General features: G+C 31.7%; 1 protein-coding gene across 1 annotated transcript; it reads right to left on the bottom strand.

Annotated features, from left to right (window-relative positions):
- Positions 1 to 6,831: 6,831 nt before the first annotated feature.
- On the bottom strand, positions 6,832 to 24,413 carry LOC124357712 (parapinopsin-like). The gene is made up of 6 exons (XM_046809720.1): positions 24,261 to 24,413; positions 19,550 to 19,709; positions 18,737 to 18,932; positions 12,262 to 12,394; positions 10,933 to 11,160; positions 6,832 to 9,315 (listed from the first exon to the last, which is right to left on the bottom strand). The coding sequence occupies exons 1-6, from the start codon at positions 24,411 to 24,413 to the stop codon at positions 8,881 to 8,883; spliced, it is 1,305 nt and encodes a 434-aa protein (XP_046665676.1). The 3' UTR covers positions 6,832 to 8,880.
- Positions 24,414 to 72,089: the final 47,676 nt, after the last annotated feature.

The raw sequence follows: 72,089 nt of genomic DNA on the forward strand, positions 1-72,089 counted from the left end.
TATTTAATGATATGTTGCTTTATAAAGTACATACTAAGTTTTATTCAGCTATTTTTACTAGTAGTTAACAATAGTAAAATATTGAAATTGTACAGTTGAGTATAAATACAGTAAAAGTAATTAAAACAGTTTTACTTATGATAAGATAAATGATAAGTATAAACAATATCGTCTATTGTGCATGACCTAAATTGTCCATGTCCATCAGTACGATTAAATAATAAAAAACACGTTTTTTGTGAAATAACATTTAATAACTTCCAACACTTCGTTAGTAAAAAGAAACAGTAAAAACCTTCCTAATACAGGGCTCATAACATAAAGTACAACACGGACTAAGATACAGAAAATAATAGACATCAGTTCTTATTTCAGTTCTTATTAGACACCTGAAAAGAAATTTTTTTTGTATTCTCTACATATAGATAAAGAGTTCAAGGCTGGTAATCCGGAGCATGGGTTAGGTATGAATAGAAACCTAATCAGAGAGTTGTGATTGGAATTGTTTCCATCTAGGTATTTACTGGCCGATAATCAAGAGCTAGGGTTAGGTAAGTGTAGAAGATTGACCAGAGAGTTAAGGTTTTCTCCATCTATGTAAAGAGTTCTAGGCCAGTAATTATGAGTAAGGCTAGGTAAGAGTAGAAAAATAACATGAGAGTTGTAATGTGATTTTTACAACCAATCACCTAAGTAATGAGTTTTAGGCCATTAATAGGGAGCTAAATCTAGGTAAGAGTAGTAACCTGACCGGAGTGTTATGATGGAGTTGTCTCCATCTAGGTAAAGCTTCTAGGCTGGTAATCATGTAAAAGGGCTTGGTACAAGTAGAGACCTGACTAGAGATTTGTAATGCAATTTTCACCTCCTAGGTCAAGAGTTCTAAGCTGATAATTAAGAGGATGGCTTAGATACGAGTAGAAAATTTACCAGAGAGTTGTGATGGTCTCCATGTAGGTAAAGAGTTCTAAGCTGATAATTAAGAGGATGGCTTAGATACGAGTAGAAAATTTACCAGAGAGTTGTGATGGTCTCCATGTAGGTAAAGAGTTCTAAGCTGATAATTAAGAGGATGGCTTAGATACGAGTAGAAAATTTACCAGAAAGTTGTGATGGTCTCCATCTAGGTAAAGAGTTCTAAGCTGATAATTAGGTTCTATGGATACATACGAGTAGAGAAGTTTTAGGAGAATATTCTTGTCATTAACTGATTTGATGAGTATTACAATAAATTCGCTGTACAGTTTACAGTGCCTGTTATTGCCGAATTTGTAGATCATTGGATCTAGGCTTTTACGAGATTGAAAGTGGTGAAGGATAGGTATGACTGTACGGCTATTACGTAGGGGTACTGATAATTATCCTGTTAAAAGTAAAAACGTCTCTTTTCGAAAGTATCCATATGATTAAGGCCATCCAGTGTCTGAATTAAAACAAACTTGGATTCCAACAGAAAAATAGAAATTAAACTAGAGAAATTCAAATTAACAGTAGTATATAATGCGATACAACGGAGTATTGAAGAAATCGGATACATAACGAAATAATTATATCACAGACAATAATACAGACAGATGGACTGTCTTTAACATTTTTCATATTACAATAATCCAAAGTTTTAAATGTTTGTATATATTCTTAGTTTATTTTAAAATTTGTTTGTTTATAATGTATTTTCTAATTAAATGTAAAACTAATGAGCAGTCAGACAATGCCTTTTAGAACTATACATCCTTGAGAGATTGTTAGTTCCCACGTTATTACGACATTATTACAAAATGTTCGTCTGAGAGCCACTAAAACTAAATCAAGGTAATATTGGGTTTTTGTTTATTCTAACTAGACTATAAATCCTTCGTAATGCATAGCTACATTTGTATTAAATTCGTGTATTGAAGGACAGTCATGAAGGAAATTATATATTTATAATTTCGTATTTTATCCACTTACAATACATATATATATACTTTTTGAGATTCAATATTTATAGAAAAGATTTGTATATATATATACTATTATCTATGAGCTTGCCATATTAGTAGGTTGCAGCCAAGTCTAAGGGTGTCAGAAATATATACGTGCAAGGAAATGTCATAACATATCTCTGCACTTAATATTATTTTATTTATTTCACACTTGGCATGAGTCTTTCTCTTTTTGAGCTTTCACAGGGTGATTTGTACTTTCTGTACAAGCAACTAATGTATCACGTTTCTGTATTAATTTGAAGGCCTTTAAGAGCCATGTACACTTCTTAAATCATTGCATTGATCTGTACGTTTGTAGTTATACCTCTAGAAGAAGATGGTTACTCACTTGTAAGTGTTTCATTTTCATCTTTTGTTACGTTATGGGGAGAAAAGTACCTCAATATCTCGTAACTAATGTGACTTTAAAATATATCTTCTCGTTAAGCAAAAACTAAATATAATAAATAAAGTGTTTTTAATACAAGTATTAACAATATTGACATATCAAAAAATAGTTATTTTACAGATACTGTTTTCTTAACTAACACAGTAAAAAAGTATTAAAAAAGTTTGAAAAGTATGTCGTTTCCCACATTTTTTGGCATCTACTGATAAAAGAAGTCTAGTGATAACTACAAGGTAAAACCTGTCGAAGTAACTATTTTAACTGTAGGGGGTTCCATAGCATTGTGCTGCTTGTATTTTTTGGTAGTCGAGGTCGAGTGCCTGATGAAGATTCTTTTTATAATTATGTGCTTTTAAAAATGGAGTAAAGGCAATTCTAAAGACTCAAAGCACAATTTATAAGGAATTTTTTGTCATAAACCAATTTTTAAACTGTTGAATGTACAGTAAAATTTCACAAAATTTCAATTATTGTTTATAACTTTTTGAAAGAACATAGATATATCAAATATTAGTATTTTAATGGTTGCTGAACAATATTTTGAGAGTTCTAACACTAAGTTTTTAAACGTGTAGTGTTATAAACACAAGTTTATTAAACATCTTGCCTATTTTAAATGCGGAACAAAGGTCAGATCATCAGTATACATGTATGTCCGTATGCCCGTTTGTGTGACATTCTGTATAGAAAAAGTTCCAGATACTAAAACTATAGATATACGTTTAAACTATAGATACAAAGCTTTATTGATATTATAGTATTAAAGTAACAAAAACAATATTTAATTTTTCTGTCCATCCATCCCCGAGCTAACGGTTTCGTTACTTCTTGTTGGGTATTTCGATACTTTGCTGTTTTGGTTTGTTTTAATATAAAAATATTTCATATTGAAACAAAAAATTCTCTATTTAGTTTTTCGGTGGTATGCTAATATTTTTTTCTGCATGATCATCTACCTATTTGTCCGCAGGACATCTCGAGAATGAAATGAGATATTAGACTTGAAATGTTGAGATAAGTCTCAGCGAAACTGTTTTACGCATAACTTGATGTGGATTACTACTAACTTTAATATTACACACATAAAGCCAAAAATTCCATTGTATTTGTATCTAAATTATTTTATTATATTTCTATCTGTTTGATAGCTCTGAAATGGTTTAAGTGATAATAGTGTCGCAGTTTTGTATCAATATAAATTTTACTATTAGTTTATGAGTTTTTCATGTGTGTATATCGTCATGATGAAAGAATTACACTATTAAAATTTAACCTCTTTTATTATTCGATGGAGTTAATATTTTGCATTTAAACTGAAGTCATGTACAAATATATATATATATATATATATATATATATATATATATATATATTTATAAATTTAAAATAAACAATGAATCGCAAAAAGTACTTGCTCCGCCGGGAGTAGAACCCGGATCTCACTTGCCGGGTGAATGTGCTACCATTACACCACAGAGCGCTTACTTTTCCGATTCGATTATTTTGTATTTGACCGTATCTGTCACATATGCGTTTAAATAAGCTAAACTAACGCATATATATATATATATATATATATATATATATATATATAAATGAATGTTTGTGTGTTTGTCCTATATGGGAATCGTGAACTATTTGACCGATCATTATGAAAATTTGTATGTACATGTATTTTTCCATGGAGAAGGTTTATATTGTATGCCCATTGATTTAAACTTGCCACCAGGCAGTGCTGCGAACATAAAAGTTTGAAAGCGCCTGCAAGTTATAAACTGCAATCCACGACACAATTACGTATATTAAGTAGCCAAAAACTTTTTGAAGGCGCTAAGATAGTGTACATTTGTCTTTAAAAATAAAATTATTTATTGAACTTAAAACTTGAATAGAAGACCACTTTATAATAAAGTACGTGTATGGATACAAATATAAAAACATACACTTTTCAGATCGACAGATTTTCCTGATCGTGGCAACAAGGCAAAACTCTACATCGGCGTTGTAAATATAATTCAATTAAACCAGAAGTTCACATACACGGGCAAAGCTTACGAAAGAGAGCGTGCGAAGCCGCGGGAAACAGCTAGTTATTAAAAAAATAGAACGGTTATGGAATTATTTACAACACCTGTTTACTGTTATCTGTTATTAACTAGTAACTGTGTTTTTTATAATTATTAACATTTGTTTGATTCTATTACTTGATAAAATATCTAAACATTAACTTTAATAATGTCTAAATATCTAAACATTAACTTAACAATTATAGTACACAAACATAAAAAACTACATTAACACAAAGTTTAATATTCCTGATATCAAACGCTTTTCATTTGCTTGGATATACATATGCGTTAAGACAACGACGGGAATTTAAGTAGTCTTTTTTATCAAACAATCAATGTCTCTATACTTATTTAAGGACATAAAATGGGAACAAATAAGCAACTCATACAATGTATATAATTTATTTAAATATTACAATAATGTACAACAAGGTCGTAATTGAAAAACACAATTTATTTTTTCAAAAATACAGCTAGCTCGATTATATGTACATAAACTATAATCTATAGTTGGCATGCTCAAATACGTAGGTAAACAAAGTTTCAAGCTGGATAATATGAATCATAAATATGCATTCCATCGATTCTAATTCAATTTAGTAGTGCATATTTGTCATGACGGCTTATTTAATAGCCTAATGGAAAAACGTTTGGAAATAACAATGAGCCGGAAAAAATGAGTGAAATTTAAAACAATATGTTTTATGAAAAAAAATTAATTAATATAGTTAATGTAGATTTTTATTAAACAACGCTTTAAACAAGTAAACAGTTAGACAAGAATTACATTTGAGTTCAAATATTACTGTATGTATCTTTTTATTAAAAATAAAATTTTTGATTCTATTATGGACTTCCTATCCAATTACAGTTTAATAATTAAAGCTTATAAACATTTAGAAATTTTAAAAATACATGTAAAAGTAGAAGAGATGACTAAATGGTGAGAGTGAACAAATTATACACATTCTGGAAGATCTGAAATTGACATATTCGTAAAGTAGATTAATTTAAAATTAAAAACTACTTAAATTTAACATTTTCATTTTAAGGTTAATTTTATTTCTAGGTAAATTTTCAATTATAATTTTGTTATTGTTATTGATTGTTATATTACTAAATAACCAACATTGCTCCCACTACATATTTGAGCTAATCTTGCCAGACCAGCATATACTAGTGTGTATTTACTAGTAATTATTAGTAAATCTCTATTTGTGTTGCGTGACAGGGGCCATCCTAGAGATGAGCATCTCTGTTATAAGTCGCTCCTTACAATACAACTAAAATAAAAATATCTTTGGGGCCAACTGATAATATAACTATAAACAGACTGATTTACCAAAAATTAGTATCGAACTCAAAATATCATGAAAGTTACAAAATTATCTTTATTAATGTTCCAATAGTAAAAATATTTGACCATTTTCGAATCAAAATATTTTTATTTATTCCTGAAACTAAACCCTATCAGTAACAAAATGGAAAGGAAACATGTGATCAATAAAATTACTATACAATTTTCAGAAATTGTATCGTTTAGCAGTTATAATTTCGAAAAATAAACAATAAATTAACAAGTACTAATTACATGTATTGTTTTTATTCAATCGTAACGAAATAATACTTGATTTTATTGTTTATTACCTAATTTGCTTAAGAATAAAAAGGTTTTATTTCATAAAATTCTTTATAAATGTAATTTTTACATTACAAATAGATGAATCTTCATCTTTAAAATGTAATCAATGAAGGCACAATTTACAAAATTTGTTTTCATAAACTCAAAGCAAAATTTATTTACGTAAATCGCCTATTTCTGCCGATACTGTATAATACCTTTGTATTAATAAACTATAAAACTAAATTAAATGTTTTTACATTTTGGTATTGATAATTGGCAAATAATAAAGTATAATGTGTGTATATTTAACGATATTACTCTATTATGTTCACTTAACACTCAAACTAAAACCCATTAAGGGTTATTCTCAGACCGAAAAGCCGATTGTACACTTTACGGATTTAAAGCCCACACGTCCCCTACAGTAAACTGTTTGCTGTGACTACAAATTGCAACCCCTGTATGTTCAACATTTCATCACTTGATTAATGAAATCGTAACCTCAGTTTAAAGCTATACAGGAGATAAGTAGCAAACATATATTAGCACAATGGCAATTGAAAAGTAATGTAACAGTCTGTAAACATTAAAAAATCAAAGTAATATTTATTTAAATCATATTATATTTGAAAACCTTACTTTATTGAATAATGAAAGATACAAATTTTCTTCATTATCCTTATTTAAATTCTGGCATGAAAATAAACTATATAATCTTAAAATTTACTTACTCTAACATTAAATAATTTCAGTTTTTAATAATAATAAGTATAATAATATGAAATTTTTTGGTATAAAACGAAACAGAATGCAATACCTGTAAAAACTGGGGTTATAGAACTAGCTAAATAAAAATATGCCCTTTTTGGGAAGGAGTTTAAAAATCACTTTTATATTATGATAGAATAATTAGGTTATGCATTTTTCCTACATCTTTGTAGAAATTTGATCACTTGTAACTAATTTTGTAGAATGCAAGGGAATATGATAATATATTGTTTCCCTATGTAACAAAAAGGAACATTGATACTATATAAATGAATAAGTGTTCCTGTACATGTTCGTTAAACCGTTATTAACTTTTTATTTACAGTTCATGATTGACAATCGTTTATTTTAAATCATGATTGCGTTTTATTATTATTAATTAATATGTTTTCAAAAAGAATCTGAAAAGATGTTTTAAGAAGTGAAGATTGGTGTTTTCTTTACACATGTTTTAAACATCGCATAGTGTTTTATATAAAGTGTTTGTAAAAAATGTTTCGTTGTTATTTATTATTAATATTCATCGAAACTGTTTCTTTTTTATACATCATACATCTATAGATTTACAAAGCAAACCCTATAATCTGAAATTCTATGAGTGAAAATTTAGAAAACCAGCAACATTAAGAAGTAGAGATGATACATAGAGAAGTAACTGGTAGATACTAATTACATATTCCAACCAGGAGCAATCGTAAATGAATTTTCCAAAGTGAATAAGGGATATCTTGAAACTCAAAATGTGTTAATACTTGTGTTCTGAGTACATAAAAATGTTTTCTGGAAAACTCTGCTATCATAGAAAACATTAATATCGTTTGTAATGGCTTAAAACTTTATTTTTTTTTCATAGCGAAACTTAGTGACATATAGGTGCCCTTACAAATGTAATAATTTATTTAAAACAAAATTTTGAAAAATTAGAATTACGCATGGGCTGCAAAACTTTATCTACGAAATTGGATATTATATTTCAATTAAATTCTACTGAAGTGCGTTAAATGTGTGAAACTAGTTGTGGAGCAACACAATAAATAGATCAACATAAAAGTTTTGAAATAATTTAAAATCGTTTTCCATACCATCACAGATTCCTATGTTAATATCACATGTTGTAATAGTAATAATACTATAAACGTAGTAAATTCGTTATATTTACCTTTAACACTAACCTACATCAATGCACAGTCTTGTAAAAAATATATTTAAATTGACTACGCGAAAAACGGCCGAATTTTCAGCGGGATCATTCCTTAAATCTTGGCGCACTATAATATACTATAGAACTACATAATTTGCTAGTGAGGTTGAATATGTGGTGGAACATGATATTGACTTTAACAAACCTCTAAACATTTATACATTTATCTCAAAATTCATGCTGCCCTTCTTAGTTTATAAACATTTTAAAACACCGAAAAAGACAACAAATCTCATGTAAAAATCAGGAAAGCAGCTTTTTTAACACCTCCAAAATTATTATTCTTTTTAAAGAAAAAACAGCCGAGCACAGTAAACACTCATGTTATGAATATATAACAGGTTTTCACCCACCTTCGAAAGCCTGGAAATTATACTGAACATATTTTTTCATCGATACCGCGTGGCACTAGTCTTTTTTCGTTCTAACTACACTTCTTTATTGTACCCCTATATTGTAAACAGGGCAAGATCTAATACATAGGACCATACGAAACGCAAATATATTGCAAGGGTATTTCCGAAAATTAATTGACGTTAAAATACAGTGCCAGTATTACGTCAGGACTAACATTGGAGACTGCTTCTTATTTTCTTTATTATATACCAAAATTAATAGCTAATTTTTTTATTTACTATTTGTTATATCTTTACAAAATATTTAATTTTTCTCTATCAATAATTTTTTATTACCTCTTATTTTGGGTGATCTGATACACAAAGGAATGATCCGCTATGACATGCCTTAAGTATAAATATTTGAAGCTTCAGCGCGAGCAAATACAATACCTTGCGATATTGACAACAACTTTAAAAATCTAAGTTCAAAAAAATTGTCTCCATTTATAGTACATGCTCGGCAGGCGATGAAGGTTCACTTTTCACTCCCTTTCGGTCAGGTAGCTGCTGGATCTCTATCTTGCAGCAGTCCGCACTCAACTCCTTCCTCATATCACGTTTTGGTCTTTTCTTCTTCCTCTCCGACGGAATCCTCTGGGAAAACATCTTCTTTTTGGGTCCTTGCTCGGCCTCGCTCACTATCCTAGTGGTCGTCGTTTGGTCTCTCCCCTTGATCATGACGAAGAGGTTCTTGGGAATCTTACTCCTGGAGTTGGACGAGAAGAAGTTCGAGAGCCGCGAGTTGGACTTGCTTTTGTTGTCCGAATCATCAAGCTGCACAAGACTCTGATTGGCGGGACTCGCCACTGTGGCTCCCACCTCGCCCGACGTCTCCTGGGAGATGTGCACTCCCAGCAGTCGCTGCCATGCGGACCGGAACTGTCGACAGAGTGACGTCAGATAGCTAAGACTATGTTAATTGGTTAAACTGTGTGTGTGTAACAAAACAGTAAGTTTACTGTAACATTAAATCAAACGATCAACACCATTACCACTTCAGAGCAAGCTATAAATAAACATTGAATCGTTCTCCCTTCACTTGATCTCGTGTTTCATCCAACTATGATGTATAACCCTTCACATAATCGGTGAAAACCCACATGTCTGTCATTCAGCCTTTCTGTACCTAGTACAGAATCAGTGTTTACTATGCGACATTCGCCAAAGTTTACTCTATAGTTTAAGTTAAAAACGCTTTGGTTCATTATTGAAATCAATATGAAATGAAATCTTTTATATTTTATGTATAGATTGATCCCAAACTGAATGGATCATTATTACACAAAAGAGAGCAAAACCAATAATAAATCAGTAAATACATAAACTGGTCTAGGAAATTGTTTTCTGCTATTTGAATATACTATATATATATATATATATATATATATATATATATATATATATATGTTTTCCTCAGAATTAGCAGCAACTTTGTTAGTTAAGGAACGTTTACAAAGTCTGACTCAATCAATGACTGTATCAGAGTTGACGCTAAATATTACACATATGCCTGTCTAACATATGTATTGGTGAACGGATCGTTACATGATGATATTAAAGGTATTGTGTTATAATGATTTTATTTTTTAACATTGTACTTCATTCAACCTTATGTGATTCACACAGTGCATCCCTCAAAAGTAATTTTTAATTGTATTATTTTTTAGCATTAAAATTACCCTAAATTATTTTTAATAATTAATCGATCGTTTTGTAACAAACGTTTCGTTCATGAATGAAATGCATTGAAATTAATATAACAGTGCTGTAAATTTATTTCCCAATGTTAAATTTTCTAGAGTACGAAATCTTATGCATCATCAATATAAAAAACAAACCAGTTATTTTGAATTTTATTTTTCTAGAATGAACCATTTTGTTGAGTCCGCGAAACTTTTGAATTGTATTATTCATTTATATTGTACACTTATAATCGAAATAATCTTACCATTTAGCTAAATATATTCAATCTTCTCTGTAACGAACACACACACACACACATACACACACAAATATTACATATAAAAATATGACCGCGTAATGTCATGTATAAAGCCAGAAAAGTTAAATGTATTTTTTTAATTCTGACTATTTCCATTGAACCGGTAAGGTTTTGAGTCACAACATTTGGTTTCCGGAAAATACTGGAGAATATTCTTATTCAAACTAGAAATAGGTAGCTTACTGAGTATTCATTATTACTAAATAGTTTATTTTGCTTTTCCATTTTTTAATGAAAATACTGCACTTTATTAATTGAACACACTATAATACAAATTTAGATCATACATAACTTGTACTAAGTATATAAATTAAAACGTCGCCATCGCTGGATTACAGGCATTTATGTAGTTTCTTATACGATACCTCGTACCGAAGCGAGTTTTAAGCGTAATTTAGCGCCATTCTAATTATACGAGTATATAAAAGATGCTGATATCCAAAAAATAGCTTCCTCCATACACACACTTGTCAACAATAAACTAAAGGGCTAACCTGAGTGTTAAGGCCGACGTATATAATGGGGTTGTAGCAGATACTACTCTTGGCTACAAGGGCGGGTACGACTGCTACGGCCGGGTGGATGGAAGCGTTGCCGAACTGTATAACGAGGGCTAGGACGGCGTAGGGAGTCCAGGCTATGAAGAAGGCGACAATCATGACAAACACCATGATAGCCACCCGGGACTCTGCCTTGGTCACTCGCCCCATGGCCAGCATGTTCTGCAACATTTTATATGAAACATTTGAGGAGTTTTATAACTATTTTATTAAGATATTAAGTTAAATAAAATTTTAATTTTCACAATAACATTATACTGTAAAAATATGTAATCCATATACGGCGAAGATGTATACCACATCTTGTGTCCTGTAACAGGCCTCGCTGTTATTGCACAACAATTTCAAACCTATAGGTCATTATATTAGGCTAAATGTGTAGACTACATTTTAGTATGTGGCATATTTAACTGTCATATAGTTCATTGACACAATATCGATGTACTTAATAAATTATAACAATTATAATTAAAATAAAGTTAACTATGATAGTTACATACTTATTATTACTTATTTTTGTATCGTTTGAGGCAATATTTTTGGTGAATAATACCACATTCTAATAATGATATGTACTACCTCAGTAATTACCAACACACAAAATGTAATGTAAGTTGTACATTATAAACTTCTGAACAATTTTTCCCCTGTCTTTATTCAACAGTACCAATCAGATTCAGGGCATAGTCTAAAAATAATAGTAATAATTAGGGGACAGTCTTGTCATAAACATATTACGACTATTACGTAGAGCAATGGTGGGAAGGGTTGATGTAATAAAAATTTTAAGTTCAGCTCTATTTCATATTCCACTTAGTGCAGCGTCTGAAGTCTAACGCTGTGACAAATTTGACTCCTGGCATCTGGAATCAACATCCATCTGAAGAGATCCAAAACAGTCGGTGACGAAGAAGCTCAAGACCAACTCTCTACATCTTTTCGACATCAGAGACACCTGGTCTACAAACAAAATGTAATCAAGATGAAGTGGATTTCTCATTGTCTCATCAAGTACATAATTGTTTGAATCGATGACAAATAATTATCGTGTTTAACACCAAAACAATTTGTTTCTACGTTGATACCTTCATTCAATGCAATACCTAAAACATAAAGTATCAGACTAGAACGAAAAATCAATATGCTCTAGTCAATACCATTATGCAATAGATAGTATTTTATGAAACCATCATTATTATGTCTGATGCCCATAAATTATGTGTTATAACCATTCTAACACTACGTCACATTCAGTGCACTCACTTTCTTCATGGTGCGGATAATGTTAATGTAGGAGAAGCAGATGACGACGACTGGCACCACAAGACCCATGGCGAACAGGAACAGGATATAAGTAGTAGCATTGTACGACCGTGTCTCCCAGTTTACTGAGCAACTGTGAACACAAATGTGAATATTGTTAGGAAGAGTTTATAAATAATGCATTACCACTCAACATCAATATAACACACTAATATTAATATAAAATAACTCGAGTACATAAAATTTGAACAATTTGATAAATCAACCAAGTTGTCAATCTGGCTTCTGTTTTAAAGTTGAAACATTAATCGCAAGTTGCCCGGTAAAAACAGACAAAAGTTAAGTAGCCGTGATTTTTGCCTGAAAACCGAATTAATAATAAAATATCTTTGTATTCCTTTCGAAGAAGATGACTGCACGATTATAATTTAATACCCCAATAATCTATTGTTTGCTCACTTTAATTTTACTCAGTTTTTGCAAGAGGTATTTGCTTTTTTCGAACGGGAATTGGGACGAAACCAAAAGGTGTTTAAACACTAGGATAAACTATAATGAACAAAGTAATGATAAATGCCATTTACAATTTATATTTTATTATGATATAATGTGAGATAATCAAGAGTATACACAGGGTATTTCGCGAGAGGTTGGCACCACTGCAGAACATAAAAAACCAGCAAAAACTTTCATATACACACTATGTCTTATCTCGGATCGTTTAATATATGTTTGTCCATGTGGGTTTTTTTTATTTTTTAAATCATATAACTCGTTGGAGCAATTACGTGAAACTAGATTCATGTTAAGCTAATTAAAAGGACAATAACCAAAATCTAATTATCACTTTTCATTTCTAAATGACGGCATTTAAAAGTTTTAAAATTAATATTTCAAAATCTGGAAATTAATGCGTAAAAATGTAAATGAATAATTATTTATTACTATACGATACCAAATTAGTTTTAATATAAATGCCAAGTTTCATGCTATTTGATCTAACGGGTTCTGAGATATGACTCTTAAAATAAAAAAACACATATGGACAGAGAGAAACTAAACAAAGCGAGATAGGCCATACTCGTTTGCTGAATTTTTTGTTTTTGTGTCTGCAATCATATCGTAAAGTTGAGCCAATCTTTCCCGACATATTCTGTATATACAGGATGTCCAGAGGAAGATTGTCATAAACTACTGTGACTAATAGTACTCAAGATTTCAAATAAAATATTTCGTATGAACATAGGTCGAAAAATGTGTCATTTAGCCCCTAGATCCCATTTTGTCTTTTGCATAAAATAACTATAATATCTGGAACTAGGGACAGATAGAGACACGAATTTTCAAAAAGGTTATGCAAAATAACACGAAAACTAAACAAAATGTTTGATTTGGTTTAGTATTATAACAAAATGGCGCGTGTTGAAAAATTTTAAAGTCAAATCACAAAAAACTACCAGTCTAGTATTAAAACATTTAGAAGGCGACAAATATTTTAAAATTTGTATTAAAATTCCAATGGTACTTTTTTCAACGGAATCAGTCAATCCTTAAATGAGCAGTGGCCATATTAAAGGTATATTGACGTTATTTGTCAGTTGAGAGGCTTCAGCTGTTTTAAAAACATGTTTTGTTGTTTAGGATGGCAAATAAAATCTTACAGAGTTTTAAAATACTAAACATTAATTTATAAATATATTTTTAAAGCGACTCCCTTTAAAAAACTTATATAGCAATCTGTAATATGATGAATTACCCTTACAAATTTAATAATATAGAAAGAAAGTTCGCCTGAAGCGCATGGTAGTTGATCTATAAATAAGGCTAAAAGTCTGCTATCAAACAAAAAAAAGCCCACATGCCCGGTTCGTTCAGCTGAGTAAGTAGCTACGTTCCTCTCAGTAATTTTAACGTGTGCAGAGTACGCGATAAGCTAGCTGATCATCCAGAGCAAAGTCAATGCCCTTTAATGGCCGTACTCGTTTTTATTATAGCCTGGCTTTGCGTGGTTTCGATCAAGATTGGCTGGTTTTAAATAAAAAACGCTGAATCCAGTATTGTGCTTTTTTATGTAATGTGTATAATGTAAATCATAATGACATCAATTCTTAACCAAATCTTTCTCTTACCGTCATCATCAAAAATGCTCACCATAAAGCTTGTGACTGCAGTATTGTTTTACTATATTTTAGTACAAACTATATTTTTTGTGAAATTATTTAGCTGTAACATTGTTTATAGGGCAAACAATATTTTACTGTGTTGAGATATCAACACTTCTAACTTAAAACCAACTCAAGGGAACAAGTTGTCTAAAACTGAAATTTTTGACCGAAAATGTTTTTTTTTTTACTTATTTGAATTTGCTGCTTTAAAATATCACTAACCAATCTGGGAGCAGTAAGGTTTTTGAGACAAATTTCAGTACAAAATATACCTGACTCGAAAGATATTTGACGCGTTCACTGTAATTTAAATTTGAAGTTAAGTTTCATATATTAATAATCTTGAATGGTAACAAATTCATTCATTCATTCGTGTCCTTATTTTATCTTCGTATTGCTCAGGATTTAAAATAGTGAATGTTGTGTTTTTGACAGTTTCAATATGTGATTAATACACTGACTATATCAATATTTAGCGATGGACAAGGAATCATTGCAACCCTCTCGGTTAGGTGGCGAAGCCATATAAGGCAAATCTAATAAGCGATAATAATTTCTAGCCTCGGGTAGTAGGTTAATTTAAGACTTATGTGTTTAATTCGACTTATGTTTCTTGTTAATGAAGTTTAGTAGTGCATCAGTTACTGTTGTTAGCTCAGCAGGTTGTTTGACTATCCTCTTGTTTGTTATCATTTATTTTTAGATATTATTTTGGTAATAAGCTTAATCATATCTCTCTCTGGACAAGCCCTGTTCTCTGTGTATGTTTACATGTTTTTGTATTATTACTTACTATTTAATAAGAGGATATTGATAGGATTGTTATAACAAAATATAACATAGGAGTATTTGTATTTGCTGTATTATTATAGATGTCGAACTTCATAGTGAAACCCAAGTCTAAATATTTTGTTTGTGTTTTGAAGAGGAAAATAAAAAACCAAAATGGCAATTGGAAGACAATCTGCATACCTTATTTGAAACCGAGTGTCTACAAACTTTGAGTAACTTCGTACTAGTGTGTTGGATAAATTCGTTGACTGGAGAGATTGAATAACCTAGATCTATATTATTTAGGTAGATTGTAGATAATATGCATTTGGTAGTACAGTTGGCCAACACGTAGAACCTTAGATCTGAGCTAGAGATAAGACAGGTTTAAATCCTGTCTGTGACTGCGGCACTTTTTATCAGTACAATGGACCTTAAGATAAGAATGTGTCGACTCTCTTATTCTGTCGACCCTGGAACAGGCTAGGACGTACAAAATAGGGCTTAAAAGGAGGACTGACCAAACTCTTAAAAAAACGCTTTTGCCAATGTATTTTATTCGATCAAATATCCTATACTTGCCGGTCGTTACAGCTGACTTTTTAAACAAATTACGTTTACTTTTAAATTGGTACAACTAACGTGGACAACGTTACGAATTGTTGTGCTTAAGATATTTCTTTCATCTATTAAGAAAAAGTTATTATAAGAACTAAAGAATTGCATTACCTAATTTGGAAAACTAGCTTTCAATCCCCAATTCATTAAATGTGGAAGTGCAATAATAGTCAGTCTATAATTAAGAAAACATATATTTCAAAATCAATTTTTCGATCACGCAAATGCTTTTGAACTAGGATACGTTAGTTTTTCACAGTAATATGGTTTTATATCTTTGTGTTGATAGTTTCAAAAATAACAACTATTGTGCAACATTGTATATAAATATCATAACACCTCACTCCGATGGGACAATGACAAAGTTAAACTGGGATTCTCCATTGTTCTGTTCTGAGAACTGCTCATTATCTTTTATACAGCCACAACGTGAAAATAAACACCATTTCTTTTTTCTTGTAGTTAGTATATTGTGCTCAAACAAAAGCTTTAGTTTAAAAACAGTTTGATACAATCTGTAAATATTACCATTGACTGCATCAGTTACACAAGAGATAACTCACCCAATAGTATAAATTTAGGCACGGAATAAGTGATAAGAGTGTTGAGACTGCTCTATTTAAATGAGAAGCTCAGGTAGTAGATATTTTAACGGTAATAATTCGCTGTGTGGACACAATTAACACATTCACTGCTGACGACGCCTTTAGGCGTCACGCCGGTCTTTTGGTGTATGCGGCTGACGCCTTTGGGCGTCAAAGACAGGTTATGGCGCGCGCTTATTCCCGCCATATTCTGGTGCTGCCTGTCAGTCAGTGGTTACCAGTGATACTGTAAAATTGCATTTTGAGCTTATATTACATGGTGTTGTCGATAGTTTTTTTTATTACATGTTATACATCGTATAAATGCAATCAAAACACACCACATGCAATAATATCAAATGTAAATATGACAAATGAGGTATAAAAGACTATTATTTGTGAATTTTAATATTGGAAGAGATTATACAGGTGTGTATTTTATTATAATAAACATTTGTACAACATAAAATTGTTATATTATGTCCTGTATCAAAAATGCATCAAACGCCCATAGGCGTCATCGGCACACATTACAAGAATGTTGTGTTATGAACTGACGACGCCCATGGGCGTAATTATTTTTTTTTCAATTTTGACTAAAAATTATTATCAATATGAATTTTTAATACTAATAAACAATTAAAAGTACTATATTTAATTTATGTATACATATATATTTTTCAGCACACGGTGTAGGTGTAGGTGATATGGTCAGCAGTGAATGTGTTTTAACACAGCCCCAGCGTTAGACCTTAGAACTAATAGAAATAATCACGCGGATCTCGGTACACCTCGTCTGTATGAATGATTTATCTCCGGTGTAACGAATACAACAGTTAATACTAATAATACAGTAGGCAATAATATTATTACAATTATTAAGAACCTTTGTTGCATAATTAAATATAATAATATACCTTTTTATTAGTAGTGGCACTTTCCTAATTTTTCAAGTAAGTATTTGTTCTCAATTTAAAATATACTAAATTTAAAGCGTCAAGCTATATTCATTTAGATCAATCTAAATAGAGGGAATTACTATTTAGTTTCCACTTAGTATATACCCTCCATTTCAGATGACTTAACAGGATAAAAGACTGGAAATTGGTGGATGTGCAGCAACAACGAGCTCGACCTTTGACGTGATCTGCTTCACAGCCCGCTTGTGATAATTACTTTGTTCTATATGTGTAATTGGGGGAATTAAACGGGTCCATTACTTAATCATTTAACTGCATTTCGCGTACTTTGTTATTAACTTCATCAGTAAATCTTGAGCGGAGTATAATAATACAATTATTTATATGAAAATAAATCCATAGCACTAATAAAATAATGTTTAATTTAGAAAGACAGTTAATTAAAATATAGATTTTAAATATTACATTATTTAGTTGACCACCACGAGCTAGCTATAATGATGAAATACTAGGTAAATCACTCTTTTAAACTACTTGAACTCGGATAAAGAATTTTGGTACTTTGGGATTATACCGACCACACCCAGACATGAATCATTTGACATTTTGCTTCTACTGATTACGAGATTAGCGTAGAACAATATTTCGTCAATATAAAACAGGAATTGTCTTATCGCAAACCCCTCCCCACCCTCAGACAGAGGTCAAAGTCGAGCGGTCTAGTAGATAACGTGATTGCGGAGTCTCGCCGCCCTTTCAGCTGGTGCGTCGCTTTGTTGTACTTCCGTGTTTTACCTCTAAATTTCTCCAAACACAAAAATTCAACAAAAACAAACATTACCAAACTAAAACTAAACTCTTTATTGAAAAAACACTCGAAACTTGTTTTTATTCTTGATCACACTCCGCCACCCAAAATACGAGTGCCTCCGGCCATGTCGACGAAAGAAAAACATCCCTCGAGATAGTACCTATCAGTAAAATATCGAATACTAGAGGGGCTAATCAGAAATATAAATTGAATTGTAATGGAAAGGCAATTATGTACCGTGCAAATCATGTGATGCCGCGCCCTGCCCTAATCGGGATTATCGAGAAAGATAAGATAACAGCGACAACAATACCGATCAAAATACCTGGAAATGCTTGTAATTTTGTAATTAAACAGTTGTTTTTTCGTTCTATCATGTTTGTTTCTATTAATTTATATTTTTGTGTTCTTCATACTGGTGTGGTCGGTATAATCCCAAAGTACCAGAATTTTAATCTAATAGCGCTGAAATGTCCAAATTACATGATTTTTCCAATTTTTAATATTGTATTACATGACAAAAATTGTAATAAGTTAGACACAAACGAGGAATGATGTACCATTCAAACAATAAACCTGATCTTATGGCCGTAACACAAGAAGTACCTGATATTAGCTGCCTCGTTGACATAGGCGCCCCAGCCGAAGAGCGGTGGCGCAGTGAGGACCAGGGAGTAGGTCCAGATGGCCAGGATCAGGCATATTGCGCCTTTGTGGGTCAGGTGACGCGAGTGAAATGGTCGGCTGATAATCAGGTACCGTTCGAACGACAGGACCATCAGCGTTGTTATGGAACTGATACCTGCAATAACATATATGTTGATTTGATGCTTGGAATCACAGCTTACGATATATGATTTACTAATACTTCTCTACAAAGTAAATATATTTATTTATTCTAATCGTTTTAGGAAACCATTGACACTGTATTTTCTATAGATTGGATTCTTTGTAACCAATTGCAGTTTTCTGAGACGTAAGATTTATTAAACGGATTTGCACAGCCATTATAGGTGTAGGATATATTAGTGTACCTGATAGATGCTGCTTGTAACTGAATGGTCGCTAAGATTAAAAAATGGTCAGACCTTGTCGGCTAATTAATGTGTCAGCTGGTGATAATGGATTGTTTTAAGCTTTTATTTGAACGTGTTCATGACTACGATCTGAAAAATTATAAATAGCCGATTAGCCCAATATGGAATAAAACGAAATGCATTTTTTGCCCAATTTTCAGTTCACTGTCTAAAGCCGCTGAAAATCAGCTTGGTTGATGTGATTTACGATTGTAAATTATCTATAATATAATTCTATGTGTATTGTATCCCTGAATGCATAAAAACCTTGCCCTTGTTTACAAATGGAAACTATTACACAATCCAGAACATTTTTGTTGAAAGTGTAAGCCCTGTTACTTACCTAGAAGGGACATAAAGAAGCCATACATAATACACATGAGCCGGCCGAAGAGCCAGCGACGAGCCACTGCCGATGCCAGTGTCCAGGGGTTGCCGAGGATGGATACTGAGAAGTCTGACAACACCAGGTTGAACAAGATAACGTTCAAAGGAGTCCATAACTGGAACAACCAATTAAATCAACGACAAGGAATGCGAGAGGCCTGTAACATTCGTCCTCAATTAAAGTTAAGTATGTCACTATCTGTGCCCACATAACGTTGTTCAAAGAGAGAACTTAACATTAAAGGACCAAATCGTACTAGATTTAAACATACAAGCACAAAAATAGCTTGAATAAGAAACAGTAACTACAGCTCCAAAGAATTCATTTATGCACATAAAAACATATAGAAAGGTTGAATATCCACCACATTTCGTGGTTCTAATTAAAATCTAGAATCTAAATTTTATCAGAATTTAAACTTTTTAAAATAAATAGATTTCACATATAAGGAAAACTGACTTTAGTTACTTTCACCCGATGAGATATAATTTTTCAATACAAATTAATTGTACTTATTTTTATATAATTTTCACTTATATTTTGGAAACGATATTAAAAACAACTAAATATTAATTTTATTAAGTTATGTGTATTTTATAAAAAAATTCTCCTTACTTTGACAAATTCTAAAATTGTGTTATTCCTCCACGATTAGAGGATGATTCCTCTATTCAGTAGCCAGTTCCAAGTATTTTAACAAAAACGTGTCCTCACCCTCATCACAGGACACTTTATGACAAGAATTTTGAGTTGACCTTAACAGCCAACTACTCCTGAAAAGGTAGATTTTCTGACGTAAAATTACAAACCAATAACTGAAACTCAGTAAGAGTAATTTAATGAGGACAAATCAAATTATGTTGTTTAGTTTGCACAAACTCTTACAAAATTCAGTGAATACCGAGAACTCCAGACCATCCACAAGATTAATTATTAAGGACAAAATAGGTTGTTTACTTTGCACAATTCCTGCCTCTCTAACATCCAGCAATTACCGGGAATTGCAGTCCAAGTAAGAGATTAATTATTTAGGACAAACTCGGTTGTTTAGTATACACAACCTGTCTCTATGACATCCAGCGAGTACAGGGAATCCCAGACCATCCACGAGAGTAATTTACTCAGGAAAACGAGTTTTTCAATTTACAACACAATTCCTGCCTATGTGACATCCAACAAGGTCCAGGAATTCCAGACCATCCACAAGAGTATTTTAATCAGAAAAAACTAGATTTATTAGTTTTCACTACTTCTTCTTGCATAACATTCAGCAAGTGACAGAATTCCAGTATATCCACAGGGAGTAATTATTTTAATTATTGTTTTAGCCCCTATTTCAAATGACTCATTGGGATACATCTTAACTACTCCATTGTCTGGAATAGTGGCAGAGCTGTAAAAATCAAACAACCTAATTTTCCAAGAGTAAATTACTCTTGTGGATGGCCTACAATTTGCAGAATTTGTTGGAGTTATGGAGGCAGCAGTTCTGAAAACTATAAATCTTATTTTTTTATTGTGGTTCTCGTCAAAAATGTTAAAAAAGGCTTTCGCACTATTATACAAGGAATATTTGGAACCAGTGACTAAACAAAAACTCAAAAAATAAAGTTTCATATTAATAAGCTATATTTTATCCATTTCCAGTGGGAAATTACTAGTCATGTTGCATTTACAGATGAATTAATGGCAAGCTGAAGCGCTGAACTTTCAGATGCTCTTAAGAATATATTAAGATTGCAATTATTTCTTTCAATTTTTTATATATAAGACAAATTGTGTGGTTTTGAAATAATAAAAAATAAGAATCTAAGGTATACAGACATCACTAACCAGTTGCCAAAATATTCTTCATTAATCATCTCTAAATATCATCATTAACTTGATTTTAAACCAGCAAGAAAGCCAGTATATTATATCTAATCTAAATGTTTTTATTTGGTAAGTTTATTTGTATATTTGATTTCAATGATACGCTCAGCTTATAGAAACGTCACACTCACAGCAATTACATGAACTATCATGAACTGTATTAATCTGTCTAGATGAGGTGGTAGGATGTTTTAAATAATTTGAAACTTTACAAAACGTTATACAAAACTTGTAAAAACCCATATAACACAAAGGTAGAATTACGCTACACACGTTTTGCATAACAGACTTCGTTAAGGTTGCATGCAACATTTAATTCATTTCATTCAAAGATATCTTGTGGATAAATAGACATACACGCAGTCTTATCGAAAAAAATAGGTTTTACTTCCTCCTACATATTAAAGAGAGATACTTGTGTCAGCCTACTGAGTGATTATTTGAGATATCTGTCCAAGATATATATTCACATTCTATTAATTTAGTTATGTTACACAAATGCATTCTTGGCTGGCATCAGCAACCTACTTTTATAAGTGACTTTTAAGATTCTATTATTATTTATTTTAATTCTAATAATAACAATTTCACATCTCATGTGATTGTGAAAACTATCATATTATTGTACTCAGTTTGTCTTCTAATGTATATATTGTGGTGTTTTCTCGTTGCCATCATGCTTACCCATAAGCCCAATATAATAATATCCGCTAATGCTCAGCCGAATTCCATGAAGCAACATGCACCATCACTTACTAAGTGACAGGCAGACATACATTTTTCTAGCCTCTTTAGTGATAGGCTTCCTAACGCTCAGGCTCTGACGGTTTTTTTTTTGGCTTTTAAAATTTGAATTTCCTTCAATAAATGTTTTTCTAGATTGAAAGGACTTTTTCATTCAATAAAATCTCATAAAATCATAAAATCTCAAACTCGTCAGAGTTTGATATTAATAGGAATATCTATAACCTCAAAAGATGGATAATGTTCATAAACGTTACAGAATATTGAACATCAACAACTGATTTCATAGATATACTAACGTTTGTGAGGTTATTCCGTGCAATGAAATGTTCTGCTATCGTTTGAAAGATATCAGAATGTTTGATGCCACTTTGATAAATATCTCTGCAGAATTATCTAGAACTCTGTCATTTATATTGAAAGCTGGATGAATGTCAGAATATTTCTTACATAAAATAATAAGATGTTGTTGATTTATGTACTTTCAATATTTTCCAAATTACAAAATGTGAAGTGCCGGTTTCCTTATGAAACTTTTCACAAATCTATCTTATATACATACTAGACTATTTTAGCTAACACTAAAGTTTATCTCTATTCATATAAATCTGTACATTTCTGAATATTAATGGACTCAAAAGTTTTTTATCGTACTAATTTTTTATTTGCTTATGTCACATAAAATCTTTATATAATTTTATAAATAAAATTCTGGACATGTCCACAGTACAACTGGGGATGTTAGGTAGATTTGGTATACAAAATCAACCTCCTGCAATTATTCTTAGGGTATTACTCATGGAATCTTTCTATAAAACATGAACACGACCCCTGAGCCCAAAATTGGAACTTGGTATGAAAAGCCTTATAAATATCAGGGTTAAGTTTGTTGGCCAGCCAGGTAGGCCATTTCGTTGAAATATGGCAGCCTTTTAAACTTCAAAAAATGTACATCTCTCATGCACCCACAAAGAAAGTCGAGTTTTCTGGAATGCTTATAATGTATTCTACCTTTTTGTAAAAACATTTTTTATTTTACACTTTCTTTGAGATGTAAATTACATGTAAATCTCATAAGAAATAAATTATGAAGTTTTCTGTTGTTTCAAAATGAACGTCAGAACAGAAAAGATAAGAAAAACACAGAAATTAACATCATGTGTTTATTTTCTCTTCCGACTGAGCCGGAAGGAAAATTTTTAAATTAAAAAAAACTTAATTACTAGATGTCCTAGTTATTAATATCTAAATCGAAAAACTATACTAAATATAAATAATGGTTTCGTAATAAGCCTCTAAAAGTAAATAAGAGTAGTTATGTACATTGAATAAACAATAAATCCTTATGATGAACCTTTTAAGATGTTTCCGCTATTTGTTTATGTTTTTTTTCTAATTAATGAATAATTTTTTTAGGAATAATTGTGTGATAAGTGTTAATCATTAATGCTATAAATTTAAGTTTTGATCATTGCATTACTTATGAATCATAATGGTAATTTTTTTCCAAGAACACAAGATTAAAAACAAACTCTTATGAATGAAATGTTTAATCGAATGACATTATATTTGCTAGGAAATCTCAAATAAAATTAAAAAGTTTACGTTTTTATAAACTAGCATTATAACCCATTGTATTTGAAATTGTCAATCATCAAGTTATGTTAATCCGTAATTTTATAATATAATCCGCTAACCTTCAAGAAATGGTTAAATACATTTATTCAATGTGGAAGTTTTGCATATTAAAACAAAATATTATATTTAATATATTTGGATAAACTAGAAGGTATTACAGAAGCTAAACTATTTTTTTTCATTGCTCTAATGTAAACATACTTTTTACTACAAAAACAAACACGTGTCTAAACTAACATTATGAAAATAAAATTTATACAAAACATCTCACAATTTGGTGATTATATTTAGTTAATAAACGGTTAAACCATAAATTAATTATTAGTTGATTGTTAAATCATTCCATTAAATGTTATTATACCATATTTACTATGGTTATGAATAAGTAAGAATAAGTAATACAAATTCCCACCTGCTTTTCACGACACATGAGTATGATGACAATCAAGTTCGTGAAGAAACCAAAAAATCCGATGAAGAAGAGTGTAATAGCAGCAGCTACGTAGCCTTCATGAGGCATCAACAGGCCCGACATGGGCGCGACCAGTACGGTGTCATCAGTCATCTACCCTGCAATATCATCATTCAATGTTAATTGCGTGCAATAGTATTAAGCATAATATTAGTATTAACGGTATGGGTATCAAGGGTTGTAGGATCTACGCATGAGGCATATCGATTCCACAAAACATTTTATATATACTTAAGTTGGAACACTTATAATGTGAACTTAACATATTTTTCGTTAATTGTATTCCGAGTGAATTACAAATTCAAAATAGAACAAAATGTCATTGTAAACTTTAAAACAGATGGTAACACCTCCCTCTCTCATGTTATGGCATCTTGCACTTCTTTACCTGGTCAGTACGTCTTTTCCATGACAGTTGTCTTTCATCCATTCTGACCTGTAGGTTACATGCTCTTCTCTAGATTCCATTCGTCCGAAGTTTCACATCTCCTTTCCATTCCAAAGTCTCTCACTTCTCCAATCATTAGAACTATCTGAATTTCAACTTTAATATCTTCGTAATTACGAGGTGCGCTTAGCTTTAGTTTGAGTAATGAAATATTTGTTTTCACTGTTCTTCCAAACATTAGATGGTATGATGGACAGTTGCGTTTGGAGATTGACAAAGTTGCATAAGAAATCTACTTATTTTAAATTGTAAAGTTCCCTTCTCTCCTGCCATAGCGAGTATGCTCTTCTTGGCCTGGACGTATCTTCCCACTTGCCCATTCGAGTTGGAATGTTTTCTTATGAATAATGCCACAAGCATTTACAAAATCCTTAAATTCCTGAGAAGCAAACTGTATGCCACTGTCCGACACGAACACATGGGGAAAACCCAATGTAGAAAATAGTTTCATTAGTTCAATTACTCTAGAAGTGGTTGTTGCTGTAGAGGTTGGCACTACTTCAACCCATCTAGTGAAGGCATCCACAACTGTCAGGTATTGTTGTCCATCAGAAGGACTTGCATACTTAACACGTATTAGTTCCCAACGGCTTGAGGGCTGTTCCCGTGGATGAACAATTTTGTGATGTCATATTCTTAGTTTTCACACATTTTCGACAAGAAGTTACCATATCATCAAAATCCTTCTCCATATTTTTTCATTAACAAAAACTCCGCGTTGTTTTGTCAATATGTGCTATACGCAGTTCATAAGACACATATTAAACTAAAGAGTTTGGTATCATTACTTTCCAGCCTTTGAGTAGAAACCCATCCTGAATGGTTAATTATTTATCGTAGTACATGTTTCAACAGACTTTCCACGTTGTATTGCTTCCAATGTTGGACCTAGGTTAACATCTCTCTTTGTTTCTTCAGAAATTACTTTTATATTTGGATCAGAGTTTCCAATTGGCTAATTTCAAATAATGAGTGACTGTCGATTAAATTGCCTTGAGGAGTTTCTGTCGGAAAACGGGAGAGGTAAATTGCGTTGCCATGTTGAGTTGAGTTTCATTATTCAATAACACAGCCGATCCAGGTAAGAAATTGGCATGGTTTAAAATTGCGTACCTAATAAATTATGCTATGAGCTCGTAAATTTGTACAATATAATTTCGTGACAACTTTATTTTGCAATTTGCTTTTCTTCTTTGAGAAGATCATTATTTATTTTTCTAGGAGATTAACCGATCACTACCAGTTTAATTTTAATAAACTGAACCATTTTTAATGAACCATTGTTTATTATTCCCGGTTGAAGAAAATAGGAACTATTGGTATAAGCGCCTTGCCACATTTTGTTATTCACGGCAAGGTCCTGTGGTAACAAGGTATTTAATGGTGGTTTGCATTTAATTAAAAATTAACAAATGTGATATTGATTAGTTTTATATCCATATGAATTATTTTGAAAATACTTATCCTATAAGTTTTCTTCCTCTCTTAGTGGCTGACAAAATAATATTTTCTATTTTTAAAATCGGTGATAAGCCGTTTATCAAGTTAAGCAATTAACCATTTATCAATTCATGTCTGTTGTATAAGTTAAATTGAATCTTATATTGACACTTTGATTGTATTGTTATTTCATTCGTAAATATTTGGGTAATCTTTATTATTTTGTTGAAAGTCCAAAGGCTTACATTAACTGCCTTATTTTATGAATTTACTGAAGCAATGGAGAATTGTAGCTGTACAAAGTCAAAGGGATTTTAAACTCTAGCTTTGATAATTCTTGCTGAGTCTGTACCGCTTGAGGGGGTTTTCTCCAAGTAACTACACGCAAGGTCCAGGTACGTGGTGCTCAACTGCCCGACTAGTCTTTAACAGTTTAACACAATCAAATATACCAGCTTTCTTTAATTTAAACTTGGTGTGGAGGATAAAAGCTCAGAAAATATATGAACATATACCTTTTAATACTTACTTGCTGTAACATTATATGCTGTATTATACATATGATTCTCCTACTTTTTACAGTAGTAGGCTGTAGTTTATAAAAGATTAAGTTAAAAAGACAGTCTCCTCGAAAAAACCTTACTGCATGTTGTTTTATATACGTACACAGCTAAAAGAAAATATACAGTGTTTAAAAAACAAATCAAACTTCAAAACAAAGAAATTAATTCGGAAACTTTTGAAAAATTATGAAATAATTCATTTACATTTTTATTTGACAATACAAATTAAGTAAACTCACCCACTCAAACTATCCATTAAATATACTCGTAGTTATTTTAATTTAGTAATTTACTGTTTTAGACATCAGTGGTTAAAATGAGTACCCTATATGTTTACAATTTTTGAGTGTGATGATAACAAATAAATTGAAGGAAGTATACGCCAATTAGGGCAAGAAGTATATTGAATACGTTAATTAATCGCACCATACACATAAAAGATCATGGTTACTGAAATGCAGAGAAGAGAAAGTAGGACAAAACATTATATTAGAATGGTTTCACTAAAATCGAGATCAATAAAGCCTTTGAAACGCAAGATCATGAAACTTAAGAGTTTCAGATTATTGAAATTAAATTCGAATTAAAATGAAAAACGTCTAAAAAAGGACCACCCAAATAGTGCACGACCTTAGAAGTAATATATGCTGTATTATTGTAGAAAAATAATTCAAAGAAAAATGACAAGTGTACTTTCAAAATTTGTTCAATTGTTTTAAGTATTGAATATACCATTAAATGTTCTAAAAACCTCTTAATCGCGTTAGTAACAACATAAGAAATGAGTCATTTTAGTATAATTTTTTTTCTGAATTTACGCATTATACTAGAAGAATGTTTTTGTACTGTTCTACCTTCAATAATTTTCAAAACAGGAGTATTAGCAACATGAACTGAGTAATAAAATGGGGTCTACTATAAAGTAAACCAGTCCTACAAATGACTACAAATGTTACAATAATTTAGAAACTTCCAGAACATTTTCCATATAAAAAAACTTACTTTGATTCATTTTTAAGAACAATTATACTCATTCTCATTTTAATTTTGTTCGATTAATACTTTATAATAATTAAATTTGCTCTCAAATAATAAATCAATATTCAAGCTGATTGTATGATAAGCACCCTATATCTTCTGTTAACAATCTTCAAAATAACAAATCCTTTTATACAATATTTAGTTCAAGAATTCATGTAATCAAATTCCATAGTTCATTCGGTCCGACGTGCAGAACTGCTTCTCGGAGAGTTTTAGTGCTTAAGTTGAAACCTTACGGCCATGTCATATGCAATAACGGCCTGACTCTAAGTTTCAAATATATTATGAATGAAATGTTTTCGAATCTCTTAGTAAGAAAGAATATAAAAGACCTAAAACATGTGGTTTAAAACATTTGTTACTGGTATTACACTTAATTTATTAAGTTATTAAGCTATTTAAAAACTGTTCGCTGTTTTTCTAAGTGTACTTTTTAGGAAGTTCTGTATATATTGATGCCCTTTAAGTGTGTTTCCAATCCTCTAATTTTGGTTAACATACATTTCTTGAAATACAGTTGGTTTTTTTGCATAAATGGTGAGCTGAATCTCAAATTGTCACATATATCATGTGTATACGTATTAAACTATAGGATAGGTTGTAAAAGCGCACAATTCTGTATGGAATCTAATAAGGTTTAGTGAAATCCATATGATTATCATCTCTTAGTTTCACTTTTTGAGGAATTCCAAAATTAAAAGCCTGCAATAGCCGTCTTTGGAATTGTGGTAGAATCATTGCATGTACATTATCTAATATTGTGTCCAATTGAAAGATTTAAAAATTGTGTATGTCTTATACATAAGACATGTAATACCTATAGCTACGATCGTAAATAACCGGTGCATAGCTAAGTTACCATTTATTTATTTCTAATATAGAGCTGCAAGGAAGTTTTGAATACATTCTATTTACATGTATGACCTAATAGTTACAGTCCTTGCATAGTTACTCATTATTATTATTATTTACTGTCAATACATTTATTAACTGGATGATACACTAAGTTCCGTAGTATGATTTCGGTGGCATGGCCAATGGAATCTGAAATGTTATTCTATTACTCAAAGTAATTGAACCATCCCAACAACTTAATGCTCTTATGTTAATTCATTGCCTTTTTTCATTTTGTCATTGCATAACAAATTGTAATGTCTATTTTACCGAAAACTGTTTTCTTAATTTGTTGGATTACATATACACTAATATTAATGTTTAAGTGCCTATATCTGTCGAATTTCGCTTATCTATCTGTATAGGTATATATATCTACTAATCATATTCTATAAATGTATATTATTAAATGTGTAAATAGAGGAAGTTACACAACACACATGAAGTGGGACTTCTTTAGGTGCCAGTTATTTATTTAAAAACAAAATTGAAATAGTGGACTATCAAATTAACAGCACTTTTTGAGTAAAATTTAGAAGACAGTCATCACACAACGCACTTAAACCTAAGAATAAAACCTTTAGCATTTTTGGAAAATAATTTATACGGAATTTTGAGTATTAACGGTATTGAGTATTTGCTTAATGTATTAAATGAGTTTTCTTATTAATGCAATAAGTTAATTTCTGAAATAAATATTAGTGTTGGAGGGATACAGTTAACAATAAAATACAAAATAATACTCTATGAAATCATATGACGGTTAAATGGAATGCTGCAAATGTTTGGCTCTTGACGAAGAACAGTAGAATTTATATAAACCTTTATCGTGTATTTTAAAACTTGTCATTTTTACTATAAACTTTTCCATTCAAAATAATTATTCGGAGGGGTAAAATTCCCAAAAACATATTCTTTAAGTGAGCAGTAAACATTTTTACTGGTCATCAAGTCTTTTATATTAAAATTTATTTGTTTTCCAATTAACTATTAGATACTCTTTTACAGACCATAAACATGGCCATTAAAATACACACACCAGGCTTAGCTCCAATAAAAAAAAGAAATTGTTCAAAACAACTCATGTTTATTACAATATTTTAAGGAAAATAAGCAAAATAGATTTAAAGCGTCATTCAACCACATAAACAGATTGTAATCAATATTTTTTCCTTTAATTTGCAATGACATCAAGTCTTTGATTAGAACGGTACATAACGATGTTTTCTAAATTACAGTATAACCAAACTTTTGCAAAACACATATGAATATTATGGTTACTAATATGTTCGTAAAAACAAAATGAATATAGGCCTAATAGAAACATCTCAGAACTAATTTTTTTTTATGATGTTTCCAGCAGAGAATTTATGGAGAGTTAAATCCACCAAAACAATAAGTAATAACTTTTTTCTATTCTTATAATTATTGATAATATGTATAAATAAGCATCTTTTTGTTTGCTCCGGTAGGTTCTAGGTTGAAAGGAGATGTTAAGCTTGGTGAGGAGTCTAACTATTACGTTATTCGTGATCTATCCTCTACGTAAATTGTCCATTTTTCATGGCAGAATGTTTCAATGATTTTGATATTATGTCTAAAATAATTACGTCTCTTTGAAGAAGTTTTAGTGCGCTTCCACCTACTTTCTACAATTAAGATTCTATGACACTTGGGGACAACGTAAACCTTTAAAACAAACCGTATTATTAAGTCCAGTGTTGACAGAGAATTATTTATTTTATAAGGAAGTTATTTTAACGTAATATAACTTCTCTTTAAGAGATGGTTCTCTTTATAATAGATGGAAGTTTGAAATCACTAAACCTTTATTTTGAGTGCATGACTAATAATTATGCGCTGTTGAATACACAATTCGATTCCGATTATATATAATTTAATAGCACTAAAACTGTGTTTTAATCAAAGTGGCTGTTCTATTTTCAATTATGGAACCGTGTAGCTAGAATCACACAAAACATATTTCAATGTTCTAAGCACATATAACTGCTAAAATAAAATGTCGTTGCATATACTAGCTTTACAATAAGTGTCCCTCACATTCAGTACGTTTTATACAATTTTAAAATATATATTACTGTTATTATTTCTTTCTTTACCTTTATATAAATAGTTCTTGTTCAGATACACTTAGTTTTCCTTAAGTTTGTATGTACTGTTTTTTATAAAACTTTCATTAACTTATGATTGTTAACGGACCTAATAAAGCCAATTAGAACAACTAGCTCCGCGGAAGTTTAATTTTAATCGATTAGTATCCATGGTATTTACTACATTCACAAGTATATGTATGATTATATTGCTATATATAACATTTATATTTAAAGGAATGGCCATTATGAAATCTTGGGCCTATTATAATTTGTGAAATAAGCGTATTGGTATTAAAATCCATATACAGGGCTACAATCTATGACGGTTGAATACTCACCGTTAACAACTTATAATATGTGGAGAATATTTGAATTTTAACGACCCTGAACGTACCAGCAAAGGAAGACAAGATTACCAAACTTTGACCCAGGGATCTAACATATGTCTTATGCTTATTCTGTCAGAGTTTCAACCATATATAACTTTACCCCCAAGTATCCTGTTACACTTTTGCCATAGAGTTCAGCTGTTTCCTCGATACTATTGAATAAGAGCTTTATATATTTTTTTAAATATAACCGTTTGGGTATTTGAGCTGGAAATAAAAAGGCGATTTCTAGTAATGGAAGTTGGAATGGCATTTTTCTTTGTTTTTACTTGTATTTCGCTCAGTAAGTATATTTCTTTGACAGCAATAATCAATTAAATATGAATGGCAACTAATAACCACACCAAAAGTAACCTTGGTTTTATGTTAAATAATAGTCAATGAAACTTTGTATTTGCTTAATAAGAGTTAACTTTAGTAGGTCAAATGAAAATAAGATATAAATATTAAACATATGGAGAGAGAGAGAGAGAGAGAGAGAGAGAAAGAGAGAGAGAGAGAGAGAGAGAGAGAGAGAGAGAGAGAAGAGAGAGAGAGAGAGAGAGAGAGAGAGAGAGAGCTTTCACTAAGCCGTTTTGAATTAAATAATAATATTGTGCTGATTCAGACGCAAATACCCCTATTTAGCGTATACTCTATACTATCTACAAACTTCGTGTAAATTAATAACCAGAAATTCACCTTGATTATTTTCTTATGCGAAAATATAACGCACTCATTAGGAAAAGTAGGAAACAACTGCAGTATTATTTGCCAAATTGAAAGTTACTTAAACTAACTTTTTTACATTTTTAAAAACTTTTTGGGTTTTTTAGATAGACACGTTTTCTCGTCTGTTCTTGCATATTGTAGTAATAATCTTAATGTTATAGGATTCGTTTTGGGTTCTAACACTATGTCCACCCTCTAAAAATATAAATAACAAAAACTGGTTGTTTTTGCTTTGTCGAAAATAACATTTTACTACTTTACAAAATGATAATTCATTCGATACATTAAGGTTAAATTTCTATATAAAACAGCAACGATTTTTCCTGAAAGTGGAGAATGTCTTTTATTAGCTACCCACCTAAAACCAAACACTTCATTAGGAAAGCACACCAACGTCAGCCTACTACCACTCTCTTATAACTGACGGTTAAAAAAGTAAAAACACTTAGTCCTCAGCGACAATTACGTCATTAGCGAAACTCGCATTCCTGCATTAGTGTAAAATTACACCCTCTGGTGGAAAAAGCAAATAATACTACAGAGTAAATCTTTTCAGAATAGATGCACAAAATCTGCTCTGGACGTATAAAGGTTCGTGTTGAATAATTACAATGGCCCTATGGTGGACAGAGCCAACTAAAGGAGTACTTAAGACTATGTCTTTTAGAACGAGAACTGGAATATTACTTAATAAGGCTGCGTGGTAGTTGTTCATCTAGTAACAGTGATAAATATTAGTTTACTTGTAATTATTTCTTTTTCTATTGTATGTTGTAATATAAAAACTCTACTCTTCTACTGCTATATAACGGAATACTGAACCTTGTACACATGGTTTAAGGGACTCATTGAAAGTAAAACTCTTGCAGCAATTCGAGAACAAAGAGAAAGGAAACACAGGTCAGCGGGCACACTGTTAGTAGGCTACATAATTGGTTAGGAGAGATGCACCTAAATACCCACTCTGTATGCACATGATAAAATGCTGTTAAAGGTGGCAGGGAAAAAGGTTATTTGTTACGTGTCCTCAATAACAACTGGGATTCTGTAAACTATCATTCTCAGTGGTGCAGCGAACACTAACTGCGTTTGTTTGGTTTAAATAATATTAAATATCTTTTCTAGTATCAGCATCATCTCTTACTACCTACAGTTAAATATTAGGTAAATCCGTACATGAACACTAGTTTCAATTTTCTATTTAGTTGCTGTAACAGAAAACATTAATGGCGAAATTTGGTTGATGTCAATAACAATACAAGTTTTATACAAGAATAATTCATTACATTAATTGAAATCGTATCATTAAGAACATATTTCGGCCAAATATCCAATTGCTTACAAACATTATTTCTATATAATTTAATTGTTTTAGAATTATTATCAACAATATTTTCGAGATTATATAACGGGCTCAGCGTTAATGAAGTCCATTACTCGGGGAACTAGACAAACTTTACTTGTCTGCCTGAGAATGCGCGTAAGTAAATCCTAGCTTCCCGCATGATTCAAAAGAACGAATGAAGCAACAGACTTACAATTCTGCATATTTTGTTATTAGTTGGTGAGCTAGCACAATTCTTCGGCTGTCTCTGTTTTTCTGAGTCTTTATCCCTCTGTCTATTTTGTTATCCTTTATGAAGGTGTAAATAAAAATCTAAAACCCATTTTCTACTTAATGCTCAACTAGAGTTGCTTAAATAACCAGTCAGAAGTGTTTATGACGAATTGCAGTTTATATTGACTCTAGTCATATTTCAAAATCGTAAGTAATAACCAAATTTGCATATTGCAATGTGTTTATGTAATAACCTCTTTCTATGTACATTGTACAGACACGACTTTTTTCCACAATTTTTATTTTATCTGTAAAAAAACCCATAAAATTTCTAGAAATACTTTATATAAGTATTTTTGCCAATTTGAGTTACATTTATTTTGATCAATATTGAAGTGTGTAGTAAAACAACCAAATACAAACCGATTATATTTTATGAACTGTTTTTGAGCGAAAAGCGATCAGATTTCCTAAAAACTGGCACATGGGTTCGTAATCCTAAACATTTTGCAAATCTAAGCTCTAAGGAAATCACAGTGTTTTAGTTTCTAAAGGCTGGAATATCCCAGAACCAAGACCATCTAGAGGTCAAGAGTTCTCAAACGTGAAGAACTTCTAATAGCTGTAATCTAGGAGATATTGGGAATTACTATAGTTGGGTGTCTCCTAGTAGCCTTAGAGACCATATTCTGAGAATTTCTAATCACTGGAGGGTCGTGCAGGTTTAATTCCCTATTCCTAGTGAGGTCATATAAGTAAAAGTGAAAGTACAGTAGAGTTTTTTTACTTCATTTTCTAAATCTACAATAGTTTTGATATTACACAAATGTTTACAATAACAATTATTGTAAATGTATTTAATTGGGTTTTTAATTGAATTAAAATATGTTTTATATTTTTTGTATAATTTATTGTTTGTTGATTTATGCACCAATTATGGGTTCCATAGGTTCAATAATAGGTTCGTTCAGTTGGACAACATCTTTTCCAACTTTTTAATTGTTCCTAATATTATATTTAAAGTATTTCTGATTTTATGTTGGATTTTACAACAACAATGTTCTAAATAACCTTTTAACCATAGTTATATTTTAGAATTTGTATATTATAACACGTAAACAGCCACCATTTTGAAATTAACACAATGAGCTCTAAATTATTTTCGTACTCTTACATTAAAATATTTTCTAAAGTTTTCTTTTTTGTATAATGTTAATGGTTTTAATAAAATTCATAAAAATAACAAGGTGAAAACGAACCAACGCGCAATTTTATCTCCTTTAGCGGAAGAACAAAACGTCCAAATATGGAACATGAGTTTCGAAAAAAATCATGTATATTCGATAGTTTTAACCTCCACGACAATAATATTGTGTAATTATAAACATTAGTACGTGGCAGTAAACAGTGGCAGGAACGTAATTGTTTTCTCGACAAACAGAGAGGAAAGGTGGGAAGAGAACGCTGAAGTAAGGAGGCATTAAGATTCTCTGAGCCGCACAACCAAGGAGATGTTATTACGACACAGAGTTGTCTAATTAGGCGACAAATTGTCTGCTTCAGTGCTCGCGGTGTGACTTCGCCGCCTCGGCTCCAACCCTCCGCTTTCTTCTCAAGATTACAATCCGATTTTGAAATACTTCACCTGCTTCTTTTCTTTTTATCTCATTCAATACTTCGCTAAATACTCATTTAAACCAGCCGTTTTTGAGGATGTGTTGTTATTTATTTTTACTAAGCAATCAGTGCGAAAAATACAAACGGACTGTTAACAATTGCACCAAAATTCCTTTGTTATCTGTAATGATATAATACAGAAAACCTCTGATAATCAACTAGCATTCTGAAAGTTTTAAATTAAATTTTATGAATGCAAAGAAGCGGAAAGTATAGGGCTTAAGAATGTAATTTTGAAGGTATTGCCTTTCTTTCGTGGAATAGTTTTGAGTTTAATACCATAAGAACAACGTTCTACTTCGCACAGTGTTACGCCCTTATCTTTCTTCTTAGCATTATGGGAGATGTCTTATTAATGGGAGTGTCGATTACCGAGCAGTGTAAGACGTAAGTCTTTAGGCCTGAGTTAAAAATAGTGCAGGTTCAAATCCTCTTTGTGACTGTGTCGCTTTTATCAGTATCATTGACCTTGTACTGTACCGTCTCTCAATCTTATTCCATTTTATAAGATCCTAGCACAGGCCTTTGGCCCATGAGGACGGGCAGACTACGGCTTAAAACGGGATCATCTTCTACTTTAAAAAATTATACATATTAATAATACGCCAATCGCTATTAAATATGTTTTATAATTTTATACGTTTTAAATGTTGAAACGATAGGTGACAAATATGAGAGCTCTTATTTGTGTAACCAACAAAAATATTTAAAAAACCAAAATGCGTTTAAATTTATATTAATAACGTCCTTATAAATTACGAATTTTACTTAATTCTACGATTTAGAAAAGGCGTGCATAAAAGTGTTCGAATGGGGTTCAAACTAGATTTTCATCAATAAAACCGACCTTTAAACACTTTATTTACACCAATTTACTTGTGTATTATCTAAATAAAGTTAATGAGACATTAATATTATTAACATTTATTTTTTATAAAAAGAATCTAGGCGAATATTAATTACTAGATAAAAAACATTGAAGCAGGCTACGACAATAGTGCTGAGAAAATCCTGATGTTCACAATAATATACATTTAAATAAATCGAATGCATCTAATTTATATATTTTTATTGTATTCCATGCCATACACATATGTATCATATTTCCTATTTTGTTCCGTAAATTGATTGTTGGTTAGCTGGCGTACAAATATATTCCGTGCACTAACCTCAAACTTTGTTATTGTTTCAGTAGAACTAAATGCTAAACTACGGCCATTAATATTATGTAAAATTGACAGTACAACACTATCCTAATAATATTATAAATTCCAAAGTGCCTTTGTTTGTTTTGCTTTTACGTGTAAAATATTCAACTGATTGTACTGAAATCTTACATGGACATTCTTAAGGTCCCTGGGATGATTATAGGCCTACTCTTGTTTTTAAAATCACTCCAGACTACGCCCCACTGGTCTGTCAAGTGTGGAATATGAACTGAATGAGCCAGTCAAATATAATCAACTGTTCTGTGTCAGCGTTTCATTATGACAGCATGGAAATATGTTTATTTAATTTAACCTTTATTTCAATTTTAGTATTTATGTATCATGATCAAAATTTAACTGACACTAAACCCCTGTTCATAGTCCTAGTACGTATGTATCTTTTCTTCATGGTGACAACAAGGCAAACTCAACTATGAACCTGGAAATCTCTTAGAACAAAATAAGATTGCAAGAAACGTAAGTAGACCCTTTTTGATAGGATAAGTATTCTAAGATAGGGGGATAAATATTCGCTCGGTCGAAACAATAAAGTAAACTCAAAATTCACAACATAAATACAATACACCGTTAATTTAAAGAGCCTTTTGATGTAGTCGCTGTTTGGCTTTTGGCCAAAATAGGCTTCTCAATTCTAAGGGTTTTGAAATGTTATATTTGTCATAAAAACATAGAGAATTATAATATGCCACTAAAAATATCATAGACAAGAAGTTAATGCTTTTGAGTTGATTTCTTAGATCTACACACACTTACACGCTCATAGACGAGACAAACTCATGTGTAGCGCTGGAAATATATTAGACCGGAAGTAAATGACAATAGCTGGAAATATGGTTTTTACCAAAAGTAGGTTTTTTCATATTTATGTAATATATGTTTCTGGTGAGGCCAACGAGGCAAACTCAGATGTGTAACGGAAAGATAGTTAATTTGAACCAGCATTTGATTTTTAAATACACGCCAAACTATAAGAGGTAGTTCGTCTAACTATGAACACTGAAATAATATGAATCTGATCGTATGCCTACTAACGTTTGAATAATATCATAGAGGCCCATCATATTACATCATAAGTGCTTTGAAAAAAGTAGGCTGTATTTATTATTTAAAAAATTGCGGGCGTGGCCGCAAGTAACAGCTAATAACATGATACAAACCTAAGGAAAAGTGTAAATTTTATTTTAATTTCCATCACCGATATGATAACACCGTTATTCAGCACGCGGTGCAAAAGTATCTTTGGGCGCTTAATAATATTTCTGACAAACGATTTGCCTCGTTTGTAAAACACGATTACGCAGCGAATATAACCGTTTATTTCCTAGTGTTACAAATACAATTAACTAATGAGTAAGATGATACTTAAGTACATGTAAGCGAATAAAAATTACTAAAATTATTAAGTGAAAAAAAGTAAAAACTCATTAATGTAGACAGACAGTAAACTGAGTATTTCTGACCCATTTTCGTATTAATTATTTTGTGCAATTTCGATGATTGTTTTATAAAAAACATATATATATATATATATATATATATATATATATATATATATATATATATATATATATATATATATATATATAAAACTGCTATGGACAAGATAGTTTACTCTAAAAAGCCACGAAATATCGAAAAATTATTCCAGTTTTCAAAAATTAATAATAGTATAAACATATGTATTAACATGCTTCAATTATTACTTACTTGAACACTCAAATATATAATAGTAACAACTATTATAGCAAAATTTAGATTCTTTTTATTTTGCGTTTAGATTTTTCTTTTTATTGCGTGATTTATACACACTTCATAACATATTACCTATTTGAGTGTTTGAAAGAAACATTTTAAAACTAATTATAACACAATCTCCTATACATTATTACTTGAACACTTTCACTGCAGTTCCATATTGAGAAATGAATTATTCTAATAAGACATTAAGTACACTAGGACGTCTGTTACAGCCAACGTGTTAAATAATACCCTGGGATATTACAATTGTCCTTTAGGAGATATGAATGTTCTGTTTCCACACTTGGGGGATGTAATTTACATAATCATGCAGTAAGGGGCAGGTAGGACTTGAACAGACTTACTAATCAGGCCGATATGCCTATAGAATTAATAACGCGTTCCGTGATTAGCTTGAAAATGTTTTCTTTGTCTGCTTTATCAGATTACGAGTATAATTAAGTAAAAAAAGTTGAAGAAAACTAATAATTTGGTACTTTTATCGTTAACGACTGTCTAACGGGTTAATCAGGCAATTAAGATTGGCATTTAAGATTGTATTTACACCCGTGTATTACATTTCAGTTGTATTAGATTCTCGAAAGCCAGAGTCTAAAGGGGATTTGGGAAATATTCAAGGGGCTTTCAAGTTGAGATTTGTGCTATCCAGGCGTGCAGGGGTAATGTTACGATATAGAGGTTACATTGCCTTTTCTAAAATCTTTTATAGCTGGTATTTATGCATTAAAAAATAAAGTTGTAAACAAGTATTGTAAATATTTGGTACTCCTAATTTGGTGGTTTTTGTAAAAACTGCTTTTTTATTTTTTTTTCAAAGACAAAAATGCATGTTATTAAAAAAACATAATTTTTTCGTCTAAAATGCTTACAATTAAACCATCAAGTACATTAATTGATTTTAAAACCCAGGAGGGACCATTTCTAGCTGGTTTATACCTTCCAGTTGAACCCACACTGGGTACATTAAAAAGTGATGTCACTTAAAACTAAGCAACCTTATAGATGTTCACAAGCGGCACATGACTAACAGTCAAGATATTGGGGTGCAAGGACAGATCGATAGGATTAGTGTACTGCGGGTAGATGTCTGTTGGAGTTGGTGGGGCTCCTAAAGTGTTAAGGCCTGTTTCTAGGCTAGACTTAAGGGCGTGCCACCTCCTGCCTGCTCTGATTGGAAAGACTGGTAGAGAACTGTTTTTTTTTCTTTTTTCAATGACACATGACAGAGGTAACTGCGATAACACCAACCTTACCCATCCAGAGTATTCTGTCACTCTTGAAGCAGCGCAAAGTTCCTTTTAGGACTAAGTGCAGTTTCTCAGCTTCTTGTCATAATAGAACAAAACGTGTTGAGTAATAGTGATAGTGTTGTGTAATTTTACAACACTATCATTAATAAAACCTCATTTTTATAATAAAATATTGGTCAATACACATATAATTACATCTAATTGATACTACGATAAATCACACGACAGGTGAACAGAACAATAATGTCTACACCTGTGCTCAAGGTGGCATTTTATCCTAAACACGTTACTGACCACGATAAACCAAAGCAAGTTAAGGTTAACTGGTTCACCCCACACGGAAATATGTACTAAAGCGGTAATAATATTTACAATAACTCAATAATAATAAGATTGAATCGCTTTATCGAGGACATTCGGTCAAAAGACATAGAAGTGAAACTAGTAAAACATTCTCTACTCTTCCTGTACAGAAACTAAATTCATTAGTTAAAAAACACGTAAACATTTTAAATAAATCCCTTGCTATCTCGTTTGCTTTGTTAGCAACGTGTTATATACATTATAAGAGAAAAATTTAAGGTTTCAGGTCCGAATATGAAACATTGTTAATGAAAATCTTTAACACATGACGTATAATAGAAGCACTAGTAAGAATACAAATTTTGTTAAAGATTTTTTAATCATATATTATTGTTTCTTAAAGGCGAACCTGGACATAACAGTTAGAATTTTACAAAACAAAGTATATTCTCCAGCTTTAAATGTAAATTAGTAAAGAGAGCACAAAGCGGCAGGTGTAAAGGAGCTCTTCTCAACATTCAGATTAAACATGATCTCTTTCCAATTTTCTTTTAATACACGTAATCTACCGTGTCTTTTATCAGGTTATTGAAATTCCAAGCTTGCAAGAACAACCTAAAAACTTTCACAGGACAATTTCTTTATCATATTGTGAAATCATAATAGATAATTTTAGCATTGATACACCATTATGGTTCTCATTTAGTTAAAAAACAAAACTTCTCTCCCTATTTATATTATCAACTGTCTGGATATATAATTTGTTAGTAACTAATTTGTTGTTACTTCAATTTTAAAGGTAAACATTTCACTGTTTTTATAACAGAACTAGCAGTTACCCGCTGATTCACTCCCAACATCTTAAGGAAAAAGGGACACAGTGGATATATTTGTTTGCATAAAATTTTAACCCTCCTGAGGAACTGATAGACACTGAAAGATATTGTGTCGTCCTGATCCATTCAAGAATTATATTTTAAAAGCAATGTTTTGGGTCTCTCTAATTAGATAATGAAAACCTTCTATAAATATCTGTTAAATAAGTAATGTTTCTCCCTAATATTTTAGGATTATTTACTGAATGATTTATAAAAATTAATCTATTTTAGGTCAGCGTGTAGAAATCCTAAAATGTCTTTATATTTCAATTAACGTCTTATTACGTAAGAAATAGTGGGGCTCTATGTGATTTTGAAACAGAAGGAGGAATATTTTAGGTACTTACTATACAGTGTTCATCATTAAGAGCTTCAGATTTTTCAACGCTATTGTTGCTCCGATCACGTAAATATATAGTATATATAAATATGCATAAATTGTCTTAAAAGCCTACATCCGTTTAAAAGCGTGTCTATATATTAGGTCATTGTAATTTAGTTTGAACTAATATATTTATGGAACCATAGTCAATCACAGTCTTAAAATCTGTAGGAAAATAAAGGTAGTAACGCATCAGCGTTATAGCACTGATCAACCACTGCATACTTGTTATTTGAAAACATTTTAAGTCGAAAGTGTATTTTTACCCAAAAATCCAATTTTTTTTATAAACTCTATACTCAACAGTGATTATAGAACAGGTTAAAATAAGGAGTTTTGTTTATTTTAAGCTTACTTTATGCCTCAAGCTATAAATATGAAGACAGCTAAAACAGTACTTATATCTAACATATAGTTGTGTTGTGCTGTCATATATTTCTGTTTACAAACAACAGTCGATTACATTTTAACAGGCTCTTTTAATTAATAACATGTTATAGCTGCAATGAGTTCTTATGGGAATTTTCAGAAATCTAGAGGTCATCAGGGCAGATCGCACCTAATTTCATGGTTTTTTTCCAGGTTTGTTGAATCAATGTCAAGAAATGTGTATACATATAGCATAGCATAGTTTGAAGTACAGCTGAAAATCAAACTTGAATCTTTAGTTTGAGCATAACATGTGATAATTTTAAGCGGACATTCACCGCACAGTTTGTTGTATGATTGAACTAGAGATAATTAATTGGACTCGATGCGCTACTAATTATGTTGTGAATTACAAACCGCAAATAGCTATTTATCAGTAATGTTTTTGTTGATAACAATTATCAATTAAATCAAACGTGATAAATCCTCTCTCTGATTATTCTGTGCATAGAATATATTTGAATAGTCTATTGTAACAATTACTTTTTATAACTAAGGACAAAACATGATCATATATATATATATATATATTATATTCGAGCGTGTACCTACGAAAACCTATTTTTACGGGTTCTGCTCTCACTATTACATCTATCGTGGTGTTAGTTGCACAGTTCACTGGTAGGATGCGCGCGAATTAACTGCCAGAATTAAACAAGATATGAGTACTCGACACCATATGTTCGCATGACATGCTTAGCTGACGTTGCTTGGAAAATATACACTCGTAGATCATTTCCTTCTTGCAATGTCTCGTAAACAGAATGAGCTACAAAAAAAATAAAGAAAGGGAATTTTTCATCCCACGACAGACGAAGGAAAAATTGGGTCAGCTTCTTGAGTAAGGCTTTAATGACACTCACCCAAATTCCATGGCTGGATATTCATGGATAGGTCCATAGTAGGATATAGTTGGATGCACCATCATAGAACTCATCGATGTCTATGTGCAAATGAAGATTCAAGTCAAATTAAAAGTTTAAAGGTTAAATATATCTTGAAGTATCTTTACCACATGATACATTCACATTTTTGTATATTGAGTTATGTTTCATAGTGTCTTCAAAAAATAAACGTTTCGGTGAGCTAGAGTGGGCACTACAACGCAAGAGTGCGTTAAACTGAAAACGGGTTATCAATTTTTAATATTGATCATACACTCTGTTATTTTCTTTCTTTTACTCTATGAATAGAAATGTCACGTGCATAAATATTAAATTTTTCTATCCAGTGTGTTTACACCTTTATGTATTGTTGTATTTTCTTCTTGCTGTCTTCGTTACCCGTAAGACCAATGTAAAAATACACTCAACTTAATCACATAGAGTGATGCACCATCTAACTGACTATTGCCCATACAATAATAAAGATTCATGCAAACTATCAAATCTATAAATGAGTTCTTTTTCAATATAGCGTGTGGACATGCATTCGTGAATGACATTTGTCCACTGTTTGGAGTAATGTATTATTGGCTTCGCTAACATGATTTATTGGCTTCGCTGGCCAATAAATTATGTTATTGACAAAGCAGAAGCTGTTGGAGAAAATCATTAACTTTTACTACAGATTTAAAGATTGTTATAAATCTTATGTTAGTTTTTTTTTTACAGAAATAGGGTTCTTAGAATTGCTTTTATATATATATATAATATATATATATATATATATATACTTTATCAAGGTAACAAAGCATAAGCAACTATAGCGCCAGAAATATTTCTGACTGAAATAAATTACAATGGTCTTAAGAATACACAATTTTTCCGATGTAGACTAATATATATTATACATTACTTTATTATGATTTATTTTATATATATTCTTGATTAGGATAACAAGGCATATTTAGAATTTTCATAGAATTTCGTGGAATCAGAAATTACAACATGACGTTGGAAAATCTGAAGCTCTTAATGTTCAACACTGTAATAATATGCACTTAAATTCGGCTACTTCTGTTTAAAAATCACATGTAGTCGCATTATGTTTTACATCATAGGTGTGTTAACTGAAAAGCTAGATTTTAGGGTTCCTATACGCTGGGCTAAAATAATCAAATTGTTACTGAAATTGTTGGAGTTATTCAATAAAACATTATCAAAGTTTGGAGAGGAACTGAACTTGTTTGACAGGTTAGCTTATAAAAGCTGTTTTTATTCTTTAACTTGAGGATCCTAAAATAATGCTTTTGAAATGTAAATTTTAAATTTATCACAAAAGCAGAATACCTTTCGGTGTTTATTACTCACTATGAGCGAGTTAAAATGCCATGCAAAACAAATATGTCCACGCTGTCTTTGTTTTCTAGTAGGATAGTAGTTTTAAATTCGCGGGTGACTCTTATAAAAATATTTTACTCGCTCCTGTAAATCTGCAAACACTCATTTCTACTAACTGTAAACAATACAAGCATCACGAGTAAATATAATCATTAAAGTGTAAATCAATATATTTTGCAAATGTTTGAAATAAATACGAGAACATTAATCATTTGTCATCTTGCATAACATTATAAACTGTAGTGATAAAACAATTAGTTTCAAATATAAAATACTTTCATACCGATGATAATCTAAAAGATGGAGTAAAGTTATATTTGTTATGTCTTGAGAACCATAACGGTGCATACATGTCCACTTTAGTTTATATTTTCTCGAATTCACTCATATAACACCTGATAAAAGTCAATCGATAGTCAGGAACAGGGCGGTAAGGGCACTCCAGCTGAGATGTGCACTCAAGTGGTGTAATGACGCACCATATCCAATTTTGGATCTCTTATTCTATTCATGCTAGAAAGAGACCCAGTGAAGCAACATTGTACTTGGATCGTACAAGTAAGGAAAATTTCTCTTATCATTCAATTTTCTTGCTTTTTTGAATATTTTATGTGGGCACATCCTCATTTGAAAGTATATGAACTTAATAATATGAACCTTGAAACTGAACTACATTTTTTCTGTTACAAAATCAAAGTTCAGATTATCTATTAAAATTTTAAAATATAATAGAGAGATTTTCCGGTGACAGTTTCAGTCTCTTATTTGCAGGTGTGGAAGAATTAAGTTCAGTAATATGATAAAGGAACCAGTAGACTACGTGTATAAATACATAATTTTATAGTAAATAGACAGAGATCATATTTAATGTGAATGTTATATTAATTCATTTTCACGTGCCGTTTTATGAAATTCATTTTTATGTCTAAGTTCGCGTTTATAAAACAATTTTGCGTTAATAAGTTGTGTTATACAAAAATTATTAATTATTTTAGTGTTGTACAGATTTGCATCTAAAATTATTAAGTTTCGAACAGACCTACAGATTCAGCCTTCTTGATATGTATATTGATAAAATATTTTTAATATGTTCTCTGAATGTGATTTACGTGGGTTACATGTTGTTTCTATGTCATGTATTGAACTGTTCTCTCAATATATGTATGAAAAAATTTGCCGTATAAAAATAAAGGGAACTTTAGCCCTGTACAATAAGTACTTTATGTACGTCATCTGTTGTTTAATCTTTAGTGTAGTATGTTCTGTAATAGCTATCACAATGTAAGCAATTATATAATAAAACAAACGAATTATCAAGAAATTTACTATTTGTTCTGTAATTCATGTTTTATTTTAAGTAATGAATTCATAATTATGAAGATTAGAATTAATTGGATATAAGTTGCAATGACATAAACTAAAAGAAATGTATCACTTAGGGCGATTATCACACGTGAAAACTTAGTGTGTAAGTACTTCAATGGTTATGTCACATCAAAGACGAATATGCAATTTCCAGAGCACCTTTGTAGTAAAAAATTTAACATTGCATATACACAATAGTACATCATTGTATAGCACAACATAAACGATCTTCTAGTCTCTAGGACCTTTCTATCAAAATTTATCTCACACACGGGTAGACGAACAAACAGGTCCATTTGGTTCTTTAATAATCAATTTAGGATGCTTGATTATAATAAGAAATAACATTTTTTTTTCCAAGAATTACATGCCAATATCTGAGTAATATTACATTTACATTAATGGCAGGAACAAATTTGATCTAACCACTGCGATGATCAGAGGTGTTAAATTTTATTTTATAGAAATATAAAATACTAATTATACTAAAGCTCTTAAGTCGTCACAATTAATTAAAACGTCACAAGTTTTGAAGAAACGGACGATAGACTGACAGGTCGGGCACCGCGGTGGAGCTGTCACACGACACAATATGGAACGTTCCCGTCTTGTTATATTTACACCTCAACTACCCTTTTGACCTGAAACAATTGTCCCCATTCCCTGACTGCTGAAAAATGGAGATGTGTACAGTTGTTACATGAGTCAAATATCCAGTTCCACGGTTGACAATGATACAGATGTATAACACGCGCATAGCTCACGTGTATACGAATACGTGCTGGATAAATCTTAGTATTGCTTTCTTTCGAACTAATATTTGACGGTACTGTGCATTAATATAGTATATAAAATCATTGCTTCATTATAAAATCATTTTTTTGTTATTGATACTGATAGTTTAACTTCGCCCATTAACAGTCAAGAAACATTATTAATGTAATGTAACTATTCAAATAATTATTTCCATTGGTTACTTTTTTTTTAAATCACTGCGATGATTGATTTAAATTATAATTATCTCCTTCAAATAAATATTTCAATTCTAGATTTTTATATAGATTTTATATAAATTGTATAGATTTTTATATGGATGAGATGTTTTGGGGCGACAACGATAGGAAAAAAATATTATTCTTAATGGAATACTTTTCATTAAATCAAATTATGGAGGCTATAGTGCAAGGTCACGTCACATAATAGAGAGGATGCTCTTGAGACAATTCAAACTCAACATGATTAAGTGCAGGTTAATATTTGTTTAGTTACGAATAAGAAATAATATAGGTTATGTTTCAATAATGTGTAGTTTGTAGTGTAATTCAGTACAAAAATACAGAGTGGAAGTTTTCCAGTTGCTTACAGTTGGATTGACCCTCTTCTTCTCGTAACTTTGTTCTGAGCTGCCAAATTGTAGGGGCATTTAACCAAACTTTCTTCTTTCATTCATTAGTTTAATTCTTATTGAATAAGTTTATTCCATAAGAATATCGGACTTTCAAAACAACTTGGGTTGAATAGAGTATAGCATTATGTTAACCTGCTTAAGTTTTTAAAGTCTTTAAAAACCAACTAACAAGCTTTGTGAGTTATGGAAAACAAGTTACATAGTTATGTAAAAATGTACATACAATTGTAAGATGATGATGTAAATGACCTGATATTTGAAACAAATAAAGTTTTACTACAGAAAGCAGAAACAGGCAATACTTAGCAAAGGCGTTTACTCGTTATTTCAGTTAGTTAATTTCGCTTCCTTTAATGTACAGTTTTCCTTTACAACAACACCAGTGTCATAATGAGACATATTTCCCTCCAATACTCTAATTTTTCGTAGTTACGTTTTACTCCAGTAATTAATAAAATCTTTTATCGCTCTACCTACGAAAAAGCTGAGCTCTGGTTATTCTGTTCGGAATGCATCCAATCTCGAAAACGTTGCGTATCTTTTGAGCCACTAGGTATAATCTACAGAAACAGTATTTTGTCCTATACAGTCTATGGCGTATGAAATAAATTATTAAAAGTAATTGAGTAACACACAAAAACTTTCCAGTATTTAACGACAGCAAAGGTTGAAAGGAAAATGTTAAGGAAGGAAACATAACAACTTCATTTTACTGTAAAAAACGTCCATACAACTAGTTGAAGTGGTTTGAGCGTTTTCCGACATATTCTGTATATCTACACATTCCTAGAATAAATGTAAAAATAACTTCGAATCTTAAGTTCGAAGTTATTTAAGACTTAATTATTTATTATATTTATTTATTATATATTAATATTATTTGTTTATTAATTTATTTAACTTACTCTTCTTTTAAAAGGAAAAGTTTGAGTTAAAGGTACATATTGACATTGTTGCAATCGAACGAATTTATCTAACGAATCACTAATATTTAAAATGTATTTTAAACAATAAAATAGTGGCATGTTAGAAATTATAGAAACATCCATTTCTAACTTTCTTTCGTAAATGTAGTTATAAGATTTTGAGGACGTTTAAACCAGCATTGGATACAGAAAACAATCGTTCTTCAAGGTAAACTGAACTAAACTCAAGGGTAACTTTAACTTTCCACAGATAAGTACTTTCCTTGTTTGTTTGTCCGGTCCTCAAACTCTGACAGATGGTGAAGTTTGACAATATGTTCGGATCTACGGGTTTTACATTCTTTGTCACCAAAACATACATGCAAACGTCCCTTAATTTAACTATCCTTAAATTTTATAATTTATATTAACTAAGTTCTATGTAATATTTCCTCATCATTACACTAATCGTTTTACTGGATTATCATACTCTCTTACTATAAAAATATCTCTTTGAATCTCTGTAATCTATTGTAACTAAATAATTTAATAAGCCTAGCACTGCCACAGAGTAACAAATTACTAAGTTAGGAGTGTACATGACACGAACAGCCAAATCACTTAACCTGTTTACTTTTGTTTCACTTAATTTATTACAAAAATGTCACAGAACGTGGAAAATAATAAAACCGATCTATTTTATGTATCGGCTTGTACATTTCATACTATTATGCCATTATTTTAAATAATATTTGAAGGAATACACATTTTTGTTGACAATTTCTACAAAACATGTTATTAAAGTTCTTGAGTAGGGTGTGCCAAATGTAATAACTAAAATTATGTTTATACTAGATTTAAACGATGGAAGTATTGTGAAATATATCTGGTAATTTGATACTTTTTACATATATAAAAATTATTATCACTACGTTTTAATATATACAAATTGACTTAAGTAATACAGGTATACAACAAAAGTATTTCACTAATACAATATGGCTGCACGCAATAACCGACCACCGTCAACTGTACTACTATTGCATCACTGAATAATATCAGAAAACTCCTGTTATATTCACACAGTAAGTTGTCACCACAGAATGAAACATACAAGTTATCTGATTTAGGGCATTCTTTTTGTAACTTCAAAATGTTCAATTTTTTCATGTGTTGCCATATATGACGTATGTGTATATTCACCAAAATGGTTGGCCAAGGTAAAATATAAATATGTTGAATAGTATTAATAAAAAATGAAGTATTGCGACTTACACACTGGCATAGTCAGTCGTTCATAAGTTTACATGCTATCAAAATGTATCCAGGAAGATAGTACAGAACTCAAAACCAAAAAGTCGACAGAAGTGGTACTAGATCACAAGATCCATACATGTGCACACACAAACACACAAACACACACACACACACACACAAAACACACACACATTATGTATAATTGATAGAAGTTTATAGATCACATTCGTAAGTGGTCTATAAAATTAACGTAATTATAATTTTAAATCTTAATACAACATCAATGTTTTTATCTGTGATGACCACAGATAAATTTATTTGAATAATATTATGTATAAGTAATATTTTAATTCTTACTATTGCTATAATTCTTATAATATTGCTATAAATACCTACTATTGCTTATTACTTTTTTAAATTTGTATTGCTTATTTTGTATACATTTTCAGATTCAAATAATAAGTAGATATATATTTTAAAATAGTAAATTATTTACCCGAAGCTAACAGGCATAAGATTGCATATTTTTGAAGTCAAACTTCGAGGATATAAGTAACATTAAGAGATAAACTAGTTGAGTTGTTAGGTGCAACCCCGTGTTATACTTTCTGAGTATTAAAGTACTGTTTGTTTTCACCGCTTTCTAAAGTTGCTTCTACGTTCAATAACTTTGAAAGAGATCTATAAATTTGTAAAATTATTTATATGTACTTTAAGGTTAATAAGTTTAAATGTATTTGTTTTTAGCAATATATAATGAAAAATAGCATTTACCGCAAGTTTCAAATAATTACGTGTAAAATTTAGTTGAATACAAATATACATTCCTTTATGGCATTCAAGTCCCTAAAACAATAAACATGGCCTATAGAGCGAACCGACATCCACAAAGTGATGTTTTTGGAACCAGACGTTGTTTAAAAAATTACGAGTTGGGTATTAGAGCAAGAGCCCGCGACGCCCAGGCATTCGTTATTTCATAAAAGCTGACAACTTGTCAGTATCAAACATAGTTCTAGAAGTGCTGGAAACTTGAAATTTGGCATGCAGGTACCTTTTGCAATATGACCCGGAGGAAAAGTCTGAAAACCGGACTTTTTTTACTTTTAAACCCCTCAAAATAAAAAAATTCGAGAAAATTCATGCATTCTTCACCCCTGCAGGCAATTTTTTTGTAAGCCCGATAGCGGGCGAACCGTTGGAGCTAGCTCGATCTTGACGAAAAATTCATAGTCAGGAATGAAGTGAACTACAAAAAAGGTCCAGTGACTTTTTTTACTCTATCTTCCATGGTTAAGCGACAAAACGCTCTAATATCTGACATTCCAGAGATTTTTTCGATAAAAATAATGTTTCGAGCCAGATAGCGGCCGAACCCCTAAAAACGAACGCCGCTACGTTTGGGCTATGTTTTTGGGTTGGTCGTAGCACAAATCTGATTGACCCATCAAATTAGCAAATTGCGCGATCTACAGAAAAGGTTTCAGAGACATTTTTGCCTATCTCCAATAGTTTGGCCGAAAAACGTAATTACGTGCAGTTTTTGTGTAATTTTTACGTGAAAATTTTGTTTTTGGGGTAGATAGCGGTGAAACCATTGGTCGGAGGTCAAAATAAAACTAAAGTTGGATTTAGGAAATAAGATGATCTACAAAACAGTTTTAGTGACTTTTTACTCTATCTCCATTAGTTTGACCGCAAAAACGCGATTAAGTGAAAATATTTGGAAATTTTCGCCTAAAAATTTACATTCCGGGCTTGATAGCGGCTAAACAATTTGTCGTAGCTCAAAACAAATTTTTAAAAAGGATTTATGAAATTGCGTGATCTACAAAAAATGTTCAGTAACATTTTGCCCTATCCTCAACGGTTTGGCCGCATAACGCGTTTTAAAGTATTGATTTTTTTTAAGTTTTTACATGATGTTTTTAAACTGCAAGTGTGCAGTCTTTTGTCCTAAGCTCTGTACTGTCTAAATTATAGGTTGTAGCTTAAATCTGATGGCATAATCGAAAGAGAAAATTACATTTTCGACAAGAAAGTTCCAGTAACTTTTTGTCGTATCTCTAACGGTTAAGCCACAAATTGCCTTTGAAGTCAAAAGTTTGAATTAATCTGGAAAATTCGATGAAATTGGTCAACTTTTCACTCCTAAACCAGTAATCTTAAGCTCGGACATAACATTTCCCCGGTAACATTAACCCCCCTGGGAATTTCCTGGCATAGCTATATTAACTCCCTGAGCAAATTAAACCTCGTAAATAACTTAAAAATACTGACTTAAGATCGTTATTTATTATATTTATACTAAAAAAATCACTATAGCTGACCAGTGCAGACTATCCTTCCATGCTCTGTACTGGCTAAACCAGACGTCGTGGCTCAGATCTGAGGCTAGAATCGAAATAAAATAAAATTTCCGACAAGAAAGGTTAGTGACTTTTTCTTGTATCTCTAACGGTTAAGCCACAAAACGCCCTCAAACTTAAAAGTTTGGTTAAAATTAAACACTCCATTTCCACTTCCACGCAAATCTAATCACGGACTGTAGTTATCACAAAAATCTTCATATCTCATAATTTTGCTAAAACATCATCAAATTAAATTTTTTCTACGAAATCCATTGATTATTTTATACATCACTCATAAATTGGCTGAGCGTTAGCAAAGCACCCGCAGATTCTCGAGAACGGATACAACTGTGAACATGAAACTTGGAAACCTCACGTCCGAATTTAACCAATCACCAAATCGGTCTTATCCCCTAATTTGGCAAACACCCAAAAAGGGGGCCTGGGGGCATAGCCCCCCAGCGAGCCCGAAGGCGAGTACGAGTACTATTACAGGTATAAACGTACCTCGAGTATGGAGCCTGGGTCGCGGTGGCTTCGACAGGTAACAGGTAGTAAAGAAGTTGCCGAATCATTTTATAACGGCCAGATGGAACGAAAACCAGCTGATATTACATTAGACCCTAGCTGAATTCCTTTTTAAGCGGTATCATTCTCGTATTTGTATATAGTCTAAGAGCCCCGCGACGCCCAGGCATTCGTTATTTCATAAAAGCTGACAACTTGTCAGTATACGAGTACTATACAGGTATAAACGTACCTCGAGTATGGAGCCTGGGTCGCGGTGGCTTCGGCAGGTAACAGGTAGTAAAGGTGAGTGAAATCACAGTTTAAAATTCGTAATAGTGTAAAGCTCAGTTTTTATAATTTCAACATTAAACAACGATAGAAAGCTGTATGTGCGATGCCGGACACTTAGTATAGTTCCAACCCCCTGCCAGACACCCTTAAAGTACGATTAATAAAAATAGTACTTTCGTCATATTATAAAACATGAAATTTATATATGTTATTAGGGGAACTATAAAAAGATGTTTTCTCCAGTTCCCAGACACACTTTCTATGGTTCCTTCATGCAGCCAGGCACCTCAAAATTTACTTTAGGTGCGAGCGAGAGAGAGATATACATACAAGCGGGTGCGAGTGAGATAGTACGTAATGTCCTACGGCGATCCTTTACTGCGCGTCAGCTGTCTTATACTCCGAACGTTTGTTTTGAATACATTGGTTTTTAGAACTGATTGGTTCGGATTTCAAATATTGCTTATTAAGCCCGGTGAATGTTTTTGTGGCATGTACGGTGATATCCTCCATCCGTATATTCTTTCGGCAAAATAACATTAGAATATTTGAGGCTATGTTTTTTTCGAACTTTCAAAACACTGTGACACTTTTGTTAATGTTTCTTCGGAAAATAGATTTATTTTTTCCGTCACTCTTGTCACATACAAAACAACGTAATTGAGCTCCTTCTACTTCCATGATAGTACTTTTTCACAAATGCACCACGAATTTAAAAACAATAAATTTCTTAAATAATAATACACTTATTATACGCATAACCGTTTCACACTACTATGTATCAAACAAACGTTCGGAGTATAAGACAGCCGATGCGCAGTAAAAGATCGCCGTAGACATTACGTACTATCTCACTCGCACCGCTTGTATGTACTGTATATCTCTCGCGCTCGCGCGCTATTTTTATTAAACGTACTTTAGGGGTGCCTGGCAGGGGGTTGGAACTATACTAAGTGTCCGGCATCGCACATGCAGCTTTCTATCGTTGTTTGATGTTGAAATGAAAAAACTGAGCTTTTACACTATTATGAATTTAAACTGTGATTTCACTCACCTTTACTACCTGTTACCTGTCGAAGCCACCGCGAACCAGGCTCCATACTCGAGGTACGTTTATACCTGTATAGTACTCGTATACTGACAAGTTGTCAGCTTTTATGAAATAACGAATGCCTGGGCGTCGCGGGCTCTTAGACTATATACAAATACGAGAATGATACCGCTTAAAAAGGAATTCAGTCTAATGTAATATCAGCTGGTTTTCGTTCCATCTGGCCGTTATAAAATGATTCGCGTTTTTTCCGTGAGTTATGTCAGTTGTATCAGATCTTTTTTATTTATAGTTATTGTAGTACAATTAAGCATACAGCATAATATAAAAAAGGCAAGCACACAAAAGAGTAATCGTTCTAATTCGTTTCCATGGTGTAGGGTCGGTAGTTTCTTGTAAATTTCAAATAGTATGTGTACATTGAGATAAGTCTGGTGTGTATCATAAAAATTATTTTAGCTTGATGAAACACAATAATTTTTAGGTACTTATTAAAATAATATAAAGTTTACATTAATATCTAATAAAAAGCTGACATGACTGAGAGCATTGCTAAAAAGTATGAGACGCTGCATTTTGAGAGAAACAACATCATTAAAATTTAATTTGAGATACGATTAAATAGAATACTACATACATAAAAATATACTTTTGTTATCCAAGTTTTCCAGTTAGTGAAGTATTGTAACATTACGTGACTCTCTGGAACTGTTATTAAACTTCTTTGCTTGCTTCAGGGCCAACATAAGTTCCAGAAGTTATTATTATGTCTGTCCTTATACAAGTACTAAAGCACTAAAAAGGTATAAACTTTTTTGCGGATAATTGGATAAAATAAAGCTAGACGAACACTATTACTTGTACTAATAACATGGAATTTTCGTCGTGCACAATCAACTGGCACGAATTTTGATCATCTTAATGCGCAACATTGCAATTCCTTACGGAACTGTTACATGAAGGAATTACAATGGGTTACTAGGAACTTATACACATCTTCCCATGACAATTGCCGTAGCTGATATGTTGTATTGGTTTTCTGTCCATCAATCCTGCTACATAAAACTAATTAATATTATTGGTAAATATAATCTCTTTCCTCACCCACTACGACCTCTTTTCTTGGTTTATTGCATTTATGTAGCTAGTAAAGACAAAATAACAGAACTTCATACAGCACGTTTCCATGCAGGTTCATACTTCGGCACATCTCGGGAAGCTCTTAAGGTCACAAATTTGCAAGGTCCGAGTTATCCAATAGCCAGAGTAAGAAATAGTCTAGTTGCTCCTAAAGTCTGTTTGGTTTCTGTTTCTGAAAAATTTAAATAAGCAAATAACTTTGTAAATGACAGCGTCTATCTACAACTACTTTCGTCAAAAATATCTGATGGAAAGCCCGGCCTTTTTGGTGCTCAGAAATCATAAATATTTGTGATATTGGTGATTTAACTAATCGCTAGCTAATGAAGGACACATTTTCTCGAATAGTTTCGTAGGCTAGAGATTCCGCAAAGATTCCAGAGTATCTATTGTCCAACAGGTGCCAGGAGACAAATTTAATCTTAACTGGATTCCAAAAATCACGTAAAATGTATTTTACCCTTTTAGGAAAACCATATAGTGCCAGAAATAGAGGACTCAGCCCCCGGTAGCCTTGAGTTTGAAATTATCTGCAGACTCGGAAGTCTTATAAGTTAAGGAGGCTGGACTCTCCACGAAAAGACCTCATTTCGCGGTAACTTTTAAATGAATTTCCTGAGGTTGGAGTCGTTTAATGGACATGACTTTAAAATTGTTTTCTTAGTTTATAAAGTGTTGAAAAAGCAACAAGAACAGTTACAAGACACATCCATTTATATGCGTTCAATAAAAACTGTGTGTTGTTAGGTAGATTTATAATCTGACTGTTGCAGTGTGTAAATGTAATATTCTTACGTCATTATAATTATGGCCCCAATTCTTAACGGATCTTAACGAAGTGAATTAAAAGGTTAACTTCGTTGCTGGGGTCAATCGGTAGAATGGGTTGGACCTTCAAGGTAAAAACCTTTTTATACACAACTACTATACACACATTGGTATTAGATGGATTTTAATCAAATGCTAATTTTCAGAGCATCCTTGTGGACGAGAGATTCTTACGGATGAAAACTACGATGAGATACGGCCTTTTAAAGATCTAGGTATGCTACAGGTCAAGGCCTGCTAGAGACTAAAAGGACCTGAGGCAAAGAGTGCCATAAAAGCTGAAGGATCCAAAAGGTAAGGCCTTCTAATAGACGTGACCTAAAGAGGTCAAGGCATGCTACACGCAGAGACCTGCTAAAAGTCTGTGCCTGCTTGAGGCCAATGTCCGCTACAGCCCAAAAACTAAACGTTTTGAGGGCTGTCTGAGACCAGAGCCTTCTGAAAGGAATTTTCGAGGAGATGAGAACTTCCGGAGACCGGAGCCTGCTAGAGGCTCTAAGGACCGAAGAGTTAAGTGGTGCCAGAAGCCGAGAGGTACCAGAGGCCGAGGCCTGCCGGAGATCAGGAGCTCCTACAAACTTAGAGAGCTTGGATCCTGAGAATTCGAAAGATTAGAGTGTTCCAAAGATAGTTTAATTTAAATTCTTGGTGCTTTAACGGAACGGGATGATTCAGTGGCGTACGTATCTCGTGTATAAAACACGAACTAAAAAGGAAACCATTCAACTCTTGTGGCTAGTGGAAATATGTATTTTTATTTACTAGACCTAATATTAACTGCAAATTGTATTTAGTGTACGGCTACAGAGTGGCTACAATAAAATGGTAATTTTATTGCTTTTGATCGAAGGAGTAACTCTTGCAAGTACACATTCGTATCCTTGTATTAATTTTCTTATTATTATTACTTTTTTTCCAAAATTAATTTAAGTTTGATATTTTTTATACTCAGGTTTTACTATGGAGCCATCACATTTTTCGATTGGTTCCATTGATTAATGGTTTCAGCTGTATCATATTTCCTTCTACACTATAACATAGTAAAACTCCAAAACTTCATATACGGTAATACATTTTATAATCATCGCAGTAGTAAGGTATCAATTAGTTTCTTAAAAGTGTATTTGTATTGAAAGGTATGATTACCTCTTTTCATATTTTGACATTTAATTAGTAATTACTAAATGAATACAATTTATCTAGTACTATTTAGCATCAATTTAACATTGTAAAAGATCAAAAAAGGATTTCGCTAATTCTTTACACGACGTACAATAGCTGCCTGGAAAGCGTGTGATCAGGCCTTCGGAGGAAGAATGCACAGCACGTAACAAAAGGCCTGCCATCAGTGAAATACTGTAAAAGCACAAAAGAACTAAGCGTCGCATTGGCGTTCGTTACTCCCTGAGGCTACCAGCCCGGTAATAAACTTTGTACACTCAATTGTTCTTCTCTAATATATAAAATAAATTCACAGCTTCACATGTATTTTCACCTTTATACATATAAAGCATATAAAGTTATACATTACTACGCAGAGCTTGGGGATTTGATTTATTCTTTCCGTCATTTATTTACAATTTGTATACCAATATTTGTGGCTGACCATTGCAAAAAGTCGTTCAGGATAGTTAAATGGAATTCAAAATTTCAGCTAGGATACATTTTGCATGGAAACTAAGAAGCTATGTTTATTTCAAATATGAATTATACATCTAGTCAACTATCAATACGGATGGCGTCAACAGCTAATCCACCAACGGATGGTTAGTCTATCTAGTCCAATATTAATTCACGTCACAGTTAAAAGGTTTCAGAAGACAATCTTAATTTATACATTTTCATGACTGTTACTTAAATGACCTAAATTAATTTAATTTATACTCCTACTTCTACGATTTGCTTCCATGTGCATGTTTTTAAAGTTTGAAACCATGTAACCAAAAACAAAAACACAAAAACCCAGCAAAACAACTTTTTTATTTTGAATTCACTGTTTTATTTTTTGTCCAATTTATCAGTTTTTGTGTACATTTATAATTATTATGTATGTTGGTTGTCATATTTTAATACGATTTTTTCCAGTTCAGAACTGAGGAATTCAAATTCGTCAATCATTGGGAATGAGTGATAACCAGCTATTACTACAGAGGATAACCTCTCGGGACTGTCTACGTCAAACACTTGACAAACTGGGGTACACCGGAGGGCTGAAGAGTCTTAGTTATACCACCACCGACTTGTACTTGTATATGCATGAATAATTAGCTGAAAACGCTCTTCCTTTATTGCGTGCAACTCTTCAATATCCATGAATTTTTTTAATTTTAATATATTTATTTTATATACTTTTTTCTTTCATGTGAAAAACTACTCCTATCAAGTTTCTTTTATAGATCAGATTTGATACGTTAACATTGCAGAATATTGTATGTAATATTGTCGTTTAAATTTCATAGTCATGCTAATTCGTCACATGTACATACCAGTACCGTATGTTAAAACCAGTAAATATATTATTTAACCAAACATTTCAATACCATTTCATTGGCTTTATGTTTTATTCTGAACATAGGGTTCAAGAATATATTCCTTTACGATTCTAAAAAAGGGATAGAAAGGTATGAGAGATAAAATGACCTTAATTGTTTGACTTACAAATAAATGGGCCACACATTTCAAATTGACTTTTCGAAATATAAATGAACACACCATTACATAAATAGGCTCAGTGCCAAAGGTTTCCTGTGGGTTGGTATTCAATGCTTCTAGACCAAACTAGTGCTTTGACCGGAAATGCTGTTTCTTGTAAAAGTCTCAGAACCAAATGCCCGTACAATTTTTTTTCATCCAGTTTTCACTTCAATATTCAAAATACTTATTTAGTTTTTTTAGTTAAAATATTCTATTCTTAAAATTGTTATGCTAAAGCACTATTCATAAATTTTAATTCAAGTTCTTAAAAAATAATAATAGCTAAGATACATGTTGTTATTATTTGCATGATTCCATTGGGTATTTGGGTAAGGCAATCTGAGCTCTCTAAAACAAATCTTACCATTTTACATTGGCGTCTCCTATATTACACTCCAATTACTGAGATAGTCTATTCAGTCATGGTGGTGTAGTTTAATCAGTTTTGAACAATTTGAACAGTTTTATGTCTATTACTAAATAGTTCATGGCGTTTAAAATATTGGAGGCCATCTTCTTCCGGTGTAAAAAGTTTTAATTAAAGCATAATAAAATATCACTAAAAAGTAATAAATATATCGTAATAAACTTTTCCAAGTCTAGTTTGACAACAGAACAAACCAATACAACGGAATGTCGAAGGAACAGACAGAACAGAACGAAAGAGCTACTACCCAATGGACAGATATATTAACGTACTACCTTGAGGCGACAAAATCAGTAGGATGTTTAATGGAAAAAAAGGAATTTAAGTACCATTTTTAAAGACTAGAGTATTTCTATCAAGAGGTTTCACACATAGGGGCAGACGAACGGACACCCATAGACAAAATTATAAGAAGGAAATTTAAGGTTCTGGAAGTTCAAAAATGCATGTATGCATCTGATGGTCCAAACTGATTATAACCATTGCGAGCTATGTCACTGCACAAACGAGCGCACTCAACAACACATCCCCACTCACTAGTGAAAGTGAGAGAATCTAGTCTCTATAATCCAAGCACACAAGGCTTTAACTCGTGTACATTTCGTTCTCTTTACCCAGTCACTAGGATATTAAAGGGCTCAATTTGTTACAAGAATTTTTATTTAAGTTTTCGAATGTATGTATTTGATTTCTTTCATAAAATTGTATTATTCGTAAAAGAGCTACTTAGTTAGTTATTGTGGCAAGAATACGGTTGAACTGAAGGCAATCTGTACAACATGCGCTGTTATGTCAGACTGTCTCTGGTTGCTGCTCAGTACCGCAGGAGAGCGACAATTTGCTGGTGCGGCTTATACATTAGCGAGCTGTCATGGACCTTCACAAAATTGCTCTCTTGAAAAGAACATTTTCTTGTTCAGTCAACGATTCAGTAAACGATTTCTTCCCGGAATATTATTCTGAGATATTGTTTTGTTACACCAAGGCCTCTTCATGTTAGCGGAGTCGCCAAATATATCAGTATTCTATTATGATGGAAGTTATCTGATATTTACATACCACTTGGAATTTAAAAAAAATATTGTTTTACTCATTCAGAAATCATTGTTACATGTCGGTGAGTATTTTGTAAATATCTTACAGGAAAAATCAATGTGATAAAAAAAGTCGAACGTATACATCACACATTTTGTAACAATTAGTAGTAAAGAGGTCTGTAATGTTTAAATTAGTTTGAAAACATTTTAATTTTAAAAAACTATTAGTCCTACAATGTTTCTATATATTTGATTACATATATTTGAATTTCCATACTCAAAAAAGATAGTTAATTTAGTAAGACATATGAAAATACTTTAAACGGCCGTTTGATAAGGGTATTAAAATGTTTGTTTTATAACACAATAGTTTTAACCCCACGAGTGTTTCTAATTTCATATGCATTTTGTCTTGTTAAGAGCCCTACTCCTTGAAGGTGGAAATGGTTGATGATTTAGTGAAACCAATTTCATAAACGGTCTATTTTAAAGATTAATTCTGTTTAATAGAAACAGATTTCACTTATTTTATTTTATTATACTGTATGATTCCGATAAAAGCATTTATTCATATAGGATGAGAATACAAACATTTTTATCCAGTACACATAGGGTCGCAAATGTTTCGTTTCAGAGGAAATTGAAAATTTGTTAAGTACCTCTTTGTAGGCAACACGTAGTGTATCCTTTTATATTTGGCCAGAAAAACACTAAGCTACTCATACTAAATGTGGTTTTTTCCCTAATTACAAATAAAAGAACCACTTAATACAAACAAAAATGTTAAATATATATTATTAAATAAAAATATAATTATGTAAAAAATATTAATAATTAAAAATAATAATAAAGTAAAAAATAATATTACTAAACAGCTGAAGTGGAAGAACACCCCTGAATCTTTAAAAACGTAAGCAGTCGATGTCACGAAGAGCTCAGCTTTGCATCGACAGACACGAGAAATGTTGAACATTTGCTATAATCTTTTTTTTACATTTTTGTTCACATTATGTGGTTCTTTTATGTGTTATTACAAAGGAAATAAAGTTTTGTTTCATCATCTTTGCGTTTTAGGCCGAATATTAAAGGGAACACTACGTTTTGCCTAAACGTAGTGTTCAGAAACAAACAGATACAAACAAATAACAAAAACAAATAAACAAATTCTCATTTTTTCGTAGTGTAAACAAATTCTTAATTTGTATAGGATGGTTCCAAAAATTCTCTATTTGCAACCACACGTGTACAGGACAATAATGTTTGTATTCTCATCCTCTACCAACCCTGACAAAATACGCATCAATCAGCCTATATGTTAAAATTTATTATACCAGCCCTTTATTATATCCGGAAATTAAGGAAGATTAATGTTGTCTTAAAACAAAAAAAGGAAGACTGTGAATACTATAAAAACTTGTAAGGGTTCTTTACATCTACACTATTTACTAAAGGCTGTATTGATTTGTATTATGTTGATGATGTTTTAATATGTATTACTTTTAATGCCTACTTAAATTAAAGATTTGCGTAAATTCCACGCCACTTAATAAAGGTTTTACTAGTAAGATAACTGGAAGGGTGATTAATTATCTACACAGTCGTTACTTAGAACAACCGATGACAGCAATTAAGTAGAACATTTGATTTGGATGAAGAAGAAATGTTCAAGCGAGAGATATCGCCAGCTTTATTTGCCAGAATATGGAATTAATTTAAATGTCTACTATTGTGGGAGTACTTCTAACACCGTTGCAGTATATAATACATGTTATAAGTTTATCAAAAAAAGAATAAAGTGTTCAAAAGTGTACTAAAGGTGTAATTATGTTTTATACTGTAAATAAATTCATTGTTTTATTGAGCGTTATCAAAGCTTATTATTGAAGGGGCTGGGAACAGGTTCATATATGACTGTATGTTCACATAATATATCGAGAACGTTCTAACCAATAGCCATCGAGTTTGATGATGGTTACTTCATGGGAGCTTGAGCAAACAATTTTACGGTGGCCCTTCGAGTAACCTAGGTAGCAACGAAAAATGTCAGAATAAATTGATTTACAATCAAATTGAGTAAACTCATATCACATTTTAACATGTTATACAAATAATTATACACAAGATATTTCTAGAATGATACCACTGTAGACATTAAATTTTGACCACTTCAATAAAATAAACAAGAATGATGTACTTGTTCGCCCATTATATTTGGCTGAGTGTAATTGAAGCCTACAACTTAGTAGTCCTTTTTAAGCTTTTTACCATGATTCTTTTCCTGGAACAGATGGCTATAGATGTGTTGAAATAACTGCAGAGCAATCACAACATTATTTTTTTCTAAATCATCGACGTAAACACGACAATTTGCGAAACACCGTCAGCAACTGGGTGATCTGTAACCATTTTCTTTTCATGTGTCAAATGTCTCGAGTGGATTTGATTCACATTACACTGTGTTCACCGTAGTTTAGAGTTAAGGATACAGCTTTCAGACTGTGGTGTCACTGGTTTGAGTTTCGAGAAAATCTAATTTAAAAATACGAGAATAACTAAATTTAAAAGTAATTGACGGCGATGACAGAGGGACTTAAAGTTGAGTTTAGATCAGAATTAATTACTTTCTTATCTTATTACATTTACTCACAAAACTTATTCTCTATTACTGGATTTTCCGACTTCAAGAATCCTGCAGCAAGAAAATAGTAAAACATTTTTTGCTTAATAATGAAAATAAATGTAACTATAAAAAATAACTAAAAGTCGTGATCTTTATTTCATGATACCGTAATTGTCATTTCAGCTATAAGTATATGGATGTATGCAATTAAAATGTTTTGCAATTGAAACTGTGTACCGTCACAAACGTGTTTACAAATTTGTGTGTGACTACTTCTATATAACTTTGGAAAATATGTGTCTCTACTGTACCTGACCTCCCAGCGGCAGGATCATAACTGCTGTGGCAAATCCGGCCAAATTGTGTTATTCTCTCCATGTATTCAGACCCCACACTCTGGTCCTGAAGCAAACAAAACTCGATGAAACTTTATAACATTTTGGAAGAGAGAAAGCAATTCACATGTATTTTGACTGCGAAGTAAGGTTTATTCATACCAATAACCACTAAATTCATTCAAACAAATAATAAAAAATGTTAATTATAAAAACCACCTTACCTTTATTACGTAGGGTAGGTTTGAAATTACGATGAAAACCTATAGGATATTTAAATCGCTAGTTACTATGGGAAGTTAGTGTTAGGTGGTTGTGCAGACTTATTGTGATCTGTACTCTTTAGTTTGGTTGAATTAATGAAAGAGAGCGCTTATTGATTGATTATATAATCGTTACTAAATAAGACTTAAATAAACCATTATATAATTAGTAATGACATTTATTACAACACAATATTACAAAAGATTGCAATCACAAGAACTGCGTATATACACTCAGCTGTCCAACAATGCTCAGCTGTGTATATATCTATCTCGATTCTACCAACATACCTCAGCCGTCCAAAAACTCTCAGTTATATATAAATATCTATCTAGATTCTGCCAACATACACTCAGCTGTCCAACAATGCTCAGCTGTGTATATATCTATCTCGATTCTACCAACATACCTCAGCCGTCCAAAAACTCTCAGTTATATATAAATATCTATCTAGATTCTGCCAACATACGCTCAGCTGTCCAAAAATGCTCAGCTGTGTATATATCTATCTCGATTCTACCAACATACCTCAGCCGTCCAAAAACTCTCAGTTGTATATAAATATCTATCTAGATTCTGCCAACATACGCTCAGCTGTCCAACAGTGCTCAAAGCTGCTTATATATCTATCTTGATTCTGCCAACATGCGGTATTTGAAAAACTTCTATAATTTGAAATTAAAATAAAACTTTCATTCTTTACTATCTATCCATATTTCTGACAGCACAACTATTTCAGGAAATTAATGTCTACTACTTCATTCGGCAATAAATAAATCAAAGCTACTTCTCATACTTCTAATGTTTTGATGCAATCTTTAATAATACGGTATATATTTTTACAACAGGATATAGTTCTTACCCATAATATTTATAAATCATCCCCCTTTTTCCGACAGGTTGTAACGTTCATATAAAAAGGTATGTCTGAAGTAAAAGCAGAGCTTTAGCTCACCGAGAATGACCTATGACCCGGATATCCGGTCGTTCCTCATTCCCCCTCCACTTCGCTTACCTAGCCACCCCTTCCGATTTGCTTCTTTAAGGCTTTTATTATTCATCTTGAGTTCTTACCACTGAGCTTACGTTATTAAGAAAAAGCATACGAGGAGCCTTTAAGTACTCATTTCAACAGTCTTTTAGTAATTAAAAGGTGTTTGCATTTCAACAGTATTATAATTTAAGGCCTAGCTAATACATTAAAAAGTATAAGAATTTTGGCTTCTCGGTTTTTCAAAACCAGTTAAAAACAGATGAGGTAATGAATCCGTAGTTAGTCCTGTGATTTGTTGTATAGCCATGCTGTATTTCTGATAAAATTTCTATCTTATTGATTTTGATGTATAATAATAATTTTTTATATATAACTGCCTCACATTTAATACTGTAAATTCGTTAAAAACAGTTTTAGTAGAATACCTATTGGGCGTTTGGTCAAAGCTAAAAATAACAGGTTAGTCAAAACTTTAATGGTGGCTAATTCCATTATTAGCAATTAATCAAACTGTAACTTTGCCGTGGTACGGTGTTCCGTGAAGGTAGGTACTTTGTCACCGTTATGTATGCGTGCGTCCTGGCTGCCTCTGTTCATTTTTTGTCACAAGTCAACCTTGAGAGTTCTGTCATAACTTATTGTTACTAATTAGGTTTGATTTTTTGAGGTTAATTTGGTTGGCTCCTCAATATGGGATGTTTCTTGTCACAGTAAATCTGCAAACAACTTTTTAATTTTTATTCGATTTAAATTATTTTGACATTATTTACATTTGATATAAAATCTAATAAACAATTTTATTCTTGTACTTCTTGATACAAAACTGCTGTTTTTAAAGTGATTTTTGGTAAAAAAGTTTTAATGGCCACCATTTTATAAGTATTAAAGTAACGCATCATGTTTGTAGTAACTGCTTTGTCACCTTAAAAGTTTTACCGAAATTGGTAGGATATAATGTATTATTTTTTAATAAATTAAATTTTTTACAAAAAAAACCCATACAGACAGACAGATTGGAAATTAAGAAACTGCGAGCCATTTTCATATGGTGGCATCTATTTGTTTTGACCTGGGCAAGAAGTGTTGTAATGTTAACTGTGTCCAGAGAGTTATGTTTATTCTGTATATACACTTAAGAGTACTCCAAAAATGAGTATTTATTGAGTATTACAAATTATCCGTGGTTGATAAATATCTTATGATCTGATGATATGGTTATTCACATTGAAAAAGCATGTGTGTGTTGTTGACTTAAAGGTACAAATCAACGATTGATATATTCTTTATATGTATCAAAGTAATTTATTCGTGGCCTCTAACGAGTTTGTATATAGTCTTCTAATACTTGTAAACATAATAGAGTTTATACTCTTCATTCCTTGTTTAGAAAGAGTAAATAGTCACTTATGCTGTGAATTAAATTAAAACAGGAAACTAAATTGATAACATAATATTTTTTCAGGCATGCCCATTGTAGTATGTTAAAAAATTAGTCTAAATTACCTTTTGTATCCTTTTTTATAAAAACTCACTAGCGTATTGTTGATTACCAGGCCGAACGGTGAAACTGGACACGCAACGAGCGCATGCGCACAAGTTACCTCACATTTTGTATTCCACACGGAAACAAAAACCAAAATCATTGCTGTTATTGCACTGTCCGATGGGTAGGGAAATGTAAATTTTCAAAAGCGTTGTTGCCATTCGAGTCTTGAGAAGAGTAGGTTATTTATAGGAGATTTTATAGATATTATTAGAACCGTGCTATCTTTATCGCATAATTCAACAGCGCAACGCTTCATGCTAAATCGTTCGGTCTGTAAGTTGGAGTCAATTAATAAACATGCATCAGCATTCCCGGTGGCCCGTTCTGCTCTGATTAAGACTCACGTCTTACGACTCACATTCTAATTACGTTCACCGGATGTGCTCGACAGAAAGAAATGTAAAGTGATATTTCCGACACAAATGCGGTTCAACACTAGTCATTTAGATACAAACTAGCAGATACCAGCGGCTCTGCACGCGATTTCCTATTGAATAACTGGTAAGTCACATTCTTTATGCGGTATTTCATTCTGGGAAATAAATTATGGTCACTGAAAGGTATTAAAAGATTCTAATCCATTCCAGACTAAGTTAACATTAAGTTTAAAGCTGTAATTTTTAGGCTCTAAAGTCGGAGAATGAAACATCTTTTAAGAGTACCTATGAAATATGCAAATTTCTCTGTATCATCCTATAATATTTAAAGGAAAATTTTGAATAAGAATTTGCCTTATTTTAGGTATATACTATTTCAGTGTTAGTTTTTCAAGCGATTAAATAATGCTATTTTTTCAGGCTTAGCTCGTGAAGAAGCATATCTCGTTCGATGCAATATTATTCAACACACCTTAATAGGGTTTCCTTGTGATCACGATTAGGAAAACTATAAATACTCGGTCTGAGAATCCTACCTTAACCAAAGCGTGTCTATATTCAGCATTTGTAATTTTCTAAGTTATACCCCGTGCCCTAGTAGCGTTTAATTTGTTGTCCTGATCAAGAAAATATCTACAAACATACGTAAGTCTGAAACATCTACATTAATCAAAAATCATCTACTTCCGGTCATTGCAAACTACTGTGGTCTGAACTATTTTCAATGCCTCAGTAGTACGTGCCTTGGTTTCGGGATGAAGAAAAAATATATTTTTCTATACACCTATTCAACACTAGTAAGTAGAAAAGCGTAATATAGACGACATATGAGACATTACATCATGTTACATTTTAGATTTAGTAAAAAAATGAATAGTCGTATTTAATAATTTTCTGTATTAACACCAATTTATGTTTAACACGACACCTATTCTCTAAATATTCATTAAACATTTTTATTGGATTGACCTATGCAATATTTGGCATTCACTGAATTATGATATATTGATTCTTGATTTTAGAAATTGGTCCAATCTTTTAAATATAATACCTTTTACCCTTTAATTATTGGTTTTGTAGCTAAGTTTTTATGTTATGAATGATGTACGACTATAACCTCAGTAAATTGTCTTAGTAACCCAGTTCATAACAATCACTCGAATACGCACCAAGGTAGTTTGGTTAAATAAACTTTGTTGACTACTTAGCAGATTTCAACCTTCATTTCAGACTAAGTAAGTAGATGGCAAGTCAGTTCTAGTGTAAAGTCGTTTACGTCTCGTGCATGGCCCGTGATACAAAACCTGTCACGGTGAATTCCCAGAAATAATGATTAACTATAGTAATAACTATAAAGCAATTACAACATAATAATGGATCTAGAATTACATAAATAAAAATAAGTTATCTACATAACTTATTTTTAAATAGATCGCAGTGATTTAATGACTATCAAATGTAATATTGCATATGTTTTATATCTTACTGTATTAGGGTGTAGATTTCTACTGAGAAAAAACAATTTACTGTTATAGTTTTCAGTTATAGTTTTAATGTTAAAAATACAGAAAGACAATAATCGAAGCGAAATAGATCATAGTTTTAGAGGATTATTTTGGTTTATTTTCACATATTGAACCATATCCCAAAATATTTCGTCAATTTATAAATCCCGTATATCTCGTAATAATCAAAAACTGCTGTAGTATACAAAACCTATTTCTAGATTGTCAGTTGAAACTCTAACTTACTATCAAAATACTTTCCACAAGTGAGTGGCGTGTTATGTCTGATGGAAGCAATCAAAGAAACATTTGTATAGTATTGAAGTTGTCTCATTAGGACCTTTCTTCTGAAGCCTTCATTAAAAGTTAGTGCCAGTTCCCACGCGAATTTGCTGATGGGATATTATATTAGCTTTTATTCAACAAAGAGTGGTTATAAATCCATATCCCTGCTAAGGTTAGTTTACTTCATATTAAAGTGCCTTATCGTTTGTTGCAGAAGACATCCATTTTTAAATCTACAGTGCCATTTTTTGTGTAGCTAAATCATCAAGTATTACAATTTTATATTTATGATAAAAGCGTGATCATTTTAATCCGTTCTAAACCTAATGAAGGGAAAATGGATTGGCGCATCTAATACTGATTAATTCTTGAGCTTCAAATCGTTGAAATAAAAATATTCTTGCTTATAAAATCTTTTAGCTCATACAGTAGTTATTAGAGCCACTTTTTATAACTCGACATGGGTCTAACAGACGACCGAGTTGTAAATTGTTCTCATAATTACAACTACATAAATTTAAAATAGATTTACCAATAGTTCTATGACATCTTACTAACTCATAAACACTATCGAACTGTGATCAGAAAACCTAGACACGTACATTATAAGTTTAATTCAACTTATAAATTTTTATAAATGATATAAATACTAAATTCGGTCATAATTTTAAACTTTTCTATGGCATTCAACAATGTCATAGGGATACTGACAATACTTCGACTTCACACCTAATAACATAATATATATGTCTGTGACATACTATGTAAAAGTTATGCTCAAATCGATTACGTTATTTTATGAAACATACTAATTCAAGATGGAAAAGCCGGACTCTTATATTGAAGTAATTCTGATAGCTGAAAATTTGGTTATTCTTTGAAAAGAAACAGACATATTTTTATTGAGCAATTGTTTATTCTTACTAAATTACTGTCAAGAAAATCAACAGAATCACGTATTAGGTTGCAGAAATGGGTTTAGCGTTACTTAAAACTACGATACTGCCGTGAAGCCCTGAGCCCAGGGTGACTGCTTCAGGCCCAAGTGAAGATAATAGAGATAATATGAAAAGAGTGAGAGCAGTCAGTGGTGGATATTTCCCCGGCGTTATCTTCTTCGCCGACAACAGTATCGACTGATAATAAAGAGCCTTGTGGGACACCCTGCCAAACCAATATTGCCGACTCAATTTTCTTGTGACTTCCTTGTGCTTTCCCTTCTTACAGTTTATTATGCACTAATTTAAAGTTGGCTCCTATTATTTGATGATGGGTTTATCGATGAATAGTAACCGATGTAGCGAAACATCAAACAACCGTCCACATAATCCATGATTACATAGTGTCTGTTATTATCCAATCTCTCCAATCAACCAATTGTTCGTTCACTAATTGATACAATCTTGGCCGGACTAAAATGACCGCTTGGAGGAAGTTACAGCATTGGTATCCAATGATTACTTGCCTAACTATGCAGAATAGTTAGAATTATTTTTGCCAACAATATTAATTTCCTCATGTTTTATTTTGAACAGGAACCGGTACATCAAACCAACAGAATTGTTCCTGTAGAGATAGAACAAAAATCGTTGTATTTCAATTCTTTTTTTATCACTCAGTTTCTTTTAAAATAAAAAAAATAATTTTAATGGATGTAGCTAACTTATATAAATACTGTCAATGGTTTACAAATACTAATAGTTGTATTTTCTAATAACGGATGCACAACACTCATTGGACCGGGGTTGAAGTTGATCTGTTTATTGTTATATATTAATGAATAAATGATATTTATAAATTTTTGTTATAACTAAAAGTGGTGGTAGATGAAGATAAACCTCGTGGTAATGAACGAGGTGTATTTTGATTTCACACCATACACTTTACACCATATAGTATATACATAAATTATACAGTGTTTATGTTCTTACTAAACCATTATTGTGATCTTGCAAACATGTTAAATTTGTGAATTTGCCTTTGTTTTTTAGATGTTTGGAAATTTACATTAGCTAGATAGCTAGATTATTTAGCTAGATAGTCTTAAAGTAAATAAAAAGTTTTAATCGATTGTAACGTTAAACTCTTTTCAGATACTTTGACGAACGAAAACGCTTTTAATGTGAATAAACCTACATAATTGTGAAGAATTTTAATAATATCTAAAAAAAACAATTGAATAGTCGAAATTTAAAAAAATCTAATTTGCATTTTAAAATATTCAAATTGATCCCAATTTTAAAAAGGTGTTTACCCAATATTAGCTCAATGAGATTTTTATAAATCTTAAAATTACTTTTCAAATAAAAAATTATAATAAATTACTGCGTGTTCAAAAAGTAAAATCAATGTGACCGCCAAAATGGTGGTAGTTTTAAAAAGTTTGAATAGATGTTTAGCGACTATAGCAAAGTACATGTTATACAGTAAAACGTCTGTAAAAATGTAACGATTCCCTATATAAAGTATATTTATAGTTTTCAAATCAAAAGAACGGCTTCTTCAAAAAGACGCCGTATATACTTTGGGTTTATCTTTCAAGCTTTAAAATGGTTCCATTTATGATATACACAGTAAATATGTAAGTATGCAGTATTATTACTAGATACAAGTATCTATTGTTATTAATATGACTGTTTTTGAATGTGACTGATTTCACATTATTAGATTTACCATAATATTTTGTATAACCCTTCATTTAATCTGTCCATGTAATGAAACAACAGAGAAAATACCTAGTCCAGTCACTCACTTTGCTTGAATCTGCTCTGCATTGATTTCAAATCAAGTCAGATTCTGTTAACTTTGAAACAGGCGGGAGATTTGAGTATTGAGTCAGTTGAATGACGTGGAATTGAGAAAGTTATGAACTTAACTTTGAGTGAAATTGGAACACATCTAGGTATCTCGTATTCGACTGTGTAGGATACATTCTAGAATGTGGCTTTGTAGATACATCTGTATAAATATTTCAATTTAGTTAAATTTAATTCTGAAGGAACACTTTTACAAGGATATTCTACATGACTATAATAATACGGTTTTTAGGTCACTGTTTATAAAATCTCTTCTTGTTGTTGTTGTGATTAAATCCTCTGCTGAGTTGTCTGCATAGTGTGGCAGTATTAGGGCCCAGTGTACCCCTGCGAGCCGCTTGACGTTGTGTTTAACTTCATCTACCGTATTTTGTATAACTCGGTAGTGTTTTTAATCTCTTGGTTACTTAAAAGTAACTTATTTTATTGTTTATTTATTATTTATTGTAAAAATACAAAGTTAGCGTACCGCAGACTACCAGCATAAAACTATTGGAGGATAACAGGAGTGATGGCAGTCAAAATAACGAGGGGAGATTTTGTGGTGTTGATTTAGTGGTGGGAGAGAAGGACGAATTTAATGCTAATTTTGACGACATATAGCATTATAGGTGGAATTATTGTTATTTTGTAAAACAAAACAATAATAAAAGTAATAGAGTGAAATTGTTTGTCAAATAGCTACATATATTTTTTCATACTTTTACGTTACAATTCAACCTAAGTTTTTGATCTTTTATAAGATACGTCATATTAGTAATAGAATGATTGCATTTACATATTTATTATACATAAATTTATGTGTAAAACGTTATTTATTTGTTATATAAAACTCTCAAACAAGTAATTATTATAGCCTTTTTTAAGTAATACACATTTTTTCAATAAAAATGCAGCATTTAGAAAAATATTTGAGTTAAAAAAACTAAGAAACATATTTCAAATGCAATTTATTTATAACGTATATTTTTAATCCTTTTTTTAATTGGAGTCCAGTAAACCCCTGTGTGTGCCCATTGAAGTACAATGATATACATCACACAAACACACGCGTGCGTGTGTGTGTGTGTGTGTGTGTGTGTGTGTGTGTGTGTGTGTGTGTGTGTGTGTGTGTCCTTTGAAGGTTACTTTTCGTTGAACGATTTGCTGTCCCTAACTTGATGGAGAACAACCTTATGCGTTACGTGCTCTCTTCCTAACATCTAACTAGGAGACATAATAAGTTTCATACTAAAAAGTTTTAGGGGTAAGATAGAAAGCATCTATTTGATATATAATAAACATTTTGCTTTATATAGTATCAAATCCAAGAGAAAGTGAACAGAAACTGATTGTTCCGACTGGCTGCCCAGCAAGCTCTGGTGAAGCCAAATTTACCTGACAGCGCCAAACGAGCCTGAAGCGCCATTAACAAAGTCACTTTTGATACTGCTCAATACATGAAACAAAACTGTTTCTGTTAATTACCAAACTCACCAATTTCGTTCAGTCTGTTGAGTTCCGTAGAGGTGTTACTCATATCGTATTTTGCTATACATTAAGCAATTCTATAACTCTGCACGCTGGGTATGCACTGTGATGTAACAGTGAATGAATGAGTATGGATCGAGTGAGAAAATTTGTACAAGATGGATTCATCTCAAACGCAAAATGTCAACGTGATACAAAGTTTCAGTTTTAAAGAAACAACACTATAATATACTTACCTTGTGTTTGCTTAGTTTTAAGCATGTGTTTCCTGACAAAACGTTCCACTTACTGGTACTAGTGGTACGATTCCGGATATATTCGTATAGATTTCAAATGTAGATTTTCGTTCAAACTTTACTATCTTACTTTTTACCTTCAAATACAAATATAGTTCATAAATGTATTACGATTAACCAGAAAAAGTAGTTAGTGATGACAAATTTATACGTATGATGTAGGATCGATAAATTCGGGTTAATGAGTTTAGAAAATCAATTATAATAAAGATAAACTAATGTATTAAAAATGGATGAAAAATTATGTGTGTTAAATAATTATCTATTAACTAGTAGTTTACAGTTTGTTTCAGTCAGATTAAATTTTTTAATTCAAATATTTTAAAGTATACATTCTTTAACACACAATTTAAACAAATCTGCCAATTAACATTAACTTTGCAAATCTGTTTTAACTGGTCTTCGCAAAATATATTTTGTGCAAACACGTAACATTTTACCTTTAGAAATTCATCTTTTTTACTGTGCACTATTTCAGTACTTTTGACTTACCGTAGAGAAACGTGCTTTATTGGTATCTTTTGGACATTCTAAGGTGGAAGCTACAAATAATGAACTACTGCAACTATGGCAGCAGTATACTCCAGCAATTTCAATTAATATACTTAGAATTACTTGAACGCCGTGATACGTAAAGGGATGTATCTTGGA

The sequence above is a fragment of the Homalodisca vitripennis genome, chromosome 3 (genome assembly GCF_021130785.1).
Source record: "Homalodisca vitripennis isolate AUS2020 chromosome 3, UT_GWSS_2.1, whole genome shotgun sequence".
Taxonomy (NCBI): Eukaryota; Metazoa; Arthropoda; class Insecta; order Hemiptera; family Cicadellidae; genus Homalodisca; species Homalodisca vitripennis.

Bases quoted from the DNA above. Each gene is read 5' to 3' on its own strand.
- LOC124357712 (XM_046809720.1), bottom strand. From the start codon at position 24,413: ATGACTGATGACACCGTACTGGTCGCGCCCATGTCGGGCCTGTTGATG. The intron at 19,710-24,260 runs GTGGGAATTTGT...TGGTTGTTCCAG, and splicing joins TCATGTGTCGTGAAAAGCAG to TTATGGACTCCTTTGAACGT. The intron at 12,395-18,736 runs GTACTTCTTGTG...TTGTGTTCACAG, and splicing joins AACGAGGCAGCTAATATCAG to TTGCTCAGTAAACTGGGAGA.